Raw genomic sequence first — 72,089 nt, forward strand, 5'->3', positions numbered from 1 at the left:
CCATGAGTGGGATTTGAACTCGGGCTCTACAATTTACAGGCCAACTATTCTACCACCACACGCTATCTGTCCACTGAAATATTCTGCTGTACGTTGGAGTAATATAGCCTACTGTTTCAAAACATGGACCCCTTGTTCTTTTTATAGCCTACCAGTATAACATCCATGGACAGTTTTAATAAAAACGAAAGCTAATTTAATTCAAACCTTAATCTGGAAGAATCATTGAGGGTCCCCTCAAAATTTGCTGTCACCAGCCTATAACGTTTGTTTGCCAGTGCTCCTGCACACACAAACAGGCTATACGAGACACGGATATAGTCTATACCATAGGATTATGGCAGAAACTTGTTTTTTATTTAAAACGTTGGCGTCAAGTCTTTGTGGATCGCACATCACAGTGTAACAGTCTACAATCTGTGTAAGCAGAACCCCGAAACACATTAACGCACAATGCTACAGCATGCAACTTCCAACTCAAATGTATAGTTTACGCCTCGCAGTGTATTTTCTCTCTTTCAAAACAATCTGGCAACAAGATATGCAAGTGAGACAATTGCAGGATTCCCCCGCAATTCATCTCCTCGTAGTCCCACCTCCATGAATAAACAGTTTGTTAATCAGCGCAGATTGTCCAGTGTCCACATGCAAGTGCTGATCACTCGGATTTTGGATAAAAAATAGCCCAGGCTGAGAAATACGTGATTAATTGCAAACATTTAGTTATCCTCATGGATATTTCAGTGGTGAGTGAAATTAGTTGGATAGTGATACTTGGGCCAGATCTGACTCGTCATGATATGACTTGAGATGGCCCCGATTGGGCTATCTCGATTCGTCCGGGTCCGTCCGTGCTTGCTGGGATGTTGTGCTGCCATATTTATCGATCTTGCTAAAGCAGGGGCACTCAATTAAAATTCAAAAAGGTCCAGTTAGAGAAAATGTCCTCAAGCAAAGGTCCGGAACATTGTAACGTAGCTTGCCCTATGATTCAGTGCCATTGAACTCAATGATTGAAGTAGCCTAGTACGTCTGTATGTAGTCAACAACTGACTGTTAAATCAAAATAAACATCAACAATGCTTATTTACAGTTTTCATATTTAACTGGATTAATTATAGCTACATAACTAGCCTACTATAATAAATAAATGTTCTTTTCTCATTTCAAGTAAAATAATGCATTTACAAATAACATACAACAGAGTGCTTTGGAAAAATGTGCATCTTAAAATGAAGTGCTTTAATTTAAGAGAAATGCGTTTCCCCTTTTCTTCACTCCATTTCACATTTAACACTCTCAGCCAACAAACAACCTTTTCTCTTGAGATAAGTGAGCTCGGTATCTGTCTGTCGGTCGATCAATGCAATTGCAATGCAAACCTCGCATGCCCTTGCGTTGGGCAGTGAGTGTGCCCTGGTGTGTGTTTGCTCATGTGTGGCGCTTCCATAGACCGGTCAGGATCGCACCGCACTTCACACGAGACATACTGGTTTTGATCTGCCCGTAAGAACAATGAATGGACGTGTAAGAGTGGTTTCTTTTGAGCACACCATGTGAAATTACTATCTCTCGCCTCAACTCGCCTCTGTCCGTGTGTCTCGCAGCACCACTGAGAACGAAGCAACAGAGAGAAACGATTCGCTTATTTGATTGGCCGAGTAGCACCACGTGTGATGATTTACAGCGCATGCATTGGTCTGTGAGCTTCCTGGCAGATGAACCAGTATTACCGTAAAGACTAGAAAAGCATGTGCCGGTTAAAATAGAAACGCTCCGTGAAAATGTAAGTTATCAATGATTTGTAGGTTACAGGGCTCGGTCCGGATAGGACGGCATCTCGGTCCGGATGCGGACCGGAGTCCGGACTTTGAGGATCGCCGTGCTAAAGCCTTCGATACTGTAGACCACAAACTGCTTTTGGGGCGTCTATGAAGTATTGGTGTCACAAAACATACCATCCATAGCATGGTTTGGTAATTATCTGTCTGGATGTACTCAATCTGTAAAATCTGACAACTTGATGTCACAGCGCCTACTCATCTCTAAGGGAGTGCCACAAGGCTCCATCCTAGCACCCGTTGTCTTTGCCATCTATATAAACAATAAAGGTCACTCAGTAGGGAACTCCTCTATCCAACGCTATGCCGATGACACTGTTTTATACTCTGTTGGCCCCTCCCCAGATGCTGTCCTGAAAATCCTTCAGGAGAGGTCCCTGGGAATTCAGGCAGGTTTCTCTGCCCTTGGCCTGGTTCTTAACACCAATAAAACTAAGGCTTAGAGAGAGAGGAGAGAGAGAAGATGAAGAGAAGAGAAGAGAAGAGAAAAGATGCAGATCAACAGAGTTGGAGAGCTACTGGGAGTATATAGGCTATGTATTTATTTTTTTATTTTTTAACATTAACATTGTTGGTAGCCTACTGTAGTCTCTCTTACCATGGTCACAGTGCTCTTCAGTAGGCTACATGGGTTTTCCTCTGCCCTGGACGTGGAGGTAAATAATCCTTTTCAGTGAAATAAGCACCATACACACAAAGTTTTTTAATCCTCGCTTGCTTTGTGTCAAAGCTCAACGCTATTGCAACAAGCCAGAGTTGTCTATGGGCATGATCCATGGCAGGGAAATGATAGAATACAGTATCACTAAGGTTTTGATTGCTATACAGCCTGGAAAATCACAAGTGCGTACCATTTTGTCAACTTGCCTCGCTGTTTACAGAGCGCGCTGTGTCTGAAACACCTGTACACGCAAAAAGCCAGCCAGGATTAAAAAATCGTCATTTAACCGAACACGATTTTTTTTTCTTTCATTTTTTGGTATATAGTTTTTTATTGTTTCTTTTTCAGACATCGGTTCAGTACCGTTAGACATTGCAGGCACACCCAAGCAAAGAACCAAACAAAACAACAAACAGACGGAGCAGAACGCATAACAAATAGTCTTCAGATAAACTGCGTGTAAGAATATAATGCAACAGCAACATTGACCATGTGAATGCTTGGTCTGAAAATAAACTGTTTTCTCCCACCCCATGAACTTAATCCCACATCCAGTTGACAGTACAGGTTTGGTTTTAAATGATCAAAAACAAACAAAGACAAAATAAACAAAAAGCAAGCAAACAAACAAACAAAAAACTTTACAACATGGTGCTACCAACCTACTAAAATATACTACTGTTTACAACAGACACTGTATCTAAAATCTCGCACCGGGAGTCCATGAGAGGAAATGGAAGTTACTCATCTCTGACCTCATCCAGGTAGTCCAGAAACGGGTCCCAGATGATCGAGAAATTCCTGATTGTGTTAGTCCTCAGAGACCTGAGTCTTTCCATGCGCACTACTGAGACCATGGGCCCTATTCTCCCACAAGCCTTCGGCGCTAAAACGGGTCTTAAACGCAAAAAAACGTGCCTTGCGCCTGTTTTGGGACGATATCAATATGGCTTTACGCTGCCAAATGCGCTTTAGGCCGAATGGGCGTGGCGCAGTCCCAGAATGGGCCAAAGTGGGCGTGTCGGCCTTAAATCTCGGCGTACTGATATCTTCGCACCTGCCGTAAATTTAGCGCTTTGCGCCTTTGAAAACCAGGCCTATTCAGTGCGCCAGTGCACTTCTGCCTCTCCCCTGTCACCCTTCTCTATCTCTCTCTGAAACCAGGCCTATTCAGTGCGCCAGTGCTCTTCTGCCTCTTCTCTGTCACCCTTCTCTCTCTCTCTCTGACTCCCTCGCTTAGACAGGCACAACACACTTCCCATATAGGAAAAATAAGTTGTAAATTGTCTGGCCTGTCCCAGCATGCATTGTGCTTCTCCATTTCGCTACTAAATAGCAACCAAATGAGGCGAAATAGATATAAAAGGTCGATCTAAATTAATGTGTAATGGTAACACAACCTGCAATTGTACACATTTCAATATTGGACCAAATGAAACATCGAAATGAATACACCACCCTATGTGAAACATATATGTCCTCCTGGGCCTATATATATCTCTTGTCGTTTTAACGTGATTTAGATAAGTGACAGCGGAACGCGCTGCGGAACGCTTACTACTGTCATGTGCTATACTGTGATGTCCGCTCCAATAACTTGGCCCTACTTCACATTTAGTTTTACAATAAAAACACATTTATGCAATGACTTTACATAATGTAGGGTATATTTATGTGCATCATTCTACCTGCAGCAGGGGAGAGAAAACGATATCGTTCTGGACAAACTTTCACCAATATAAAATTTATCTCATCATATAGGGATAGGCTATATTTTTCTATCCGATGCATTTACGATACGATACGATACGAAAACTTTATTGTCCACAGGTGGAAATTTGTCTTTGATTTCACCAAGACGTGTCTTACAAACTTGAAAAACACAAAAACAATACAAGGTGTTAAAGATGACAGTACACATATCGATACAATACAATACAGTTAACACACATTCATCCACCTTCAAACTTAGTACACCTTGGAATTTGCAGTACGACCCAACGGATCTACAGCATGTCGATTAAGAATTGAAAATTAAAAATATAAAATATAAAATGTAAAAAACCTACTGTGCAAAAAACCGCAGCAACGCCAAAAAGGCATAAACAAAAAGCATAGCATAGTCTATCGCTTCCTAGTTTTATTTAAAGCCATAATGGCATCTGGGACAAATTACCTCTTGTAGAGGTTTTTCTTTGCCATCGGTTGTCTGTACCGCCTCCCTGAGGGTAAGAACTCAAATTCATTAAAAAGTGGGTGGGACGGATCACTAGTGATACTCTCAGCTTTACTTGTGACTATTTCATCGTACAGACTACTCAGTTGTTTCTGTGGCTTCCCTAGGATCTTAGAGGCCATATTCACTATTCTCTGCAGCTTGTTTCTCCATTTAACGTTCAGATTACCAGATTACCAGATTATCAGATTAGATTTAGAACATTCTTTTCACTTTGATCTTGCTATAGTGTAGCGTATTTAAACTGCAGTTATTGGTTTGAGAAGCATAATAATATGGAATAATAGCCTATAATGGAGACAGACAGACTGGATGAAGGGAGGGGGGGGGGGCAGAGCGTTTGGCTTTCATCTGGTTTTGCGGGACCACTGGAATTGGAGCTAAAAAGGCAAGCGTGCGATTCGTTTATTGCAGTTATCCAATGAGCATGATGGTGCATAATTTTACGCTTAAAAGGCGTGGTTGTAATGCTTTAGGCTGCGTGTAGCGCCAGCACGACGATATCAAGTGCGCTGGTCCACGCCCACTGATTTGCGCTGCGCCAGGCGCTCGGCCTAGAAACAGCGCCGATGCAACGATAGGGGCCCATGTCTGTCAGCCACAGCTGAAAGGAAGGTGGAGAGGGGGACTTTCAGTCTTTCAAAATAAGTCTCTTGGCGACAATCATCCCCTGTGTCAGGGATTGCTGCACAGCCATGGGGAGAAGTAAGGAGGATTCCAAGCAGCCAAAAATGACAAGTTCTGCCTCCGGCTTAAGAGTTACTTTGTAGGCTCCCCCTGCTTCTCTACCCTGGCTCTCCCTCCCCTGCACCCCCATCTCTCCTTCTCTCCTCCTCCACATTCCTATTTTCTCCCCACCTCCCCCCTCTCCTCCGTCTATATTGCTCATTCTCTCCCCACCTCCTCCCTCCCCCTGCTCTCTTCTCCCCCACACCTCCCCTCCCTTCCCCTCTCCTGCTCTCTCCTCTTGCTCCTTCCCCACCTCCTATACCCTCCCCACCCCATCACTCTCTCACATTCCCCCTGCTATTCTCCCTTCTCCTGCGCTCTCCTCTGCTCTCCCCTCATTCCTATATTTTCTATATTATCAATTGTTCAAATGTTATCTTTATTCTGTATATTCTTGTTACTGTTGTGTCAGCTAGAATTAGCTAGACATACTTTCTGTGAAGCCCTCTGAGACATGCTTGTGAATTAGGGCTATATAAATAAACTTGACTTGACTTGACTAGGCCTTAGAATACCAGTCGAAAACGTTGGCCCAGAATCCGGATATTAAAGGGCAAAGCCAGAAAACGTGTGACAGTGTACCCTCTAACACCTGGCTGGCACCTATCGCATAGTATTGAGACAGATGGGTAAATCTTGTGCAATTTCGATTTGGAATAGTGAAGACGGTGAGTAACTTTGAATTGGATCAGCTGGTGTCGGCTGTTGACTGAACAAAATTGGACCATAGACAAAGTCCTATCCCATATCATCTGCGACAGATCAACACAGAGTTCGTCCTGCCATGCCTCTCTAATCCTCTCAGTGGAGGCCCTGTTATAGTTATCGAACAAATGTATTAGTCTAGAAATAAGGTGCCTGGAGTGGGGGGGACTCAACAAGACCTCAGAAAAAGTTTGTTCGTCTGGGAGAACTTCAAAGTCTCGAAACTTAGAACGTAAAACTCTGATTTGTAAATATCTGAACGTGTTGGGTAACTCAAATTTCCTCCTCAGAAGATCAAAAGAGGCAAAATGGCCATCTGATTGAACAAAGCCCTTTCTCACTCCAGGCACGATAGATTCTGTCTGACCGCGCGGGCAAAAAGGTGTGATTAAAACAAATTGGTATCGGAATCTGGTTCAGGATTTTGACTTTTTCACCACAAAACTTTAATTCTTGAGAGCCCCTGGCGTTTCTAGTTTAGAGAATAACATTGCTGACAAGGAGCAGTCTGTGAGAGAGCGGTGCCATGGCACTAGTCCGACACCTCACGAGTCCGAAAAATGACGCATTGGACAGACACCTCATTAGTCCGACAGCTTGTTAACCCGACAACGAAAATCTCACTAATCCGACCGCTCGTTAGTCAGAAAATAATGACTGACAGCAGCGCAAGAGTCACTTCTCATTCAGCCTAGACTGAATGTAGCTACAAAACGGCAAATGTCTCTGCTGGTGTTAGGCTGTGAGAGTGTATTTGGACCCAGGAGCAGAGACGACAGAGGCAGGAATCAAATAAATGTTGTTTTACTTAGACTTGAACAAAATGAACAAATAAACAAAGAACAGCAATTAAGCTTTCAGCTAAATCTAGCCTATACTGGATGTCGGACGGCCGACAACTAACTAAAGTTTCTTGGCAGAGTTTACACAGGGAAAAAGTCCACTGAAGTCTTTCAGTATATCTCGAACAGGAGCCAGGGCACAGCATCAGCAAGGCAACGATCAGCAACGGGGTCTGCAAGCAGAAGTGGTTATATTGCCAACCAGGTGCAGAAAATCACAGTAAATCAGTAAGGTTATGTCATGGCAATTTCTATACGCCGCTGTTATGAGCACGGGATCTCCGTTCAGCACCATGGATAGTGACGGCCTGGCCCCGCGCGTCCTGGTTACTCGCGCTCTGGCCGGTTCAGCACCTCGGACAGCTCCTTCACCACACCCTGATGCAGGGTCCCTGGGCCGTGCTCCCGAGGGTGTGTCAGCTGGTTTTCTGTTCTTTCTCTCACCCCTCCTTCCCTCCTCTCTCTCTCTCATGAACATAATGTTTTTGATCATTCAATAATTCCAGTAGGCTGCATGGCACTGCACTGCTAGGCTATATAATGCCCTGATGACACGGAGGTCGTGCGTTATTTATATAGGCCTATTGTGTCTTTCAGAGCGCTGCCAAATTGTCAAGAATAATAACATTTGTTATAATAATAACTTATTATATATATATATGTGGCAGCAGCTGGTATTTTGACCCACATGTAGGCGGAGGTAATTTTTCAGTTTTTTACAGATATATAAATAAATACATGACTTATATATATATATATATATACAGATCCTTTCCAAAAAATTTGAATATCATGGAAAAGTTAGTTTTTTTTCCATAATTCAAAGTTAAACTTTCATAGATGATAGATTCATTACACACAAAGTGAAATATTTCTAGCCTTTATTTGTTTCATTTTTCATAATTTTGGCCTACAGCTCCAGAAAACCCCCAAAACAGTATTTCAAGAAATTAGAATAGTGTGAAGAAAATCAGCAGTTACTTCTCAGTTATGACTCCAGCCTCAGTCCACTCCCTCTGAATCTCCGCCAAATTTTTGGATCGTCTTTGCTTGACAATCCGCTGAAGCCCACGGTCATCCATGGTATTTCCATGATATTCAGATTTTTGGGAAAGGATATATATATTTATATACAGCATATATATATATATATTGTGGCAACTCTGATTCAATCCAAGACACATAAAACAGTTTTAAACGCCGAAGCGTTGTTTTATTCACCAAAAGGAAAACTCTTCCCTTATCGGGGTATGTCCATGAAATATATATAACTAACGTAGGCTGGGTTAGCCTGGGGCCAGTGAGGGGGTTTGCTCCCCACCACGTAGCCAGGGCTCCGTTCCTCGTTTAAGTGCTCCCGTAACGTGCCTGTGGACGAGAGGAGAGAGGGTCTGTCAGGCAACATCATTTTATGACACGAGAATGTTTAGGGAGAGGAGTGGAAATCTGACTTACCGCCCGACAGCAAGGAGCGCTTCCACCTGGAGGAAAACCGGCCACACAGTGAGCTTCAGAGCGGCGTCTGTTTTTCTAGGGCCACTGATTGGGGATCTGTTCCAGCCGGGCGCTCTGTTCCTAACAGCGCCCGGCTGCTAGCGGTCCCACTGATTCAGGACATAATTGGGGAAGTACCTATCAGTGATGACGCGTCCCAGACAGCGTTTCTGTTGGGATCCCCCTGCTCTGACGTCACTGTGGTGGCTGGCTGTCCTCCTGCTCTCACCTGTCAGGGGGTAGGCTGACGAGACTCCACACATCCTCCCCCTAAGCTCGCTGCCAGTGCGGGGAGCTTCACTTTCCCCTGCTTCATCTCGGCGTGACATGGCGTCTGCGTGTGGTATCTCTCTTCCTGGTTTGTGTTCCACTTTGAACTTATAGTTCTGAAGTTCCAAGAACCACCGCGTTACCCGCTCATTTTTATCCTTGTTCGTCGCCATCCATTTTAGGGGGGCGTGGTCCGTGATGAGGGTGAATACCCTGCCCCATAGGTAGTAGCGTAGGTAGTGAATGGCCCACTTCACCGCCAGGCATTCCTTCTCTACGGTTGAGTAGTTTCTCTCATGTTTAAGCAATTTTCTACTTATAAAGGTAACGGGGTGTTCATCCCCATCTATTACCTGCGCCAGCACTGCTCCTATTCCTGTTCCTGAGGCGTCTGTGTGTAGGATGAATGGCTTAGCGAAGTCTGGGGCTATCAGCACCGGCTCTCGGCAGAGCGCCTCCTTTAGGGCACAGAATGCGGCGTTTGTTTCCTCCGTCCATTTGACATGGTGGGGCAGCTTCTGGCGCGTTAAGTCATACAACGGGGCTGCTATGGTGGCAAAAATTTTTACAAATTTTAAATAATATGCAATCAGGCCCAGGAAGGATTTTACTTGTTTTTTCGTCCTGGGCTGGGGCCAATTTTGTATCCTCTCCACTTTGGTTATTTGGGGTTTTACGCACCCCCGGCCTATGGTGTATCCCAGGTAGTTTGTCTCAGGGTAACGAGTAGCATAATCCACTATTACCAGTATGTATCGGTGTCCTCGGCTGGACTTCGGGAGAGGCCCCACGATATCCATGGCCAGCCTGGAGAACGGGACCTCGATGATTGGCAGTGGAATCAGTGGGTTCCGGTACATTGGCCGGGGTGCCGTTTTCTGGCACTCGCCACAACAACGACAGAACAGTTCAATGGCTTTCTTTATGCCGGGCCAATAGAATCTGCGTAGCACTCTATCATACGTTTTTTGGACCCCTAAGTGGGCCCCCAGTTGGTGAGTGTGGGCCAAATACAACACTCTGGATACGTATGTTTTTGGTACTAACAATTGTTCTATTAAATCCCCCCCCGGAGTTTTGGCGACTCGATACAACAGCCCATGTTTAACAATAAACTGTGGAAAGTTTTGTCTCACCCCGGAACAGTGCTGGCCATCGATGCCAGCGACGGCGCGGCGGCCGGCTTCCAAATTCGGATCGGCCCACTGGGCCGAGGCAAACTCTCCGCGGCCCGGAGGTCCAGGGTCGTCCGGGAGCGGAAACTCCGCGAAAGGGTCCTCGTCGAGAGGAGGCGTGTCCGACTCGGCTGGCCGGGGTGGACCGTCTTCCGCGGCTGATGTTTCGGACTGCGGTCCGTCTGATCCCGGCCGGAAGGCTGGGCAGGCCAGGCGCGGCCGGGCCATCCTTTTTCCCCTCGGTTTCTCTCGTCGGGGCTTCTCCGGCCGACGACCGTGACTCCAGTACCGGCTGAATAGGGGGCAGTCGGTGCCTATCAGGAGCGGGACCGGGAGGTTGGGCACCACGCCGGCGGCTACTTTTACGTCGTCTTTCGGGGTCTGGACCCGTATATAACTGACCGGATAGCTCTTCACGTCCCCGTGGACGCACGTCACCGGCATTGTCTCTGTAGTGAGGACCTCCACGAGGTCAGCCCGCACGAGCGTCACCACACTACCGGAGTCTAGGAGGGCGTGGGTGTCGATGCGGCCCACCCGGACCGGCAGTGTCGCCTGCTGGCGAGGGCCTCCTCCGGTGTGGAGGGAGGGCCGTGGTTCGTCTCCGGCGGCGGAAGGCATCGACACATCCCGGTCGGGGCAGGACCAGGAGAGGTGGTCCTCTTGTCCGCAGACATAGCACCTCCTCAACTGCCGACTCACTCGGTCGGCCTGGGCACGAGGGTCCCTCTGGGTCGGGGGCTGTAGCGGCGGTGGCCGGCGTCGGCTGTCTCGGCTGGGTCTGTCGGCTATGGCGGGCTTTCGGAGGGGCTCGTTCTGCGTGTGGCGCATCATGTCGGCGCTGACTTGGTGGTTCTCTAGCAAGGCCACCAATGCGTTCAGCGATGAGGGGCTCACCTGGGCAGCATATTTTCGGGCGTCGGGCGGCAAGGAGCGGATACATCTGTCTATTACGAGGCGTTCTATCCACGGGGGCTCCCCGGTGGAGGTGAGCCAACTCTGGGTGAGCCTCAGCAAATCGGCGACTTGGGAGCGGGGCGGTTGGTCCGGGGTGTACCTCCAGCCATGGTACCTTTGTGCGCGAGCAGGAAGGCTGTAGCCGTAACTGGCGAGGATGGCGGTGCGCAGCTTCACAAAGTCGCGGGCCTCTCCCATGGACATGTCCCGGCAAACCCTCTGTGCCTGGCCCGTGAGGAAGGGCGCGATGATGCCTCCCCAGTGGGCTGCGGGCCATCCCTCTCGCACCGCCGTTCTTTCGAAGAGCTCCATGTATGCCTCGATATCATCGTCGGGGGTCTGCTTAGTGAGGACATCTCCTGGAGCCCGGGAAGTCGAGCCGTCTTTCTCTATTTTTTTTATCAGTTCGTGTACTGCCTGCTGTAGGTCAGTTTGGCTTTGGATTAGGGCCACCAGAGCCTGTGCTTGCTCCATGGTGCGTGCGGTTGGCGTTGAATCAGAGTGCCTGCATTCTCCACCACTTGTGGCAACTCTGATTCAATCCAAGACACATAAAACAGTTTTAAACGCCGAAGCGTTGTTTTATTCACCAAAAGGAAAACTCTTCCCTTATCGGGGTATGTCCATGAAATATATATAACTAACGTAGGCTGGGTTAGCCTGGGGCCAGTGAGGGGGTTTGCTCCCCACCACGTAGCCAGGGCTCCGTTCCTCGTTTAAGTGCTCCCGTAACGTGCCTGTGGACGAGAGGAGAGAGGGTCTGTCAGGCAACATCATTTTATGACACGAGAATGTTTAGGGAGAGGAGTGGAAATCTGACTTACCGCCCGACAGCAAGGAGCGCTTCCACCTGGAGGAAAACCGGCCACACAGTGAGCTTCAGAGCGGCGTCTGTTTTTCTAGGGCCACTGATTGGGGATCTGTTCCAGCCGGGCGCTCTGTTCCTAACAGCGCCCGGCTGCTAGCGGTCCCACTGATTCAGGACATAATTGGGGAAGTACCTATCAGTGATGACGCGTCCCAGACAGCGTTTCTGTTGGGATCCCCCTGCTCTGACGTCACTGTGGTGGCTGGCTGTCCTCCTGCTCTCACCTGTCAGGGGGTAGGCTGACGAGACTCCACAATATATATATATATATATATATATATATATATATGAAGAGTTCATTTGCAAAAACAGGTATCTCCGTTTGGATTTTTTATCATTTTATTTTATATATTGATGTATTTATACTGCAATTAATTATTTTTGGGAAATTTGTATTATCAATCATAACCAAATCGTATTCATCTGATCATTTTCACATAAATCACCTCAATAATGTTTTCTATGTGTACTCCAGGGAGTATCAAACAGATGTTGTTTGTTCATTTTAAGAATGGCGTTTACCTGTTTTTGCAAATGAACTCTTCATATATATATATATATATATATATATATATATATATATATACTGTATATACTGATCATACTGATCATGATCTTCAATAACAGTCATAACAAATTATCAGAGTTCATTATCAGAGAGTCATGTTACTCTCAAGTGGCGCTAATAATGTTCCCTAAATCGGTCACTGAAAAAATCCTGTAGCCTATTTCCTATGGAATAGGGATAGCTGGTCCCATTTCTATTACGGCGGGTCGCGGTCTGTTTAATTAGGCTATCTGCATGTGGATCCTGAAAACCTATAATCAGCTTGGATGCGCGCGTGGAGAGAGAGGGCGGTGAGGGCGCACAGCGCAGACCGCCTGTTTGTGATGCTTGAGTCGGATTCTGATCCGCTCCCAAATGAAGCTACAAACATATATTATGGGCCCTATTCTCCCACAGGCCTTCGGCGCAAAAACGTGCCTTGCGCCTGCCTCGGGAAGATGGCTTTAGGCCCCCAAATGCGCTTTAGGCGAACTGGGCGTGGCGCAGTCCCAGAATGGGCGAGAATGGGCGTTTCGGCCTTAAATACCGGCCTAATGATATCTTCCTACCTGGCGTTAATTTAGCGCTTTGCACTTTTGAAAACCAGGCCTATTCAGTGCGCTGGTTGCGTGGAGCGCTCCTCTGCCCTTTCCTCTGTCCCTTCTCTCTGTGTCACTCCCTCTCTCTTGCTCATCAGTCTGACACAATATGACTGCTTGAAAAAAAGTTCGCCGGTTCTCCCTCTCTCTCAGAAAAAATAAGTTGTTCTACCGTACATAGTATAACAACATGACAGTTTTTTTCTAACATGACAGTTTAGAGCCCGTGACATTCAGAGGCTATTGCATCATCCTACCTGTGCAGTGAAGGAGAGAAAACGAGATCATTCTGGGCAAACATTCACTGCGGCTTCCCTGCAACAGCCAGACATGTGAAATCTCCCAGCATGCATTGGGCTAATCCATTTCGATAATAAATCGCATCGAAATTAGCCTAAATAGATAGAAAGGTACATGGAAATAGATCTAAATAATGTGTAATGTCCCCACAACATGCTATTGTAGAACATTTCAATATTGGACAAAATCAAATCACGAAATCCAAACACAACCCTATGTGAAACATATATGTCATCCTGGGCCTATATATATCCCTCGTCGATTTAACGTGATTTAAATAAGTGACAGCGTAATGCGCTTCTACTGTCATGTGCTATACTGTGATGTCTGCTCCAATAAATTGGCTCTACTTCACATTTAGTTTTACAATAAAAACTCATTTCTGCAATGACTTTACATAATGTAGGCTATATTTATGTGCATCATCCTACCTGTGCAGCAGGGGAGAGAAAACGATATCATTCTGGACAAACTTTCACCAATCTAATTAATCTCATCATATAGGGATAGGCTATATTTTTCTAGCTGATGCGTTTAGAACATTCTTTTCACTTTGATCTGCTATAGTGTAGCGTATTTACATGCTTGCAGTATTTAAACTGCAGTTAGATTGGTTTGAGAATAATATGGAATAATAGCCTATATATGGAGACAGGATAAGGGGATAAAAGGGGGGGGGGGGGGGGTCAGAGCCCTCGGCTTTTCTGAAGCCGGACTGGATCGCTCCGTGGAATTGGAGCTGAAAAGTGAAGCATGTGATTCGTTTACTGCACTTACCCAATGAGCAGATAGTGCATAATTTTACGCTTAAAAGGTGTGGTTGTAATGCTTTAGGCTGCGTGTAGCGCCAACACCAAGATATCGAGTGGGCTGGTCCACGCCCACTGATCTGCGCTGCGCTGGGCGCTCAGCGCTGTTTATAGGCTGAGGCAACGATAGGGGCCATACACACTCACTCTCTCTCCCCCTCTGTGTGTGTGTGTGTGTGTGTGTGTGTGTATGTGTGTGTGTGTGTGTGTTTGTGTGTGTGTGTGTGTGTGTGTGTATGGCGGCTGAGGGATTCTTTTTGCATTGGACGTATCCTACTGCCTGTCATCAGGCATAGGCTATAGTATAGCCTATGCCTATGTGCAGTATATCATAGGCCTATATATAGCAATAATCAGTAGGCTATTAGCTTACCAATTATTGAATGATCAAAAACATTATTGTAATAAACCAGCCCGGAAAGGGCTCTGTCGGAGACCAAACAACACGTGAATATGGAAAATAGAGGCCTACAGCTTTATTTTTTATGAATGTAACAAGGCTAAAATAGCCTACATGGAGGGAATCACAGGTGAATTACGGGGTTCCATTTGTCACCGAAGGACTGTCTATCCCCCTGTGTTAAGATTAGGCGAACCACTACAAAAGCAGATAGATCAAACAGTAATAGGATTATGCACAGCACGGCACATGTGAAAGGATGGCACGCAAGGCATGCAATAAATACAGTCCACAGCAACGATTCCACAAAGAGGGGCTACCCCAAAACTGGCACAGAGAGAATATCCCACAGGTAAGTTGCCAGTAAAACCTCTGACTCTTCCTCTCCTTTTACGCACGACATACAGGGCTAGGGAGGGAATGGAGCACGCAACATTTAACATGAATGAAATAAGGGTTAAAACTTAACTCGCCCAGCTGGCGAGACCCCCCACCCTCCCGACCCCCGGGTAAAAACAATGGCTTTTGGTTGGTGGTGATGACGGTGCACGGACAGTGCATAGACTTCAATCAGTCTATGATTGCGCAATGCCTCCCCCCAAACATCTCCTCCCACAGCAGGTTTACCACATTATGTTCAGAGAGAGGGGGGAGGGAGAGAGAGGGGAGGGAGGGGGTGAGAGAGAAATGAGAGAAAACCAGCGGAGAGATGTGGCATTTGCGCTGCAGTCAGAGCACATTATTTTCGGATTAACGAACTGTCGGATTAGTGAGATTTTCGTTGTCGGGTTAACGAACTGTCGGACTAACGAGATGTCTGTCCAATGGGCCATTTTTCGGACTCGTGAGGTGTCGGACTCGTGAGGTGTCGGACTAGGGGGCAGTCCCCGATAGAGCTGGCTTCCATCTTTAGCCGAAAACGATTATTTACCTCCTCACGTCCAGGGAAGAGGAAAACCCATGTAGCCTACTGAAGAGGACTTCAGTGACCATGGTAAGAGATACTACAGTAGGCTAAATCTAACAATGTTGTCAGTTAAAAATAAAATAAATACATAGGCCTATAGCCTATATACTCCCGGTAGCTCTCCAACTGTTGATCTGCCTCTTTTCTCTTCTCTTCATCTTCTCTCTCTCCTCTCTCTGCCCATTCTACGTTGATCTGACAAAGTTCCTCATCTGTGTATTCAGGTTAATAAAGACATCCCCTCGAATCTCGTGTAAACGGCATATCTCCATTGCTTTCATAGTCAGACATGTTTAGTATAATATGTTTTAGTAGCCTGTTTACAGAGCGCGCTGTGTATGAAACACCTGTACACAGCGTTAGTGACCACCACGGATGCAGTGCGGAGCCAGAAAGTAGTGCCAAAAAATAGCGTGGTCTGATCAACAGCAAGACTGCGGTTTTATTGTTGAAATGAGATGTCATATGCATGCTTTATTTAGGAGTAAAACTTGATAACTCTGTGACCCTAGAACAGGGCTATTCAACTGGCCTGCCAATCAAGTCCGACCGGCCCGTGAATGAGTTCCCAAATTATTATTATTATTATTTATTTATTTTAGATTTTTAGATTTTTTTTTTTACAATTAAACCTCATTTACTTATTACACTCGACTGGTTGTTTTTCAGATGTGATGTGAATCTAAAGTGAACTAAACAAGTCAGATTCACTATAAATGTTTTTCAGTAGATGCTGTGATGTAGCCACAAGAAAGGTGGAATATTAATGCTTTTCAGGGGATGCAGATGTGATGTAGCTAATCAAGAAAGATGCATTATAAATGGTGTTTCAGGAGATGTGTGATATTGCTAGCTATAGGTTCTAAACAAGAAATATGGTTCAAATGTTTACAGTAGTTTTCCTTTCTTGCTGCACTACAATGTTACAATGCTGTGAGACAGAGCTAAACACAAAAGATGCAATATTAATAGTTTTTCATGAGATACTCAGTATTTAATACGAATACTAATACTAATAATAGAAAAGGAGAACATACTGAATAATGACATCACAACAGTATAATGTTAATTTAAAATTAAATATTGTTCTAAATATGGATAAAAGTCCAAAAAACATAAAATTTTCTTCAGCGTCGAGATTCCATTCCTTACAGCACCCCCTACTTAATAATAGTTCCAGCGCGGCTGCGAAAATGTGGTGGCGCATTGTGTCAAGTGTACATATAATGGCTCGGGGAACGGTCCGGCCCCCGGTCCCTTAGGTTTCTGACAATGCGGCCCCCTGAACAATTTAGTTGAATAGCCCTGCCCTAGAATGTCCACCGGGACTCGTTTTTCTCCACTCAGATACAGCTAGAGCTCCGCCCATGGGACTCATGGATCGGCAGGTCAGCTCCCCATACACTCTATGGGCTCTATCTTCCCACCGGCGGTATTTTTGCATTAACGCCCGTTTTGCGCTGGAATAGCGCCGCGCAGAGCCCTAATTGTGGGTGTGTCGGCCCGCTGTGCTTCACGTCATCTCAGCGCACATCTCCGTATAGGCGTGTTTATGCCCAAAAGCATAGTGGAGGTGTGGTCATGCCCATAAAACCACAGCGTCATGTCAGCAGCTTCCTCCTTCACTGAGAGGGAGAAAGAGGAAGAGAAAAGATGGCCTAGATGGGGAGAGGGAGGGAGAGTGAGGAGAGAGATGTGAGGCTGTCATGCATAGAAATCAAATAACGTGCTCATGCCCACCTGTGAATCACCTGTGTATTATTGCCATTTAACACGCTGAAAAAGGGCTGCTGCCCAAACATCTGTATTATTCCTTTTCGGGCTCTCTTCTATCTCCGCTGCGGTAATATACTGTATGCGTAATTACGCAGCGTACTGAGAGGCAATGAGTGATGCTGCTCTATTTGAAGAAGTTGAATTTCGTTCCACCAGCACACATTTTATTAATCAGCTCGTTCGTTCGTTTCTATTAATATATATACATCGAATCCCACCAATTTCATTGTCATTTTCCCCTTGCCGCACATAAAGACACATGCTTCCGTCACTGTCTGCTTGATGGCGAGAGGGACTTCAGCTGCCATCCGCGCTGTGGAGAAGCTGGTCTTACATGCGATTGCAGGGAAAGAGGTTACTGTACTGGCCGGACACAGGTGTTGTGCAAAAAAATTATGCGTTTTGAATTGGATTAGGGGAGTGAGGGTCTGGCGGGTGGGAGTCTGTGCGCCGGGTGCTGGACTGGAGGGGGGTCTCCCCCGAGAAGGTGGGAGCTGGACGGGTATGCAGGCTTGGTGGTGGGGTGGGTGTGCGTCGGTGCCCTGGGTGTTTTGGGCCGGCCAGGGTGGGGAGAGGCAGCTTGGCACAACACCGTCACAACTTTCTCAAAAGCAATCTATTGTTACCTCACACCACAAACCTGTATGGTCGGGAATTATGTAGCCTAATAAAACCATGACAAACGAATTCTCATTTTTAAATCAAGGTGTGTTTTTTCTGCAATGTAGGCTATAGTTGAAAATCAACGTGGCAGTACGTTACCATTTTACAATTTCGGAGCCGAAATTGTAAAATAGCACGTTGCTCCACAAACGTTGCTATTTTACAATTTTTTTGGAGATCGGGTTGGGCATTCCGAGGAGAGAAGAGTGTGTGCAGGCGTGAGTAGAGAGTGACATCCATGCCGTGCGTAATTGGATCCAAGCAAGGATTTCCTTCACTGCACGGAGATGTGGAGACTGCGCTCAGGCGTATGTCTGCATTTGCGCTAAGACCAGCTATTTCCTGGCGTTAAAATTGAGAGCACCCAAGGCGATTTTTTTCTGTCACATTGCGCTGGAACGCCTATTTTGGAACGGCAACTCCCAAGCCTCTCTTTGCGCTCGGCACATACCGACGGTATCTTCCCCACAGCGCTAAATGACACTTGCGCGAGACACATGATAGGCTAGAGGCCCACCGACACACCTGGGCCACGCCTACACCTGTGTCATCACAGCGCAAAACTGGACAGTGGAGGCAGACGATAGCTTAGACGCTGGGAAGATAGTAATAAGGGGCACGCAAACGCAGCGCAAAGGCAGCGCAAACGATAGCACCGTACAACGATAGGGCCCTACAACTGGTATGGGTTTCATACAACTTTATGTCCTATAATAATAATATATGATCCAGTGGGTTGCTAGCCTCTCCAAGCTAGTAGCCAGCTAAGACAAGCTAATGACCAGCCTAGCCAATAGATGATCCAGTGGGGTTGCTAGCCTCTCCAAGCTAGTAGCCAGCTTAGACAAGCTAATGACCAGCCTAGCCAATAGATGATCCAGTGGGTTGCTAGCCTCTCCAAGCTAGTAGCCAGCTTAGACAAGCTAATGACCAGCCTAGCCAATAGATGCTCCAGTGGGTTGCTAGCCTCTCCAAGCTAGTAGCCAGCTTAGACAAGCTAATGACCAGCCTAGCCAATAGATGATCCAGTGGGTCGCTAGCCTCTCCAAGCTAGTAGCCAGCTTAGACAAGCTAATGACCAGCCTAGTCAATAGATGATCCAGTGGACTGCTAGGTAAGACAAATCAATAGCCAGCCTAGACAAGCTAATGACCAGCCAAGCCAATAGATGATCCAGTGGACTGCTAGGTAAGACAAATCAATAGTTGGCTTCTCATTTCTCACTGACGGTCTCTCAGTTGCCGGTGCTGGCAGATCATTGGCCAGATCCATAGCTGGCTTCGGCAAAGATATAGCCTCCGACGGCTTCTCAGTAGTCTTAAATTTGGGGGTCCACCCGCTATGCCGACCACCCGCTATGCCGACCACCCGCAATGCCGACCTTAGGTTTAGGCGTGGGGGTGGGAGAGGTTAGGTTTTGGGTTAGGGTCTGGGGGAGGTTAGGTTTAGGCATGGCATGGGGGGAGGTTAGGTTTGGCGTGGGGGCTGGGAGAGGTTAGGTTTTGGGTTAGGGTCTGGGGGAGGTTAGGTTTAGGCATGGGGGGAGGTTAGGTTTGGCGTGGGGGCTGGGAGAGGTTAGCTCCACCGACACGCTGCACGCCACCTCGCTCAGCTGGTTCTGCTTGTGGGCTATCGGCATTGCGACCTGTCGGCACTGCGGCCTGTCGGCACATAGACGCGGCACCTAAATTTGTCCCTTACGCTGCCCCATATGGGGTCGAGTGGGCAGGTCGTGGGGCGGGAGTTTGATATGAGTTTGGATAAGTCTTCCTCAGTAAGGGGGGAGAATGAAGAGAGTGTGGGGCTGGTGATTGGCAGAGATGGGTGAGTTTGAGTAGGTTCTGAGAATTGGCTGCTAATGGCTGCGATTTTATTGGTGAAAAAGGAGGCGAACATGTCAGAGGTAATCGAGGAGGAAGGCGGGGGGGAGGGGGGTTCAGGAGTGAGTTGAAGACTGAGAACATTTTTCGACTGTCCGTGGTGCTATGGATCTTGTTCTGATAGAAGATGGTCTTGGCTGTGACTAGGCTGGAGGAAAAAGATGAAAGGAGAGAGTGGTAGTTATTGAGGTCTGAGGGGTCTTTGCTTTTTTGCCAGCGTCTCTCGGCTGCTCGAAGCCCCGCCCTTTGGGCACGGATGGCCTCCGTGAGCCATGGACTGGGGGGGTTGTTGCGAGCTTGTTTGGAGGTTGCAGGGCAGAGATTGTTAAAGGAAGAGGCAAGTGAGTAACAGAGTGTGGCTATGGCGTCATTGAGTGGGAGTGAGCAGAAGACATTGTGAGGGGGTATGATGGCAGTGACGGCACTGGAAAGCTGGGATGGAGTGAGTGAGCGGAGGCCCCGTCGGACAGAGACCAGCTGGGGGGAGGGGGGTGGGCGTGCCGGTAGGGAGATTTTCTATTTGTTTCTATTAATTATTAATTACATCGAATCCCACCAATTTAGTATGTCCCCTTGGCGCACATAAAGACACATGGTTCTGACACTGTCTGCTTGATGGCGAGAGGGACTTCAGCTGCCATGCGCGCTGTGGAGAAGCTAGTCTTAAACGCGTGCAATTGCAGGCAGGTTTTGAATTGGATTAGGGGAACGAGGGTCTGGCGGGGTGGGAGTCTGTGTGCGCCGGGTGCTGGAGGGGGGTCTCCCCCGAGAAGGTGGGAGCTGGACGGGTATGCAGGCTTGGTGGTGGGGTGGGTGTGGGTCGGTGCCCTGGCTGTTTTGGGCCGGCCAGGGTGGGGAGAGGCAGCTTGGCACAACACCGTCACAACTTTCTCAAAAGCAATCTATTGTTACCTCACACCACAAACCTGTATGGTCGGGAATTATGTAGCCTAATAAAACCATGACAAACGAATTCGCATTTTTAAATCAAGGTGTTTTTTATAGTTGAAAACCAACGTGGCAGTACGTTACCATTTTACAATTTCGGAGCCGAAATTGTAAAATAGCAACGTTGCTCCACAAACGTTGCTATTTTACAATTTTTTTGGAGAGTTGAAAATCAACGTGGCATTCCGAGGAGAGAAGAGTGTGTGCAGGCGCGAGTGGAGAGTGACATCCATGCCTTGCTTAAATGGATCCAAGCAAGGATTTCCTGCACTGCACGGGGATGTGGAGACTGTCTGCACTCAGGCGTACGTCTGCGTTTGCGCTAAGACCAGCTATTTCCTGGTGTTAAAATTGAGAGCACCCACGGCCCCTTTTTCTAACACATTGCGCTGGAACACCTATTTTGGAACGGGCAACTCCCAAACCTCTCTTTGCGCTCGGCACATACCGACGGTATCTTCCCCACAGCGCTAAATGACACTTGCGCGAGACACATGATAGGCTAGAGCGGCGATCCTCAAAGTCCGGACTCCGGTCCGCATCCGGACCGAGACGCCGTCCTATCCGGACCGAGCCCTATAACCTACAAATCATTGATAACTTACATTTTCACGGAGCGTTTCTATTTTAACCGGCACATGCTTTTCTAATCTTTACGGTAATACTGGTTCATCTGCCAGGAAGCTCACAGACCAATGAATGCGCTGTAAATCATCGCACGTGCTACTCGGCCAATCAAATAAGCGAATCGTTTCTCCCTGTCGTTTCCTAGTGCTGCTGTGAGAGTGACACATGGACGGAGGGGATGCAAGACATAGAAGTAATTTCACATGGCGTGGTCAAAACAAATTACTCTTACATGTCCATTCATTGTTCTTACGGGCAGTTCAAAACCAGTATGTCTCGGTTGAAGTGCGATCCGATCCTGACCTGTCTATGGAAGCGCCACACATGAGCAAACACACACACACCAGCGCACACACACATTCACTTGCCCGACGGCATGAGAAGTTTGCATTGGGAACGCTCGACAGACAGACACAGACAGACAGAGGGGGCAGACGGATAGATTGATATATGGATGGATGGATAGATAGATAGATAGATAGATAGATAGATAGATAGATAGATAGATAGATAGCTCACTTCTCTAAAGAGAAAAGGTGGAGCTGGAGGTTTGTTGGCTTGATTTAACAGTCAGTTGTATACAGACATTGTACCATTAGGCTACTTCAGTCATTGAGTTCAATGGCACTGAATCATAATGCAAGCTACGTTACAATGTTCTGGACCTTTGCTTAAGGAAATTTTCTCGAACTGGACCTCTTTGAATTTTAATTGAGTGCCCCTGGGCTAGAGGCCACAGACACGCCTGGGCCACTCCTACACCTGTGTCATCACAGCGCAAAACTGGATGGTGGAGGCAGACGATAGCTTAGACGCTGGGAAGATAGCAATAAGAGGCGCGCAAACGCAGCACAAACGATAGCGCCGTACAACGATAGGGCCCAATGTGTTTGTGTCATCTATTTTTCACTCTGATTAGACTGAGCACTATGTGAAATTCAGCATTCAGCATGTTCATTAGCTAGTAGGTATGATATCACACATGGGCAAAATACGGCCCGGCCCACGGCCGCCCCCTGTGTGGCCCGCGATGGAATTGCATTTTTTTTTTTTTTACAGTGCACCTGAACACAACACGCAAGATACCCGCTGAATAAGTGTCCAAATGTTCATGTTCTGGCCAATAATCCACTTTTGTTATAGCATTTCATTCTGGAATATGGAATATCTTTCAATAATCTTTATGACTAAAAGGCTAAAAGTAATCTCATGTGTAAGAAATGACAGTTCTACATTGAAGTAGAAATTTAAATAATTAACTCTTTGGTTTTGGATTTATTTAGCTTCAAGAGTGCATTTTTGTTCATGTGACCCTCAACACAGGCTTTGAGAATCCCGAGCCACTTACTGATACTTATGCTTAAATTAACCCACTCATATTCTGGTTTATTAAAAAAAAACATTTCGGCTAGTGGAAATTCTAATTGGCTGGTAACTTTAAAATCTAGCAGCCATATTGGCAGGTGGTCCAAAAAATTAATTTCAAGCCCTGCAGGGAGAGCAGGTGGTGACATATAGCAGAGTCCTGCACAGGTCCAATTTTGCAAACCCGTGCCCGCCCAGACCCGTCAATATGAGAACCGTGCCCGCCCCGTTACCCGTGATCGATGAATCACACAGACTAGAAACACAGTCGCTCACTTTGAACCAAAACAATCTGCCCAGGGGCCTGGGCAGATTGTCTTACACTGGTCTTAAGCTAAGTTGGTCGTAACTTTACGACCTAACAGCTACGCCGGTTGCACCAAGACGACTTAAGCCTTATTTTCACTAAGACCAGGCGTAACTCCTACGCCTCGTCAGGAGGAGGCGTAGAGCCTGCCTGTAACAGAGATCTCCGCGGAGACCTTTTTGACCGTCATCGTCGTAACACCGCCAGTTCGCCGTCTTTGAAAGCACGACGTTAGATTATAACTAACTAGTTAACCTAACCCGCCTTCCAAAATGTTGCCGTTAGTTTTTTAGAAGTTAATACATAGAATTGGGAACGTTACATTCAATTTCATTCAGACTGACTCTGTCTGCTCAATAGCCGCCATTTTTCCCCCGGAGCGAGGGAGGATGGGAGGAGGGAGGGTGTTTTACAGTAGTGGCTGAGAGAGCGTAGTGGCACAGTGCTCCAAGCAGGTCGCGAGGCACATTTTTGGCAACATCATCCAATCAGGGGGCATTCCCTGGCAATTCACATGGACGCGCATTGTTACGACCAGCATAGTTAAGACCAGACATAAGCCGTGTTGGTGCAACAGGCGTAAGTCCATGGTCTTAACTAAGACCGACGTAGGAGTTACGACCAGGCATAGTTAAGACCAGTTGGTGCAACCGGCCCCAGGAGGCTAATAATTAGCAGTCTCTAGCTGAGACTCATCACTATTGTATCGTTAGCAGCAGTAGCACTTAGCAGCAGCAGCTAACGTTAGTTCAGTAACCAGCTGGTCAGCAGACAACACAGTGTTGTGCAACAAGCAGACTTACCATATATTTCCATCCAAAACATGTCCGGTATAATCCACGCTGCCCTTATGATCACTGTTCTGCTGACAGAAATGCAGTTTTACAATAACTAACGTTATCTCTCCACCACTTGCACGTTGTCATGGAAACCAGAGAGCGTCTCGTTGTCTCCAGTCACGTTGACTCCCACGGCTGAGTTTTAAATCTGTATGTTGTGCAGTCCGTAGCATCAAACAATGCAGTATGTGTAATGGGTCTGACTCTGCGTTGTGTTTTGAATGAAATAATGGACAGTTCCCCAGGGCTGTTTGAGCAATGTTTCTGTATTGACAATGAAAAAGCACATTCAGAAGCTCAGTCAGTCACAATGGTCTCTCACAGCATCTTTCCCAGGGAAAGTCCAGTAGCAAAGAGACAACAATGTACAATGTACATAAAATAAAATAATAAAAATAAATACATAAAGTGCAACTGTATAAATAAATAATTCTTACACTTGGTAATTTACATCAAAATAATAAACAGCATAAACCCACATACCTGTATTGACAATGAAAAAGCACATTCAGAAGCTCAGTCAGTCACAATGGTCTCTCACAGCATCTGTATAACATACAGTGAAATCACTATCTGTCTCATACTAGTGGCTAGCGCCATTTTCTTGAAAGTAACGCGACGCTCTATTATGACGAGATTCACGGCGTTCATGTGACTCTCACAGCTTCAACACACTTCGCCTCTACTTAGTAGATTTATGCATGAAACAAAATAAAACTGCAAACCTAAAACATACCAGTGTATATACAGTGACTTTACAATGACTTTAGGAGTATTCCTCACTAAATTAACGTTATATTCACAACCAAAAACATTGGAAATACGGAGAGCAAAGTAGCGCATACCTTTCCCAGGGAAAGTCCAGTAGCAAAGAGGAAGTACCAAGTTGGCCAACGCGCGACAAGAACAGCCGTTTACAAAATAAAATACTCTGCGTAAAATAAAATGTAACTTGACATTCTTCAAAGTAAGAGCTCCCAATAATCTGACAAAACATACTTTGCCCTGTTCATGATATAGCGCAACAACATCCAACTACTACATTCACCCCGACTGTTTTGCGCTATATGATGAACACGACTCACATACATAAAATACATAACACACAAGAGACTCCCTCTCACTTTCTCTCCATACAGTGTCTAGAGTCGCCACTATGCGGTCCCCTTACTACTAACTCACAAACCAGCCCAACCAGTTAAGAAACTATCCAATTAAGGACTAGGAAAAACGTGAGGTGATCAATCACACGCTAAACCACAGGAAAACATGCCATATACACATTTCAAGGCTATGGAACACATAGTGATACCCATTGTCGCAGACAACTGTAATACATTAAAGAGGTCCCTCGTATAACACAAGAAATAAAAACACATGTAACACAAAAAAAAACAGGAAAAAAATTGTGTCCCTCCAAAAGGGAAACTACACCCTAACCCGCTGAGTGGACATAGTCTGAATCAGCCTATTCACCGGCCTAACCAATCTACCCAATCTAGTGCGAAGCCCACCCCCTGCGGAACCCACAGACGCCCTATCCTGCTCTGCGGCTACACTCTGAGTCTCGCTCGCAGCTACAGAATCTATACCTGAGGTCCTGGCCGAAGGTGTGGAGTCACTAACTACAGGCTCCACAATACTGTGAGTACCTAATGACAGGTCAGATGGCTGCGAACTGCCCAAGCTTGACACAACTGACCCTGTATCTACATGAACGTGTAGCCCAGCACTCCCTCCAACACCCGTTCCCTCTGTTGAAAACCTACCAGCATCCCTACCATCAACCTGCTGTCCCTCCTCTGACTCACCTTGACCCTCAGACACGTCCAATAAAACTGAATCAGCCTCATCACTAACTTGGGACTCAGAAAGATCAGATACCCAACGAGCTGTCCGGACATCACTCTGCTCTACCTGATCCGACGTGCTCCCTGTATCCTGGCTCTGACTGTCACTGGAGACAGAAAACTCAACCTCCTGATCCATCTCCCCCCCTGCAGGCAGCGGCAAAAAATTTACGGGCATGATCAGATTCCTGTGAACCGTCTTGATCCGACCCGTTACAGGATGTCGGATGCTATATGTGTGAAGCTGACCATTCTTACTTACAACCACATACACTGCACTCTCCCACCGATCAGCTAACTTCTTTTTCCCCCTTTCTCCTTTGTTCGCCAGCAGTACCCTATCCCCTTTCTCGACAGAGAATCCCTTCATCTTTCGATTATACCCTTCAGCTTGTTTGGCCTGCTGCTTGCTAATGTGTTTCTGAGCCAGCGTCGCTGCCTCCCTCAGATCCTTTCCAAGAGCCTGGACATACCTATCAACGTCTACAGTGTCCCCATCCAAAAGAACACTCTCAAACATCACATCGACAGGCAAGCGAGGTGTGCGGCCGAACATCAAGAAAAAGGGCGGGAACCCTGTGGTTTCATGAACGGTACAGTTGTACGCAAAGGTCAATGTGCTCAGCATTTGAGGCCATTTTGCCTTTGACCGTGGTGGCAGTGCTCGGATCATCGAACCCAGGGTCCGATTAAAGCGTTCCGCCTGCCCGTTACCCATCGGATGGTACGGTGTGGTATGAGACTTCTCGACACCAGACAGTTGTAGGAGCTCAGCTATGAGTGAACTCTCAAAGTTTGCTCCTTGGTCGGAATGAAGACGTGCCGGAAATCCATACACAGAGAAGAAGTTATTCCATAACACCCGAGCAACTGTCTTAGCAGTTTGGTTTGGACAGGGATAAGCACAGGCCAGCCTGGTGAAGTGATCGGTAACGACCAACACATCAACCGACTTGTTGTTAACGTCCTCTGCGGTCCAAAAATCAACACATACTAGCTCCAGCGGTGCAGTAGTGACGATGGACACGAGAGGAGCCCTGGCTTCTGGCTCCGGAGCCTTGCTACACACACACCTCTTACACTGAGTCACATACAACTTCACATCATCAGTCATTGTACCCCAATAGAAACGTTGCCTGGCGAGCCATAACGTGCGATGCTGCCCCTGGTGGCCAGCCTCGTCATGTACCCCTTTCAGCACTCGACTCCTCAGCGCAACTGGTACAACATACTGGAACAGTTTCTTTTTGCTCACCGGATGCTTAGAAACACGATAGAGGACTCCTAGCCGGCTTGCGAGTTTTCCCCACTGTCTCAGTGTTCTGTTAGTGTCTTCCGACTCGTGAACTCTCTCCCGACGAGAAGGACGGTGACCTCTGTCCACAAAGAACCGTACTCTGTTCAAAACAGGGTCCTGGGACTGCATCTCCTGCAGTTCCTCATAGGTGAAAGTGGGCAGCGGGCTCCGACCCATAGATGCCACCTGCTGCAGATGTTGGACATGAGAGACAGCCCTCACTAAAACACCATCATCCCAGTGACGATGCACGTCCAATACAGCCGACACCTCCTCTCCTGTCATCTTACCCAAAGCACTAGCCTCACCCCCACCACCCACGGAAACAGTTGAGCTAGGCTGGAGCTGCCTCCCGACCTCTGGCTGCTCACAGGAGAGTCGAAACATATCCTGCACATGGGGCACAGAGACACCATCTGCCTCCTTCAACAACACCTCATAGGGAGTTCTCGTCAACCTATGCATCACCCTGCGCCTCACAAAAGGCTCTCTGCTCAGGGCATCAGCCACGGTGTTCTTAGGCCCGGGAATATACTGGATGTCGAAGTCGAAAGGAGCCAGCCTGGACACCCACCGATGCTCACACGCGTCCAATTTCGGTTTAGTCAGAATGTACTTGAGTGGATTATTATCGGTCCACACGGTAAATTTGTGCCCCTGCAACCAGTGACTAAACTTATCGTGGATGGCCCATTTCATGGCGAAGAACTCAAGCCTATGAGCTGGGTACTTTGACTGAGCATGGTTCAGTGACTTGCTAGCGAATGCAATAGGCCTAGCTGTGTCATAGCCATCCTGAACCTGTGAAAGCACAGCCCCTAATCCGCTGGATGATGCATCGACAGACAGAATAAAGGGCTTCGCAAAATCCGGATGGGCTAGCAACACCTGGTCAACTAGAGCATGCTTCAAGTTCTCAAATGCTTGTTTACACTCCGAGTTCCAATCAGCAGGAGTCAGTCTACGTGCAGCTTTCGGACGCTTCTTACCACGGACCTTGCGTGGCTGTTTAGCCCCTGAGGTGAGCTGGAAAAGCGGCCTCGCAATCACAGAACAGTTCTCGATGAAATGCTGGTAGTATACGACCATGCCAAGGAACGAGCGAATCTTATCAGCAGATGGCGTGGCACCATCACTCTCCATGATATCAGACACGCTCAAGTTCGCAATGGCCTGCACCTTATCAGAGTCGGTGGCTATCCCCCCCTGCGAGATCACATGCCCCAGGAACTTTACAGACTTGCGCAGGAATTTACACTTCGTCGGGGATAACTTCAGGTTATTTTCCTGTAAGCGTTTGAAGACTAATTCAAGCCTCTCTAGACTCTCCTGCTCTGTCCGGCCAAAGACTAACACGTCGTCCAAATAACAGAGCAAGGACAGAAAGTTCTGATCGCCAAAGACTGTGAGCATCATCCGCATAAAAGTGGCCGGGCTATTACAGAGACCTTGCGGCATGCGGTTGTACTCATGTAACCCCAACGGCGACGAGAAAGCGGTGTATTTCTTATCGTCTTCGTGAAGCGGCACGTTGTAATACCCTGACGTCAGATCTAGTGTACTAAAAAAGGCGTTGCCTCCTAGCGCTGCCAAGACGTCCGCCTGATGAGGCAACGGATGAGCGTCCTTGACTGTTCTGGCGTTCAACCAGCGAAAATCTGTGCACAATCTTGGTTTCCCGTTCTTCTTCCAGCACAAGACCAACGGAGAAGCGTACTCACTATTGGACTTCCTAATTATGTCCCGCTCTTCCATCTCGTCCAGCGTCTCCCTCAATGTCTGATAGTGGGCTGGAGAGAGCCTTCGGTAAGGCAAACGAAAGGGGCGGTCATCCGTCAACCGTATACGATGACAAAAGCCAGTAGCCTCCCCACAATCCAAACTGTGCCTGGAAAACACACTTTCATACTTCACGATCAAATCAGTCAATTTCTCCTTCCAGACTGGGGACACCTCACACTCAGCCACTGACAACTCATGGAGTCCCAACTCCCCAAGCCGAGAACCACCACTTGCTACGCGCTCTGTGCGGTCAAACTGCCGTGACTGCTGTCACCGTTTACCCTCCCTACATTCTGATGAACTGTTTGGTCAGTACCAGCCTCGAAATCCTCCAGTGCAATGCACGGGGAAACATCAGCCACTTTTGCATTTCTCCGCAAAGTGACTCTGGATGGCGTCGGGTTGACCATTTTTACAGGTACCCAACCATCTCCCCACAAAGGGGTCACTACTCTGCCAACCAGTACGTTCCGGGGCACACCGCGTGATAAACTTGGCTCCACAACAACCGTACTACCAACTGAGAGCTTGGTCCCAAGGGGGAGGCGGCCCCACACAACATGTTCGCTCATAGGCTCCAGTGTTACTGCTTTCTTTAGCCTAACTGTCCCCACTTTATCAGGAATCTCATCCCCCCTCCACCTATCCACATTGGCCAAAAAACGGATGAACTCACTATCCTTCTGCTGCTGGGCTGAATCAGGTTTGCCTACCACACGCCAATAGGCATCATTAGCTTTAAACTTCTTGATGATCGGTTTAAGCACATTAGTGCCCACCACCAGCTCGTCTACTTGTCCATCGACAATTAACACTGGGACAAGATAGTCTGAGTCAAACAATCTAAGTTTCAGTTCACAAATCCCTGCTGGCTCTGTCTGCTTCCCCCCACATCCAACGAGAACAATGTCTGTCGAAGATATTAGATCGCCACCCACAACTCCCGCCTCCCTCAGCTGAGGTATAAGATCCGCGCGCAGAGAAGTGGCCATAGACCCACTGTCTAACATCCCCTGTATTCTGACTTTGTCCCCCGCTAGTACACTAGTGAAAAACAGACTATCACTTTCTCCTATCCTCATTGTGTTCTGAAAAATCACTGTTTTACCTGGCGAAATCGATTCACATGCAGCAGAAAAAACAGATTGAACATCATCGTCAATGGAGGGAAAACTAATCAACTCCACATTGCCCTCCGCCAAAGAGGAGCTACTTAGTTTCCCGGAGTGTGAGAGACCTGGGTCTGGTTTGGAGATCGAGCAGGAACTGACTGGCTACAATTTGCACCAATGTGACCTGGTAAGTAACATCGGAAACACAGCTTGTTCATCTTACAGTGTGCAGTAGTACTGTGGTCGGGACTGCCACAGACCTTACAGTCGCGGGTGTATCCCCGCTCTCTGTCCTGAGGTGAACTGTGGGCTAGCTGAGCGTTACTAGACAGGGTTCGCTCTAGCAAACTCAACACTCTATCCATCGTGTATTTCTCCTCACTAGAGGTGACGTGTTCTGGAGTGATCTTGGACGCTAATGCTGAGGACCCTCCCACTGGAGTATTGTTGACCAACCCCTCTTCACAAAATTCAGCTGCCACCCCTCTCTGCATTGATACCTGGCTCCCACAAAACCTCTGCACCTTCCTGTGATTATCTAAGTGTTCCTGCACTTCCTGAGCAGACCATTCACGAGGTGGCTTTGTCTTAAAGATCAGGGCCAGTTCTTTGTCGGGACAGTTACGAACAAACATGATGACTGCATGACGACTCAAATCAGTAGCAGGTTCACCTTTGCTGACTAAACACTGCTCAGTCATTTCAGCTGCTTTGTTGAGTTTAACCCAGTAATCAAGAGGGCTTTCCCCTGCGAGAGGCTGCACTGCGTAAAAATCCGCCAAAGGTAGGTCGGACTGTACAACATCCCCAAAATGGCGTCTTAGTACACCATAGACAATGTTAACATCAGTGACGCTAGGGTTACTGCGCAGCCATACTTTGGTGACATCTCTAGCTTTCCCCAGAAGCCTATTTATGACTTCTTCAATACATGCTACTCCACTGTAACCCTGTTTCGAAGAGTAACTCCGCATCAACTCTTCCCACTCAGAGATCGAGTACTTATCCGAGCTATCCCCTCTAAAGTAGGGTGGGAGATTGACTTCAGAACGCAGCACCAGATTTAACTTAGTAGCATCGATGACTGTGGTGTCACACTGATCTGAGTGAGAGACATGCTGAGATAATTCAGGGATCACAACAGATGTTTGGTCAAGGGTAACATTTTGTCTTAAGCTAGCCCTGATAGATTCCCCAATTTCAGCTCCAATTGATCGAACTAAATCAGCAAGCTGAGTGGAAGATGACCCTATACCACAGTCGGTCATGTTCTGGAGTGTGAGACCTACAGGTGATACCCCTGGTGTGAATGGCAGAGGCCTGACCACCTCATCACTTAGCCCTGCATGTCTGTCCCCTTCCACAGTAGACTGGCGTGGCGGTAAAACCTGTCGACTCCCTGGTGTAGACGTTGACAGAGGAGTGTCCATCAAAACACCCCTTGTTGACAAAGGAGTGTACATCGAAACACCCCTTCCCCTCCCCACACTCAAATCCACACCACCAGCTCCCCCCACCCTGTGTACATTAATTGTCTCCATGTTATCACCTTACTCCAAAATCAAAGTGAAAACATTAGCATAGGTCAGGAGAAACAGAAAAACAAAAAAATAAAAAACAAAAAAATACTCAAAGCAAGAGCCCTCCTATGCCCGTAATGCTGCTGAACAGATGAATATTCCCCCTTTTTTTTTTTTTTTTAACTCCCATCAATTGAAAAGGATAGAGTCTCTTGAAGCCACTTGAACAGGAATGAGGGCAGCACAGCAGCAGCCGAAGACAGTCTCTGACAGCCGATCGAGAAGTCAGCACACGGCAATTGGCTCCCACCAACTGATCGACAACACCAGGGCACCTACGTCATGGCAGGCCTTGCATCGGTTGCGTTGATCGGTTCCAACCGGTCACTCGATGAGTCACAAAACCCCCAAATGGCTCGCACGGCAGCAACGACGGTGGTCAGCTACAGCTGACCAGTCGATAGGTCACGGCACCAGTTTGTAATGGGTCTGACTCTGCGTTGTGTTTTGAATGAAATAATGGACAGTTCCCCAGGGCTGTTTGAGCAATGTTTCTGTATTGACAATGAAAAAGCACATTCAGAAGCTCAGTCAGTCACAATGGTCTCTCACAGCATCTTTCCCAGGGAAAGTCCAGTAGCAAAGAGACAACAATGTACAATGTACATAAAATAAAATAATAAAAATAAATACATAAAGTGCAAGTGTATAAATAAATAATTCTTACACTTGGTAATTTACATCAAAATAATTAACAGCATAAACCCACATACCTGTATTGACAATGAAAAAGCACATTCAGAAGCTCAGTCAGTCACAATGGTCTCTCACAGCATCTGTATAACATACAGTGAAATCACTATCTGTCTCATACTAGTGGCTAGCGCCATTTTCTTGAAAGTAACGCGACGCTCTATTATGACGAGATTCACGGCGTTCATGTGACTCTCACAGCTTCAACACACTTCGCCTCTACTTAGTAGATTTATGCATGAAACAAAATAAAACTGCAAACCTAAAACATACCAGTGTATATACAGTGACTTTACAATGACTTTAGGAGTATTCCTCACTAAATTAACGTTATATTCACAACCAAAAACATTGGAAATACGGAGAGCAAAGTAGCGCATACCTTTCCCAGGGAAAGTCCAGTAGCAAAGAGGAAGTACCAAGTTGGCCAACGCGCGACAAGAACAGCCGTTTACAAAATAAAATACTCTGCGCAAAATAAAATGTAACTTGACATTCTTCAAAGTAAGAGCTCCCAATAATCTGACAAAACATACTTTGCCCTGTTCATGATATAGCGCAACAACATCCAACTACTACATTTGCACACTTGAAACATGCCGGTTATAGAGAAACAAAGCGTAAAACAACTGTTTGACAGGGGGTAAAAAAATCTCTCCTCTCGCTCTGTCTGCCTGACTTCCGGAACAGCACACACACACACTACCCACGTCATGCACCAGAGATTACCGTATTGACTGTGAATTCAGCCTGAGCGCTACAAAAACATAGATGGCTCTAATACCCATGTCTAATACAGTCAATTATTGTTCCCAAGCGCTGCCCGCCCGCGTTTAGGTCATTTTTACCCATGCCCGTGAATTTATAGTATTTTTTACCCGTTACACAAGCTTTTTGTGTAACGGGTAAAAAAAAAACACGGTTACCCGACCCGTTGCAGGACTCTGACATATAGTGAGTGAGAAAAGGATCAAATATTGGTGGTTAAGACTGAATAATGACATCACAACTGTAAAAAAAATCTGGTAGCGAGGAAAATTTTTTGTGGCCCGCTTTATCATCAAAGTTGCCCATCCATGGGTTATGGCATGACAATATTTGTTCGGCCCCCGGCAACAATCTGGGTTTCTCATGTGGCCCCCCATGAAAAATAGTTGCCCACCCCTGTACTAAATGAACACAGGTTGCTATAGCAACCTATAGCCTGTGTTTGGTCCCCCCCCCTCCCGAGCGGGAAGTGCAGCGAGAACGCAAATATGTCGGGGGAGCGGAGGTTCCATGTTGAAATTTACGGCGGTCCGAGTTGTCATGGACGTGGTATAAGGCCTTTACTAGACTGCAAGACCTTGAAATGTGACCCTACATGTTCACTGTGTTATTGTTTGAATTACTATAATTGAATAAAACATTGAGCAGACTAATTCACCCTTCCCTAAGTCCTGACCCCCTTGGTTACTGTTGCTATGAAAGGCAAGTCACACGTAGAAAAGGCCGTTCGGACAGAAGTAGACAGAAAGGATTACAATATGCTTGTGAGAGCTAGTACATTCACAATAGCATTTGTTGGCTAGTACTGTGAATGAAGGGATCATTAAACTTGAAGTAAAAGCTCACCGGTCCCAATGCAAGATAGCTATACAAGAAGTTTATTGTCACTCTCGATGTACAAGTAGGCTACTCACGTGTGAAATTCTTGAGCTGTGTTGTGTTCCATTACATATCGTCATCATCATCATCATCATCTGATTTATCCGTAGCCAGACATAGAGTGTGATGTGTCTCATAAGTGTCATACGGGGGAAATTATTTGATGAACTGATCTTTGCAGCTCTGTGTTGATTATCTAATGTTTCTGTGGCATTTTGATTAACATTATGATTTAATTCCTTTTGGAACAAAATCTGGTTTAACAGATTAAATCTAACTGAAGCATAGCATAGCATTTACTGCGCAGCCCGGCTATAACTATAATGTTAGTCCGGCTGCCTGCTCTCTTGTTTATCCTTACAACAGCTCACGCTTATGAGGAGAGGAGCTTTGTGAACAATATCTCCACAGTCAAAGCATTTCACTGAGATATCCATATACAAACTCTCCTCATGCTTTACACCTAAATAAAACCTCCAGTGTCTGTTTGTGTGACTCTTGAGTGACTCCAATGGCTAACAGTGTAACGTTAGCTGATGGGAGTTGTAACGTTACAGTTCAAAATAAGGTTTGTGTGCACATCCAAACCTTTTGTTAGGCCAGGTGCTGGGTACAGAAGCACAATATAGGAAAAAATAGAGAAATACCCGCACACTGGAGCAGCTCCAATATATTTAATTAAACAGCTACTGCAAGGACTTCCGGTATGACGTGGTGTTGAGCAGTCAGACGTGAGAGCTCCTCCGCAATATTTCTGAAATATTGACGGCCAAACTACCTCAATTAACCCGCACTGCCTAAACACTGCTTGCAGAAGTAGGTTTACTCACGATGACTAAGCCGAAAGATAAAGAGAGGAAAAGGACCACGTCGAATGAGGTGAAAATAGACTCCATGTTAGCTACGGTATCACAAGCTAGCAACAAGGCTAACGATGCTAGCGAGAAGGAGCAGAGTGATAGCATGGCGGCTAGCCCAGACCCAGACCCAGTCCTGGCTGCTATCCGAGACATGAAGGGCGACTTCACGTCGAGATTCGATGGGCTTCTGAGCGCGATAAATGGCATTCAAAGCCACTTGAAAGCCATGATGGTGCGCATAACAGAAGCCGAAGATAGAATTAGCACCAACCAAGATGACATCGCAACCATGCGGAACGAAAACGCTGCCATGCTACTCCACATTGAAGAGCTAACGATGAAAGTGGATGATTTAGAAAATCGCAGCCGCCGCTCCAACATTTGACTGGTGGGCCTCCCCGAAAAGAAAGAAGGGACGGATATGTGTTCATTCCTGGAGAAGTGGTTACTAGGTGTGCTTGGTGCAAATAACTTCCCCGGACCACTACTGATCGAGAGAGCGCATAGAATAGGCAGGCCTAGCGAGGGTGAAGCACAGTCTACAGCGCGACCCAGAGTCGTTATAATGAAGCTCTTCAACTACGCAGACAAGTCTTGGATCATGACGGCTGCCAGAGCGAAGGGATCCATACTTCTGGATAACAACAAAATCCTGTTCTTTCCCGACTACTCTGCTGAGCTGCTCAAGCGAAGGAAGATATTCGACCCTGTGAAGAGAGTCCTGGCCTCCCTCAACGTTCCGGAGCTGCGCTACGGGATCGTCCACCCAGCTAAACTAGTAACCTACAAGAGGAGACGCCACCTTTTTGATACAGCATTGGCAGCGGAATCGTTTGTGCAGGAGCTGAAACAGGACGGCAGTGGATAACTTGAACGGCGGAGAAGAATGGGGTAAAAAAGCAACAAAAAGAAAACTGAATAATTCAAAAAAAGAAAAGAGAAAAAGAAATAAGGATAATTGAAAAAGATGAATGTAGAATTTTGAAAAATAGGATTTTTTGTTTGTTTTTGTTTTTGTTTATACACATTTGTACTACCTAAACTTTGCTGACTGTTTTATGATTACTTTTATATTGCTACAACAGTGCACATTTACTACCTCAGTTGAAGTTTACAAAAACAGAACAATAATTATAATAATAATAATGAGAAATCATAAAAAAGGGGGGGGGGGGGAACGAAAAAAACATGAAAATGGAAAAATTAATGGTTCAGGAATGTGTCAAGAATGTTTTTTTTTGGAAAATAGGAAGGAGGGGAAAATAAAAAAAAGTTTATACAGAGTTGTTGACTAAACCTAGTTGGTAGGGGTGTCACGATACACTCAGTTCACGATACGATACGTATCACGATACTGGGTTCACGATAACGATACGATACGATACGATTTTAACAATATTTTTTTAAACTTGAATAATGACAATATATGACTGGAAAAGTAGTATTTTATTTGAAATGCACAAATACAAAACATGCTGTTGTGGGAAATTGTTATTACAATAACAACTAGAAGAAACATGAGATTGGAGATAAGGCTTATCTTGAAATAGAATGAGTTACACCGTCACTTAGATTTACTTTGAACTAAAAGGTTTCTCAGCAGTATAAATTCTCATTATGCATCTTCAGTTTTTCTTCAAACTCAAACAACAAGACTTTTCTTAGTCTATTTTTTATGCATCTTCAGTTTTTCCTGTCAAGTAAACAGTTTTGCCAGAAACTCAATTGAATGGTTTCTCTCCTGTATAACTTATCATGTGTCTCTTCAGAGACTTGTTCAACTGAACTACTTTCCACACATTGAACTTCAACAAACAAAGACGTTTCTTTGTCTATTTTTGAAAAAAAAAAAAAAAAAAAACGCGATATGAGATTTCATCTCAACGATACGTTTTACTATCGCAAAATTTCGTGGGACGATATATTGTGACACCCCTACTAGTTGGTCATTAGTGTTTACAATTTGGCACTTTATGTCACTGCTGCGTTGACTATTTTGTTGTTATTTTCATATTTTTATATTACCGTAGCAGTGTAACATACTACCTCAGTTTAAGTTTGGTTGTCAGAAACAGTTGTGCTCTGGAGGGGGCTCACTCTAGGCTGCAGTCTGTATGGAAGCACACCCATTAGATAGAACGGGAGTATCATATCATGGGCGATATGTGGGGCGGGGGTGGTGGGGGGGGTTGCGTGTTCCAGTTCTTGTCTCAGCCAGGTTTGTTGTATTGTATTTTGTTTTTCATATCTTGTTTCTATTACGATAATAGCAATGGTACCACCAGTCACTTTACTTTTCCTTATATAGCCTATATGTGCTCGCTGATGCAAATGTCTATATTGTCTATATATGTCTGGTTTTCAGGATAGCGCTCAGCTAGGGGGTAGTGATCTCTCACTGATTTCATGGAATGTCAGGGGATTGGGGCAGACAATAAAAAGAGAGAAGGTTTTCAGATATATTAAATCCCTATCACCGGACATCATCTTCTTGCAGGAAACCCACATAAAATCTACTCAACAACATAGCTTGAGACGTAATTGGATCTCCCAGGTGTACCAGCACGAGCAAGATTTTCGATTGTTATTAAACAGTCTAAATTTAATATCGATGCATCAAATCTTACTTCTAATAGTAGACGAGACCAACGCTGAGTAGTCTCGCTTGAACCCCGAGTGAATCGGCCAGTGCTGCCGTAAACCATTTCGTTTCACTTCCGGGTTTAAGCGGCCCGCCGGTAGACAGATAGAGAGAGAGAGCGTGGTGACGCGAGGTTAGTAGACAGACACAGACTCTATAATCATCAAGAGAGCAATCTCCGATTCACACGGCTTTGGTCTCAGCTACTATTATAGGTAAGATGTGATGCATCAATATTATAATTATACTGTTTAATAACAATCGAAAATCTTCGAAAAAGCTTTAATATTTACGCCCCAAATATAGATGATCCACATTTTTGTATTAAGGTCTTTAATTTACTCCCTGACAACGGCAACTCGAACATAATAATTGGGGGGGACCTTAACTGCTACTTAGACAAATTTATGGATAGATTATCGTCACGGCCCCCTCCAAGTATTTCATCAGTCCAAGCCCTAAATAACCTCATTAAATCTAGAAACTTAGTTGACATATGCAGCACCCTACTGACAAACAATATTCGTTTTATTCCCATGTTCACAAATCTTACAGTAGGATAGATTATTTTTTATTAGACTCCAAATTAATCCCCCACGTCACCAATTCAAAGTATCACAATATATTGATCTCTGACCATGCTCCCCTGACAATGTCTTTAAATCTCTCTCTCCCAAAGGAATCTTACTCCTGGCGTTTTAACCCCTCCCTGTTAGTTGAAGATAAATTTACAGAGTATACCACCTAGTTGAAACATTTTGTGGAGTTTAATGATAATGGTGAAGTCTCGGACTCCACGCTCTGGGAAACACTAAAAGTGGTTATTTGCGGGGACATAATTTCCTACGAGTCGATGGCAAAGAAAGAAAGAAGGAGGCGGCTATCAGAGATAGAAAATGCTCTTCCCGCCCTCGAAGCTATACATACTGTATCAGACCTCAAAATCCCCCGAAGATTATAATAAGATATTGAAGATAAAATATGAATATAATTGCATTTTAAGTGGTCAAATCAACACACTCCTTTTAAAACTCAGGCAAAAGCTATTTGAACTGGGGGACAAGCCGGAGAGGCTCCTGGCGCGGCAGCTTAAAGAGCATGGAGCAGGGTAATTCCTTTGCTAAATGTATACTTAACCTTGTCCCTATGTCTCCTCTCTGTCCTCTTGTCTTGTTCTGCCTGCTCTAAAGACTGCAAGAGTCAAGCCTCTGCTTAAGAAACCCTCCCTTTACCCTACTGCTATTCAGAACTACAGACCTGTCTCTCTTCTCTCATTCCTTTCCAAAACCATCGAACGAGCAGCGTCCGAACAACTTTCTCTCTATCTCTCCCAAAATGACCTCCTGGACCCTCTACAGTCCGGTTTCAAGGCTTCTCACTCCACTGAGACAGCTCTTCTTGCTGTCACAGAGGCCCTTCACACTGCTAAGGCCTCATGCCTCTCCTCTGTCCTTGTCCTCCTTGACCTGTCTGCTGCCTTCGATACAGTCAACCACCAAATCCTTCTTTCCACTCTGTCTGACCTCGGCATTTCAGGTTCTGCACTCTCCTGGTTTTACTTCGTTTCGAACTCAAGCTCTCACTAGTGCCTTAAACGCTGCAACGCAGCCCTATGGAAGACTGTTATTTTGCTCCAAAATTACTTTTCATTAAAACCTGACCACCCACCCGTAGGTGGCGTGGTACCCCCTGGGACTGACACGGATCCACGTGACTACGTCACGTCCTGCCAGTCCAGGGAAATCACTTCCGCTTTCTTCCACCCGCTGTAGAAGACGTGTTGTGAAAGCTCCGACGGTTAACAAGGAGTTATATTATATAGCTTTAGATACTAGGCTCGTCCCGGCTTACTTGCCCACCTCAAGAGGGTCGCGTGGACGGGATAAAGCAGGCTTCGGAGACCGACCCTGTACCCTTCACCCTGCGGCGTCGGAACAAGTCATCTAAAGCTAAGAGTATCTTCCTTAGTTAACTGTTTATTGCTATCGCCGTGTAGCTCTACTGCTATCGCCGTATAGTGGTTATTGCTGCCGCGGTGTAACTTTGCTTCGCTCCCCTGGCTGGGGCAGCGTTTTCGTTTGAGGGCCGATTTAGGTCCGCGCTCAAACTGTTAAGCTTTGCATACGTGCAAATAGCTTGTACCACGTAGCACAGGAACAAAGAGGCTAAGTAGCCCAGTTGCTGCAGATAGCTACCTTGGCACCCGTGCGGGTAGTTTTCGTGTGCTAGGTACTTTAGGCGCCGGCTTTAAAGCGCGCGCGTTAGATAGTTAGCTAGTTTGCTCAGTGCAGCTAGCCTGGACTACCTTGTAAACAGCTAGGTGCTGTATTAGCTGTGAGGCTACGCTGGCCGGTTACGACCAGCACAATTAATTTGATGTGTGCATGCAGCTGTGACCTACATAAATGTAGTGTAGCTCCTTTTTCATCCGTAACTAAGAGCGTCCGTTTCAAACGGTGTAATCGTCACTGTCCACATGCTTCCATGCGTCTTTCACGTTGGTATCATGTTAAGTAATACATCCACCACAGTAGAGAGTCAAATGCATGAGTGTGTGTGTGATTTCCTCCGTTTCATGCGTATCTGTAAGCTTTCAGATGACGGACAGAAAACGGACGAAATGAACGCAGAGTACGGACACTGTCCGTCTCCGTCTTTAACACTTTGAGTGCCACGGCCCTTGGGCAAAAGGTTGCTTGCTGTGCCACATAGGCCGCAATGCATTTTAAAACAGTCATATAATTTTTTTAATAATTACTATGTAAACACTGAACACGCACAAATAACGATGAGACTCTCTTCTATCACCTGCAAAACAAAGTTTATTGATCCCATTTTCCGTTCTTTAGTTATGAGCCGGAGAAGATAGCTTGGTTGAAGCAAAAACATCCCTTTTTTTCTACGAGCTGAGATAATGAGCCTTTTGTGAAATTAAACATTTCAAGCACATCACTGACTCTGAAGCTAATTTTCTGATGTCTGGGTCTGTCTGGGTGAAGTGTATGCTGCTCTGCCTGCTCTGCGTGCTCCCCCCCCCCCCCCCCTCAACTGCACACGCCTCCTGGGTGTGTCTTATGTGTCTGGTGGCTCTCAGTCTCTGCTGAGTTTGCTGCGCACACACAGTGAATGGTGCGCGACATTCAGCTTTTTGGTTCCGCCTGTGTTTGTCACGGGCTCGCATGCTTCCAGTTCGGAATAATAAGGCTGATTATGTGAATGTGCTGTTGCAGCGTACACGGAGGTGCTCAGTTGTGACAGCGGATGCTGCTGCTGGGGGCACAGCTGGCGTTGTGCTCGTTGTGCTTCATGCACGTCGATGCATACGGGCGGGTGCGATGCGATTTCCTCCTTTTCCCCAGTGACTATTTCTGTGTGTTTGGCTCCTTTTTCTCTGATCAGGAGAGTGCTGTCGCCACCTAATGGGTTTGTAAAATAGGTTATCGACCCCCAATAGCTACAATATTGTTAGAGGCGACGTAAGAAGCTTAGATCGACACCCCCCCGTCAAAAAAACTATTTGGAGTTACTGACGCCATTTGGCGTCGCTGGCACTCTACGGTAAATTTCTAATGACGCCATATGGCGTCGCTGGCACTCAATGTGTTAACGTTGAGTATAATTGGGCCTTTAGCCAGCTTGCTTGCCTGCTAAGTGTTGCTTGCCTCGTGCAATTAGCATCTACTAGATTGCAACTCCCTTTGAGGAGTTTCTTCTGATTGACTAGCTTCACGGGCCGCTGGCCTTTGCTTGCGGTCACGCTTGCTTCCCCGTGTTACTCAGGGTAGAGACGCGCTACACCGGCCTGTACGCAGGCTTGTGTTAGCGCACGCTTGTTTCAGTGCTTATGCTAGCTTAGCTAGTGGCTTCCACGTCTGTTCTCTCGGGTTAACAGGTTGTGGGTATTGGTGCCCCCCCTTCGGGATGGGCTATTGCCACTTACGTTACCATTGCACGCGCACGTTCGCTAGCCTCCGGGTTGCTTACTGTCTAGCCTGTGCTTCTCGCTAGCTTGCTTAAGCAGTACTCCCGCTAATAGGGTGCGCCCTGCGGGAGCTTGCTATTAGTGGTTAGCTTTCTGCTTCCTCTTGCTACTGAGCAGGGAAGGTCAGGGAGGGGATGGGCCGTGTGTAAAACTACTTGGCCGAGTATGAATCGGCACATTAAGTGCGTGTTCGGCCTTCGGCACGAGCACGCTGCACAGGCGCCTTGAACCTTCGGTTTTGTCCGCAGCTAAGCTCTTTAGAGCTGACCAAGGTCCGCTCTCAAAGAAGTGTTAAAGCTAGCGTGCCTTGCATAGGTGCAGATAGCAATATTAGTACTGTTTAGCACAGAACGATAGCATTTTGCAGATAACTGGCGTGCACCCGTGCAGTTAGTACCTGTGTGCTAAGTACATTGGGCGCGAGATACCTCCGCTACAATAGACATACTGCTCCTTGCTGGCGCTACGCGTCCAGCAGGGCGTACAGCTCGCCAAGGTCTGGGCTCATTGCCAGCCTTTGGCTTGTAGCTCTAAGGACAAGCCCACCGCCCTTGGTGCCCAAGGCCCGGGGTGGTTGGGAGCTCTCCATGGGTCGCACTCCCTTGTTGGGGCGCCCCCTGCAAGTGCAGGGAGCCTGGCTGGGGGCACAGCGCACCTTGGTCCATGGCCACGGCCTGGCCTCGGTTGGCAGCAGGCAAGCCCACCGGTTGGCTCACCAAGGCTGGGCTTAGGTCCAGCCTGCGGCTTGTAGCTTTGGACCCACCGTCCTCGGTGCCCATGGCCCGAGTTCGGTCGGGAGCTCGCCCAGGGTCTCATACCCAGCATCAAGGCTCGCCTTGGTCCATGGCTACGGCCTGGCCTCGGCTAGAGGCTCCTAGGACAGCCCACCATCAATGGCGCCAACAGCTCATTGCTGGTCGGGAGCTCGCCTGGGGGCCGCACTGTCGGACAAGTCCACGTGCGTCTCGAGAGAGAACGTTACCTCCGCAGTCCCCCCAGCCTGCGAAAGGCGCACGGCAGGGGGGGGGGGGGGGGGGGTTACTTCGGTACAACAGCGCGTCAGTAGGCGGAGCTTGCGTAAGAAGTTCTCCCCCAGCATGCACAGCTTCTACGGAACTGTCCATGCGGCGGGGGGGCGTAGCCTCTCACGTCCCGCCCCCCCATCAGGGCACCGGATCGAAAGGTCCCGGGGCCCAGCAATATGCTCATGACTATATTTCAGGGATCATTTCTATAGTTTCTAACTTGAGAAATGTGTTTCTAAAAATGTTCAGTCTCGCTATCCACGATGATGAGACGGTGATACTTTTTTCTGAGCGCGAAGCGGGCAGAGAGACTTGATTCAGTTCATATGCTCTCTGCTTTTGATGACCGTTCACTGTCTCCTATGGGGACATTGAGGGAGAGAGTATGATCCGAGTGGTGGAACGGGTTCCGCTCCGTTGGCCACAAGAGACCATCTTGTCCAACAGGCTCGATGCCTGGGAGCATCTATGTTCCCCCGTCCCCATTACGGCGCACCCTCCAGAGGGGATACGCGCTACAGTTTGCCCACCCACGTTCGACGGGACCCCCGATCTGGCCGTGGAGGAGGAGGCCATGGACGGCTCCATGCGTCCAAAATTGGACCTTCGGCGTCTCAAAAACAAGACGCTGAGGAAGTCCCGTCCCGAATGCTCTCTTCCCCGCCTGTTCAAGTTGAGACAGGGGGATTTCTTACTTCCAGGGATCTGGAAGGTGCGGTCTTCCATGTCCACATGGTCAGGAGACACAGGAAATACCTGAGGTTCTCCTTCCTGGGGAAGGCTTACGAGTTCTGTGGCTTGCCATTCGGCATGTCTTTGAGCCCGCGAACCCTCACGGTGTGCATGGAGGCAGCCGTGGCTCCCCTCCGCGCGAGGGGGATCCGCGTCTTCCTATATCTCAACGTCGTTCTCTTAGCGACCGACTCGAGGGTCGGTGCCGCGAAACATACCAAGGTGGTGACCGATCACCGGCAAACCTTAGGGTTTTTTGGTGAACCGGCAGAAGAGTTGCCTCGTCCCAGCGCAGGCGGCGACCTTCCTGGGGCTCGAGCTAAACTTCCTGCGAGCCTTTCGCCAGAGCGACAGGCTCGCACGGTTCGGACAGCAAGCCAAGGACGTTAGGTCTGTGCCCTCGGTGTCAGTGCATCAGTGCACAGTGATGTTGGGCCTGATGGCCTCAGCACTGCATGTGCTCCCGCTAGGGAGGCTACACATGCCCTCGTGGTCCAAATATGGTTCTCAGGCTTCGCCTGGACTCGGCCGGGGACCGTCATCGCAGGGTTCCTCTGACAGGTCAGGCCTGGCGGGCGATGGCTATATGGGCGGACCCCCGTTACCTCTCGAGAGGTACTTGGTGGGGCCCTGTCCCGCTCAGGATGGTGATTCACACAGACGCCTCCCTCTGGGGAGGGGGTGCGATTTGCGGGCATTTTTCGGCGAACGGCCGGTGGGAGGCTCAGGAGCTTCGCCACATAAACGTGCTAGAGCTGAAGGCGATTCGCCGGGCTCTGCCTCAGGACAAGCCCACCATCAATGGCGCCATGGGCCCATCGTTGGTTGGGAGCTCTCTTGGGGACCGCACTGCCGGACAAGTCCGCGTGCGGCCAGACTCGAAAGAGAACGTTGCCTCCGCAGTCCCCCCGGCATGCGGAGGTAACACTTCCAGCGGCTCACACATGGGCACCATGTGCTGATTCGCTCGGACAATAGGGCAGCGATCGCCCACCTGAACAAACAGGGCGGTGTGCGGTCGGGGGCGCTGAACCATAGCGGGGATTCACCTGTGGGTGTATCCCCGTCTCCTTTCAGTGTCAGCGGTCTATCTGCCGGGACGGCGGAGTTACGACCGGCCTGCTGTCTCGAGGCAATCCCCGTTATACGGAGTGGTGCCTCCACCCTCGGGTGATGGAACAGGTTTGGGCCAGGGTTGGTCGCGCCTGCGTCGATCTCTCGCATCGCGGCGCGCGACACACTGCCCACTGTGGTTCTCGATCCAGGAGGACAGCCCCCGTTAGGTCATGACGCGCTAAAAGCGCACGCGTGGCCGAGGGAGGGGCTCTATGCGTTTCCCCCGACCCCCCCTGATCCGTCATGTGTTGGACAGGGTGAGGGAACAGCGCCTCCGGCTCGTTTTAGTCTGTTTGGCACAGGCAGACAGGGTTTGCGGACCTGGTCCCCCTGGCGCAAGATCCGCCCTGGGCATTGCCGGTACAGGCCGATCTCCTATCCCAGGCGGAGGGGGAGGTGTTCCACCCCTCCCCAGGCAGGTGGAAGCTAGCGGTCTGGCTCCTGAACCGGACCAGTTGCTAGCCCAGGGTTTGCCTGATAATGTGGGATGCACTATGCAGCAAGTAAGGGCGTGGATCCAGTGAACTGCAGTGTGCGACCAGTTCTCCGTCTCCTTCAGAGCCTGCTTGACGCGGGTCAGTCCCCGCAGTCGTTTAAGGTGTACGTAGCCGCGATTCTGCTTGCCATAGGGGAATTGAAGGGAGCCCCGTGGGGGCGTACCCTTTGGTCTTGCACCTCATGAAGGGGGCGCGTAAACTGCGCCCGCCGTCGCGGTGCGTTTTTCCCCCCAAATCGGACCTGGTTACGGTGCTGGACGGGCTAACGGGTCATCCGTTTGAGCCCTTGGACTCCGCCGATTTAAGGGTTCTGTCTTTAGAGACCGCGCTGCTGCTGGCCTTGTCGTCAGGAAAGAGAGTTGGTGACCTGATTGCCCTCTCGGGGCAGCAGGCCTGTGTGGTAATGATGGGCGCAGGGTTACGTTGCGACCTAACCCGGCTTACCAACCTAAGATTATTGATGTCAGCTTTAGGTCTATGGTCATAGACTTATCAGCATTCTGTCCCCCGCCGTTCAGTTAGAGACGGGCGAGGAGAGACGTTTGCTCATGCTGTGCCCCGTAAGGGCGCTCTCGGCCTATGTGGCCAGGACGCGTTCTTTACGCATTACAGATCAACTGTTGGTTTGCTTTGGGCAAAGGGCCCAGGGCGGGCCCCTTTCCAAGGATCGCTTATCACACTGGATAGTGGAGGCGATCGCGTTGGCATACTCTGCCGTGGGCAAGGTTCCCCAGGAGGGTATCAAGGCGCTTTCTACGCAAGGTGTTGCGATATCCTCTGCGTTGTTGCGCGGTGTGTCGGTGGAGGACATGTGTGCCGCGGCCTCATGGTCCTCTCATCACACTTTTGTCAGGTACTACAGTCTCGACGTGTCCGGTGCGCAGTTCGCGCACGCGGTGCTGTCGGTGGCAAGAAAGTAGTATCGTTGCCACTCTAATGTCAGACGGTTAGGCATAAACGTTGCCATATGGCCGTGGTTCACCGGTGCCGTTCGGGTCGCCCTGTGGGGTGCTCCCCGGCAGCAAGGTCGGTTGAATGGAGGCACTAGTGAGAGCTTGAGTTCGAAACGAAGTAAAACGTTAGGGTTGTGCTACAACCCAGGTTTTACGAGTGAGAACGAGAGCTCTCACTACCCAGCCTTGCTGTGTCGATGCGTCACGGGGTGCGTCGGATCTCAGCGGGCTGGAAGAAATTAGAGTGATTTCCCTGGACTGGCAGGACGTGACGTAGTCACGTGGATCCGTGTCAGTCCCAGGGGGTACCACGCCACCTACGGGTGGGTGGTCAGGTTTTAATGAAAAGTAATTTTGGAGCAAAATAACAGTCTTCCATAGGGCTGCGTTGCAGCGTTTAAGGCACTAGTGAGAGCTCTCGTTCTCACTCGTAAAACCTGGGTTGTAGCACAACCCTAACGTTTGCTTCCTATCTCTCGAACCGCTCGTACCAGGTCTTATGGAGAGGGTCCCTCTCCAGATCCTGCCCTCTTACCACCGGTGTCCCCCAGGGCTCAGTCCTGGGCCCCTTACTTTTCCTTCTCTATATCAGATCTCTTGCCCATGTGATCTCTTCTCATGACTTTTCTTATCACTGCTATGCTGATGACACCCAGCTTTTCCTTTCCTTCCCCCCCTCCGACACTCAAATCGAGGCTTGCATCTCTGCATGCCTCAAAGACATTGGCGACTGGATGTCTGCCCACCACCTCAAGCTCAACCTTGGTAAGACTGAGCTACTCTTCCTCCCAGGGAAAGACTGCCCTCTCGCAGATCTCTGCATCTCCATTGACAACATCACTGTACTTCCCTCCCAAACAGCTAAGAACCTTGGGGTGATCCTCGACAACCAGCTGTCTTGCTCAGCCAACATAGCTGCGACAGCACGCTCCTGTAGGTTCTCCCTCTACAACATTCGCAAAATCCGTCCCTTTCTCACAAGAGAAGCGACTCAACTCCTGGTCCAGTCACTTATCATCTCTCGCCTGGACTACTGCAACGTGCTCCTGGCCGGCCTACCTGCCAACGACATCCGACCGCTTCAGCTCATACAGAACGCTGCAGCCCGTCTGGTATTCAACCAATCCAAATTCTCTCATGTCACTCCCCTCTTCCAGGAGCTCCACTGGCTTCCCATCTCAGCTCGCATCAAATTCAAGACACTGGTACTGGCCTACAGGGCAGTACACCAGTCAGCTCCCCTGTACCTGCAATCTATGGTCAGGTTCCAAACCTCTCAGCGCTCCCTTCGCTCCTCCACCAGTGCAGGTCGCCTCGCCCCTCCTTCGCTACGGGGGCTCAAAAGTCGCTCATCCCGATCTCGACTCTTCTCGTCCCTGGCACTTCAATGGTGGAACAAGCTTCCACCTTCGGTCAGGACTGCTGAATCACTGCCGATCTTTCAGAAAAGACTAAAGACTCACCTTTTCAGGCTCCATCTGGGCCCTTCTTGATCTAACTTCTTTCTCTCTCTTTCTAAAAAAAAAAAAAAAAAAACTACTAACCTAAACTAAACTTGTACCACTGTTCTATGGAATTAAATAAGGGCCAAATATATTTTGAGCTTGAGAAACATTGTTTGTAAACTTTGAACTTGAACTTTGAACTTGTATGTCTGTAAATAAAACTTGTACCTGTAAAAATATCTTGTCCATCTGAGAGAAAGTTTTGTGCATCTGCAACCCATTTTTGTATCGGCAACCCATTTTTGTATCTGTAGACATATCTTGTGCATCTGGGAATAAGTTTTGTACACACGGATAGAATTTGTGCGTCTTCAAAAATATTTTTTACAAGTACAAAAATTTCCTACGTTCGTGTGCGACCTTGAATGCAGCACTTGCAAATTTCCTACGTTCGTGTGCGACCCTGAAAGCACCACGGACAAATTCATATTGCGAGCTTGGATGTCTGTTTACAAGTACAGATTTTCTTTACGAGTACGAATTCTGCCACCCAACCATGTCAACTTGGGGCCATAAATCTGAGCGGACTGGCCAATCAGGTTAGACCCAGTCCCCTCCCACTGAATATCGGATCGTATCGAATAAAACAATTGACAATTGACCAGAAACTCAACCAGAAACTTCTTCCGCCTTAAACAAACAGACAAACGACAAACAGAGCTTTGGTAGTTTGGAAGGAATACGAGCTTCAGGTAAGTGGCCACTTGAAGTAAATCGACATAAAGTAGAAGTTTTGTTGGTTTTATGAGACATTTAACTGCACGACCAGGGAGCCATTTCATAGCATGTTACTACACAGGCTTTCCCAGTGAGCTAACTGACGCTAGCTAGGTTAGCTAATGTTAGCTAGCTGCTTCATTCAATTTCCCAAAATAAACTAAATCACTATTTAACCCGCTAGCGTAAGGGGTAATTTGACTCTAACGTTACAGCTCACGTAAGCTATAAAGACTGTGTCCAGTCTTAGTACAGTTAATTTAGTAGCTGGCTAACGTATCCTGGCTAGCTGGGGACTGCCCCCTAGTCCGATACCTCACGAGTCCGACACCTCATGGTTTTGGCTAGTATGTCAATGAATCATTACATTTTATTATTTAACGCTATATAGCGTTACTGTAGGTCTGCTGTTGTACTGGGTCAGGCGATTGGCTGGTATTAGTAGCGTTATGAGTGAGGTACTTCCATGCGCGGCGCCAGGGGGGGGCTAGGGGGGGCTTTAGCCCCCCCTGAAATTAGCCAAGCCCCCCCTAAGCCCCCCCTGGAAATTTCTTTGGAGAAAAACAAAAACTTAATGTATACAACTAAACTAGGCTAATATCATAGTAGAAGTGAAAATTCCCAGCGTCCTTGAACACAGCACAGCACTGTCTGAGCACCGGGCCGGCCCATTTGTTATGGAGGGGTTCTCACCCTACTGGCAAGTGATTATGGCATGGTGTGATAGAAGGACCTCCCCTCTGCTCTGCTCAAAGTGGCCTGCTCCATCTCAAAGCATCTCTCTCTCAGCTGGTCCGCGGAACTTAAATTTCCTTACATACATGTCAATATCATAGGTCAATATCTACGGAAAATGGACATAAAACAAGCGTCTAGCGTTAGTATCGCGCGCCTTTATATTGATCAAGCGTTTATGTTGATGGCCATCACAAAGGAAGGAGATACTTTATTTTGCATTGTACACTGGACTGGACAGGATCGAGCGCACTGATGTTAGCCAGGTAGGCTGCTGCACACAAGGCTTGTTTCTCTCTCTCTCTCTCTCTCTCTCTCTCTCTCTCTGTCTCTCTCTCTCTCTCTCTCTCTCTCTCTCTCTGTTCGGGAGCTGTCTGCGCTGTACACCGACGGACACGCGGCACATGGCTTGTTCTGTGTTTTTTACATACTGACAGCACGCTGTCTGTCGCTGACTGAGCAGAAAGCTACATGTCATGACATGAGTCCTGGCAGACTAACGTCAGGTGAGGGTCTGTGTGTGGCTGGGGGAGTGTCTGTGCACTCCTCTTTGTCTGACTGCTCTGCTGTGTAAATTTTTTATAGTCTTTGGTATGACTCGCCTGGTGATCGAACTCACACAACCTCCCAGTCTCAGGGCGGACACTGTTTTGATAAAAGTATCAAAAAACGCCTCAGTCACTATACAGTCTTGTTGTCACTGGCGTGATTGTTATAAAGTGCAATCTATCAATTTACTCTGGCACAGACTATTGATGAATGGATGTGCCTGTATGTGGCACTGTTTATTTACATATAGCCTATATGCAGTGATTAGCCTAATTTGTCTCTAAAATATAGCACATTTTAAATCTTTTGTGTAAATTGTGAATATAAACTCTTGATTTACCATCTAAATGTGTGTGCTGCATATAGCCTTGTGTAACTGGACTCATCAGTCTCAACATATACAGTGTGACAAAGGGCTAAATACACAGTCAGTCTTCAGCTCATTGAAGCACTTACATGCATAATGTTGGGTTGGCGATTTGGCTCTCAAAGGAAAAGCAGTGGGCCCTCCTTGTCTAATAGTAGAGCCTAATTCACACCCTATCATATTATTATAATTTCTTATATTAGTGTTTCTCAACCTTTTTACACAAGTACCTGAGAAATTACCACCATATGAATGTATGAGAGGGAGGGGCCCCCGCGTACCACCAGTGGTACCTGTACCACAGGTTGAGAAGAGAACCACTGTCTATTTATGTAGAAAAAGTTAGCCCCTGCTGTAAATATTTAAGCCCCCCCTTAGCCCCCCCAGGCACAATTGGCTGGAGCCGCTACTGGGTACTTCACACAGCCTCACAAACTAGTGTCACGAACTAACGTTAAATCTGCAAGTACAAAGGGCACGTTTGTATAATAGTAATAGTAATAATAGAATAACAGTCATTATATTGAACGTGACATGACGGCCTATGTGACGTTATTGTAAGACCCTGGAGCATTAGCTATCGGATAGCTATGAACGTTACTACTCCAAACAATCAATCAATCAAATGTATATGAATATGGCGTTACTGTAGGGCTACTGTTGTACGGGTCAGCCGAGTAACGTTAAAGCAATGAATACATATTCATGCCTTAAAATCGTGAAATAGTCTAAATTAACGTTAGCGTCCTTGGGCTAGCCAAACTCAATTCAAATGCATGCCGTTTTGCTGCGGTTCAAAAGTGACAATAACAGGCGTTTCAGGTTATAATAGTAATTGTATTCCCTCAGAGTAACTGCTCAGTGTATTCAATGCATGTCGAATTGAAGAGTGGCGCCATGTAATCCACTTTATTATGCTTAAAAATTGCGATACATAACCCAACTAAGGTCAGCGTCACTGATTTGCATTAGCTGCATATTTCCTGTGTAAACGTTATCATCAGAGTATAATATAATGATGGCATGCTGATACCTGTTACAGTAAAGTCTGTCACGTGACATGTTTATAGCTGTGCTGTGTCTGTATAGTTCTGTATAGCTCTAATGTAGTCATGTGTACAGCACTGCAGATTGTAGCTTGCTATCTAACCTAGAGCAGAGGTTTTCAGAGTCCAATGGCCACAGGCAGGAATGATTTCCTGTGCCTCTCCTTGCATCTAGGTGGGATCAGCCTCTCACTGAACGTACTCCTGTGTTTGACTAGCACGCCGTGGAATGGGTGCGAGTCATTGCTCATGATGGAGCGTAGCCTGGACAAAGTCATCTTCTCCGACACCGCAGTCAGAGAGCCCAGATCCAGCCCCACAATGTCCCTGACACAGAGAACCGTGGAAACCCCGTTCTTAAAGGTGAGTGTTGTTGTGACTTGCCTTGTTATTTGCAGCTGGTCTGTCCTCCATCAAGTTGTCAGTGGTTAATGGTGTGTACACTGGCCTGGCCTGGGTACCATGATGGGAGGCCAGCTTGGTGAGTAGCCTAGGCCTACAATATTTGACAATTTTTTGTTTCTCATCTGATTTCTATTTTATTCTTCTTTTTAATGTTTTGTGTTTCTTTGTATTCCCTCATACATAGCTTACATTTCCTCATATTGTTATTTTTCCTCCCTGTAAATCACAACCTTTCTTTTGGATGAATATCATGTAGATAAATATGGGGTAGGGTCGATAGTATAGATACAGTCTAGTATAGATACGAGACTAGATGGTGGGGGAAAACCATTTTAGCCCCATGGCCCATGGCTGTATTTTAATGGTGTTGTTTCTGTTGCCATGGCAGCAGTCTGTCCACTAATGGGAATGTAATGGCTTAAGTGTTATAAGAAGGCAGTATGTTGCCAATACAACATTGAGATTCCAAAGAGCTATAAAACAAGCCGGTGGTGTAGGATTGCATGGAGGCTGTTCCTTCTGATATCTAGTCTATCACAGTTAATGCGATATCTCCATCCTCAGACCTTTCCTTCTATTCCTCTGTCTCCAGGTCGCGGCAGCCGCGGAGTTCCTGAAGCAGTTGAAGCCGTACGTGGAGGAGGGCATCATCCGAGCCTTCCACTGCGCCACCGTGACGTGTTCAATGCTCACGCAATCCATTAGTTAGAAAAAATATCAAACAAAATTATTACTACTTTGTCTCTTGAAGTGTTAATATCAACAATTTAATTTTTCATTATGTAAGGATGGATTCTTTTGAATGAGTTTCAGACAGTAGCATTCTTTCTACAAAATTATGACTGACCCATAGAATTGGTCAACTAATACTCATACTATAACTAATAACAATAACTAGCATAGCAATAAGATTTTGACAGGGTTGCAATTATTGAACTGTTTTGGTCAATTCAGTAGGAATCAGCTGACCTAGGAGTTCCTGGTTGAAAATTACACCCAGCCGAGGGAGTACACAGGTGAGTGATCAGGGACAGGGAGAGACAATTTTATTGAAGCAGGCACAAGTATATAAGACAATAAACATTTTAAATTTAAAGCATAGGCCTACAATGTTTTAGTTGAACTATGAAGCTTTTGCACACACACAAAAAGTTTTTATTTTTATTTTCCTGAACACTTTTCGTGGACCCCCTGGCAAAGTGCCACGGACCCCCATTTGAGTCTGGTCTAACTGTCTCTCTCTCTGCCACGCCGACATTGTCCATCTAGTGCAGGATTGTCCAAACTTTTTTGAATTGGGGGTGAGGCGGCCGTGCAGGTGCTTCTCACCTCATATGGGTGTTATTAAAAAATATAAATAAAAATCACATACAATTGTACTTTGTTTGCCATCTGAAAACAGTAGTTCTGCATGTGCTGTTCCTACCTGGTGTTTCTACAAACTGTATGATAGTGCTGTCATTGTTAGGTGAAGGAAACAAATGCAAATTGAACTTGCTTGATTAACCAATAAAAAAATCTGTCCACGGGCCACAATTGGCCCCAGGGCCGGACTTTGGACATGCCTGGTCCTGAATAAATGCATCAGGGATAGGTTCTAGTCTTGTTTTGCATGGAAGAAGGTAGTAAGAGCAAACTGTTAAATCATTTTCTCATGTGTTACAGCCATCCTCAACCAGATACAACCCTGTCTGGCACTGGCCAGGAGTCACATCTGACAGCAGAAGACACAGAGGACAGCAGGACAGAAACAACAAGCCACTCTACCAGAGTCGGTAATAAGGCAATACAAGTACACAGGCAATATTATGTTGAAGCTCTTGTTTTGTTACACATTTTTCCTGTCCTTGGAAAATAATAATTCAGCTGAAATTAATATTGATATGAAACAAACTTTTTTTTTTTACTTGACAGCATTAATGAATACTAAAATTATATCTAATCATGATGATCTACCCGCAAATTATTCTTCAGCTACATTACTTGATCTTGGCCTGTGTTCACAGGGTACCTACACAGGTGTGGAAAGTCTGGAAACGCATTAAAAATGAATCTAATAATTTACAGGTCTTGAATATTTTGGGAATTTAAATGTTATAATGTTGTATAACAATGTTGTATTACATAATGTTATGTTGTGGAGCAGGGTAGGAAAAATACACTTTTAAGGGCTTTTTTTTGCCCTTGTGAGATATGTTTGGGGCATTGTGGATCATTTCCACAGCATGCATGGCCAATATTCAATAGGTAGTGACTCCCATCACTAAGCTTTCTGTTTAGTAATATGCTGTGGGTTCAAAACAAACTGTTTATATTTAATTTCTGCCCTTATAGATCCTTCAGGCATCTCTCCCTCATCTCTCCTCCCGTAACATCTCCACCAGTCTCAGTCCCGGGGCTGATCGGGATATCAGCCAGTGGAGTGCTCACCGCATCAGCCTATGTGGATGAAGATCACAGCTGGTGTGCAGCTCCTCGACGCAGCTGAACACCACAAATATATGTAGATGGGGAGATAACAGGAGAGAGTGAAAGCTATTACCAAGTATATGCACTACATTCTATTGGGCTAACTTCTAGTCATTGAAACTCACACCAGAAACACTGTGTTTTGTCCACGCCTCGCTCTGTTTTGCCCGGTGCTGCCCTGTCCCGCTCACACCTTGCTCACACCTTACCCACTTCATGCCTGGCTGCTCGAGTGCAGCACGCTGCATGCTTGAAAAACAGTGAATAGTAGTAGAATAGTAGAATCTTAAAGTATAGTACAACAGTATGTATTGGGTGCATCAAACATTTGATATTTGTGATCATGCTGCTTTAATAAACAAGGGAAGATTGAGAACAGTAATTTGGTGGGCAATCCCGGCAGTGCAATGTATTGCGGGATCAAGACAAGTTCTATGAAGTGTAAAGTAATATATACATTTATTCCTAAAATATAATCAAAACATTTACACTATGAACACTACATCTGTATACATAGCAATTTACTATTGAAAAATGTTTTTTGGGGTGGGGGGGACATTGTTTGTCCTTGTGATTGTAATTGTGGATAAAAACTATTAAACATTGTTTACCAAGTAAAGCCTTTTAAATGTTGTAGTTTCATCTTTGGTGATCATTTGCACTCATGAGATGATAAGGATGTTTAAAAATATGTGTTTGCCAATTTGTTATTGTTTAGCCATAAGTGTTTTCCAGATGTCTTTCAGAAAAAGAAAGCGACAGCTCCAGAAAGTTGACTGGAGTGTGGCCGCTCACAGACTGGTTCCCATGAATGCAGGCCAACCCAACAGACTCTTGGGTTATGCAGGAATGCTTACTGTATAGTTTCACTAACTTCCTGGATGCCTAGGGGATAATGATTATTTGATCTCAACAACTGAGACAAGATGGCTAGTCTAGACTATACAAAATGCACCATTGCTGATGAGTAAAATAATATTTTCAGTTGAAAGTCAACATTAAATAAACAAATAAAACATTAACAACAAGTTGCTTCAGATATCAACTTAATATAATATATACTGTCAAAAGTCCTGGAGAGAATTCTGCTGGACAGAGTTAAGGAGTTAATCTACTCCACAGACAAGCAGTTTGGTTTTAAAGCAAATGGCACACTGACCTCTGTATGCCTTAAAGGAAATTGTAAACAAATACAGATGGCAAAACCTCTAATTTCTTTTATGTTTTATTGATGCTTCTAAAGCCTTTGACCGTCAACCATAAAAAAAACTCATGCTATGTCAAAGAGGTTTGCCCAGCTATATTGTTAGGATTCTGGCCTTTTGGTATGCCCATCAGACTATGCAAGTTAAATGGAGCAACATATCAACCCTTTTTGGGGTTAGTAATGGGGTCCGTCAAGGTGGAATCTTATCCCTTCCCAGTTCTTTTTAATCTGTATGTTGATGATTTGTCCAAGCAACTGAATGGTTGTAACACTGGGTGCCTTATTGGTAATACCCTAGTGAACCATTTAATGTACACAGATGATCTTGTTGTTCTGAGCCCAAGTAGTGCTGGTCTCCAGCAGCTCCTCACAATATGTACTGAATATGGTTTGGTACATGATATCAAATACAATGCCAGTAAGTGTTGTCTTAATTTGCAGGACCAAAGAGGACAAATGCTTGACATTTCCTGTTTTTAAATTGTCTGATAATAACCTTACTGTTTGTGATAATGTTAAATATCTAGGTCATTTTATTTCAGAGCAATTGTCAGATGAAGTTTAACATGTGTACAGATGGAGTGAAGGTGTCTCTGTTTAGAGCATACTGCACACCACTCTACACTGCTCACCTGTGGTCAGATTATAGGAGTCGGAGGTCAAGCATGCACAGACTTGAAGTGGCATATAATGCCATGAGAATATTGCTCAGGAGACCTAGATGGAGCTCTGCAAGTGAGATGTTTGTCACGGCATGTGTTAACACCTTCCAGGCACTGTTGAGGAATCTGATGTAGCCTACTGTATAAATATCTGTCGACTGAATGTCTCACATAATGTCATTATCAACATACAAGGGAGATGGGTGGGGGGAGGGATGCGGTTGGGATTTATTTGTTTATTTTGTCTTGTTTTATTTTACGCAATGTGCGTGTGCTCAAGCAGAGATGTTTATGGATCTGTAATATTGTCAACGAATGAGCAACTGTACGAAAAATAAAATAAATCTTGAAAAAAAAAATGTCATTATCAAGCTGTTGCTAAGTCCCTACTGTAGTGATGTCAGATATCAGTCACCTCTGGTATGTCGCTCTTATGAACACTGCACTATTTATTTGACTATTGCTTTTTTCCTACAGTCTGTAGGGATTCTTCTTGTTTTTCAAATTCAGTGTTTACATGTGTTTCAGTATGTACAAAATATGATTATCATCAAAACTTGCTTTTATACAGATCATATCGACATAGGTAAATATCTGTTATCAGCCATAACGGCAATGTTAATGTTGGTTATCGGTATTGGCCAAGATTTTCATATTGGTGCTCACTTGCATAATGTGAAAATGAATGTTATTGACCCAGTGTGTAGCCAGTCTACCCAGTTAGTGAGTGAATGTCCAAACAATGATGTATCTTTGAGGTTTTCATTTATTGTAGAATGATGTTGCAGACAGAAATAGATTTCCTTGATGCAATTAACATGATCGTGAAGTGATCCACATGATTTGCTGTTTAACAGAGTGGCTTGACAATTATTCTCTACACTTAGGCTAAGACCTATGTTAAAATTCCCATTCACCTGTGAGCTTGACACCTGAGATCAGCATTACCTCATAGAAGACTAGGTACATACTACCATCTAGTGGTCAAAATGTTTTTCAGCCAAAGACCACTTACAAGATGGAACATATACCGGGGACCCCCTCATTCTGATTTGTGATTTTGGGCTAAGCTTTATTGTTTCCACGGTAACGTGCTTTACTTTTAAATTGATAGGTTTGTTAGATTAGAATGTAATCCATGAACCATTTTAGATTCAAAGGATAAAATATTTTCATTGAACTATGAAGATTTTGCAAAAAAAAGCTTTCATTTTTATTTTCTTGAAAACTTTTCGCGGAACCCCAGGCAAGTGCCAGGGGGTCCCCGGACCCCCATACCACTGGTGTAAAATACCACCCATGATTCAAATCCTACAAATAAGAACAGAAATGGACAATGACAACAGGAGAGACTACATAACATTTCACTCGGACTAAAACGTCCAAAAAATTCAGATTTAAAGAAAATATTTTTTGAATGTTTTTTTTTTGAGAGACTTGACTTGGACTTGCCCCTCAAAGACTTGAGACTTGACTTGGACTTGAGCTCAAAGACTTGAGACTTGACTTAGACTTGCAAAAAATGACTTGAGTATCTCTGATCAAGCATGCCTCACCAAACGTTAAAACGGAACCATAAATGCAGTTATTGCAGAAATAAACTCATTAACAATTAAACAAGAACATATATGCATCTCCTTACGACAGTCCATAACCCGGGTCAACATCAACACTCGCGATAGCGGCAAGGATTTCCTCTTCAAATCTTTCGTAGTCTTTGTAACGTTCTGGGAGTTTAAGCAGGTTGAAGCAGGTTGAAGACTTTGGGTATGCGAAGCCATCCTGCGGAGTCGGCACTGGGAAGCACATTCCAGCCCACCCAGAACTGCACAAGTTTCCCAAGCAGGTTTGGACAGTGGACAGGCAGGTCTGTCTGGATCAGGTCCCGGAGGTATTCTTTGGAAACAACCAGCTTTGGTGTGCTGTTCTTCTCCCATTGATTTCATTGTCGATGAGGGTGACCAGCTGGGAAAGGCCTTCAAGTACCTTAAATAAAGTTTATATTTGTCACTAAAAGTCAACATAGTCATTCATTCATTCATTCACAGGCCTCAATTGTCAAAGCAGAGTAAGATAATTTTAGAGCATAAAACAATTGTATTCATATTTCAAACAACAGGATTGTTATTTTATCTATTTCGGCTTAGGGCTGCAAAGTTTAAAATGATAATAGTGATTAACACGTTCACTGCCATTGACGTATTAATACGTCAAAAATAATCCAACGGTTGACTGCCATTGACGTATTAATACGTCAAAAAAATCGATTTTCTTTTTTTTGACGGTGCTACGTGGATCAATGTTCCCCGCGTCTCCTATGGAGATATTGGAAGTATTGAATGTGTATAATCTATTTTACCGACCAGCTAGGTGGCGACGGTCCTCTCCCGACAGAGAGAAAGTCAACCAAGGCGGCTGCTTCCTCCATTCTCAAGGAAATGGCTTGGCGATTTTACAGTCAGAAACGAACGAGCCTCATTCTCATACTGTAGGCGGGGACGCTTTCGCGCTGCTGCGGTGGGGGGTTCCAGAAATGGACTGGGTGGGCAGCATAAAGCCTAGAGTCGCACGGGGCTTCATCGGGGCTCTCAAACCCAAGAGACGAGTGAGACCTATCCACACTTGCTGCCAGGGAGGGAGGCTGCTCAAACTCGCTGCCAGGGAGGGAGGCTGCTCAAACTCGCAGCAGCAGCAGCAGCAGCAGAGCACTCGCTTGTGACAAACGCAGGCTGAAAGCCACTAGACACGCCCACGGAGGGAGGAGTTGAAGGAGAGGGCGTTCGGAACTATATTGTTTAGATGTCTGATCTCTCACTGATGTCAAAAATAAATGGTTAAAGTGACTGTTCTGCCTGTTTGATTGAATTTCACAAAACTGCGATTATCTCAGCTTTCACTCTCAGACGCTAAAACCATGCTGTACTCAACGGCTAATATCTACATAACTACTAACTCTACAAACTAACTCTTTTAGACAGAGAAAGCACACATTCTATTAGTACTTTTGTGAACTTTGTGTTGACAAACTCCAAGCAGAAAAGAATCCTCGGCTCTTGTAAAATGAGCCAGAATCCTCAAAAAACGGCTTGGCAAAAGCTACCTACAGCAAAAAAAAAATGGCTGGCAGTCAATGTGTTAATATAACACCCTCTGACACTGACTACTGTCAGTACAATGTTACACCAAAAAAAGAAACAATATTCTGCAGTTGTAGAGTGGATGAAGTTATGGCCCTCTGCCGCCTGTCATCCCCCCTCTCTCCTGTCTACAACTTTCCTACGTAATAAAGGCCAAAAAAAGACACCTACAGTTCTCCACTCTCTCCATAGCTCCTCATCAAACAACGCATCACCTTCAAAGCCCACCACAGCCTGGCGCCCCCCTTATCTGACTAACCTCCTCCTCTCCCATCGCCCCACCCAAACCCTCCGATCCTCATCCACTGTTTCGCTCACTGTTCCTCCATACAAATTCCACAGCTTTGGAGATCGAGCATTCTCGAGAGCAGCACCACGACTTTGGAACTCTCTTCACAAGCCTGTCAGAGACTCACCCTCACTCTCCACTTTCAAATCCCGACTCAAGACCTACCTGTTCTCCCAAGCGTACAACCTACCCTACCCTTAACCACATCTTCCGCCCATGTCACGCCCCCTCAACTCCCCTCCACCCGATTAGTTGTGTTATTTGTATGTTTGTTTTTTTCTGTTTACTGTGGACTCGAGATTGTCAGCGTCTTTGAGTCATTGAAAAGCAGCTATACAAAATACATTTAATTGTTATTATTCGATAAAGGTGAAAATATGCCCCAGACATAATCCATGAAATGAATAAAGAAGAACGAGTTCCATTTACATACAAGGGCAGTTAAGGAATAGCACCGCTTTCAAATGGTTAGAATAAGTATAGTGACTTCTGCCTTTTAATTCAACATACTCTTGCTTGGGAATGTGCATTCGATTGTCTGACAATGCCACTTTGTGTCCATGTCAGCGAGGTTGCTGAGATATCAAGGCACATGGAAGAAAGAGCAGTGAACTTACCTCCTGTGGGAAGTCTAAGCGAGCAGAGAGTGAGTTTATTAGAGTCATTTCACTCCGGCAGATAAACTCAACATAGTCCACGTCCAAGGGCTGTCGCTGACAGGCCTGCTCCAATCTAGAGCGCAGTCTGTTTAACACAAGACTTCCCACCATCACCTGTCAAAGAGATCATGAAATATGCTTTATATAAAAGCATCAGGCCTTATTGGAAAATACGTTGAATACACAGTCCAGGATGCTATCAAGTGCTATAAAAACACAAACACTACAGCAACCTAGCCTACACCAAACAAGCAAAACATGTGTGAATCAAATTGATTTACAATTGCACAAGTGGAAATGAGACGTTAAAACACAAGTTAAATCACAAGTCACAACCCAAAGTCACAGCTTGTGGTGGGACATCAACATTAAAGCCCCACTATTTGGGGAAACTGCACCCTCACCTACATGCTACTCTTCTCATTCAGGTATCAGCCTTGTAGTAAGTAACTTAAGTAACCTTGGAGTAACCAGCCAATTGTGCAAAGTGTTTCTTTTCTACCTCCAAATAATTATTCTGTTATATACGGTATATAAATTCAGGTCCATGAGTGAAAAAGTTGCAACTTCTATTTTTCAGAAAAGTATTTAAATGTCCTCAATGGAGACTGACAATTGAACGAATGTCTAATGGAATGGACACTGTTATGGGCAAGCCTGGGTCTCACACAATATAGTGTTGCTTGTAACACATATATGCTTGCCTATTAGTAAGGTAGCCTACAAATGGCGAAAAAAAATAAAAAATGATTGAAAATAATTTAGGCTAAGCTGAGCACAGGCAAGGACAGTTGCAACTATTTTGCCTGAACAAAATAGAATATGGTTTTGATGTATTGAAAATCATACTGTCAGTATTTTTAAATACATGGTATACCGTAATACCTTAGTACCGACCAAAGCCTAATCGAAAGTATCATAAGTCACGGGTGGAATGGTGGATAAACATTGCATTTCCTTTAAAGCCCTTTCTAATAAATGCCCTCCGTTAGTTTGGTAGTGCAAATATAATATTTTTAGTACAAAGGGGTTAAGAAATGCTTTCATCAGCTCAGCATTAACATGACACGGCTCTGAGAGATGAGGGAATGAAATAAAGCAGATATCCGAAAGTACAAACCGAAACAGATGAGAGAACACTCATGAACACTGCGGTTGGGCAGTCGGGTGTGCAGCTTTCTTAGAGGCGGGTCCATCTCGATCGTGGCCAAGGACGACTTGGCACATACAAAGATATAATGGAAACCGAAATCAGCGCGGAACGGCATGACTTGTTGTGGCCAAAGGTGTCAGTAGAAAAGCCCTAAAGTTTACATGCTGTGGGGAACAGGCATTCAGGGTGCAGAGTGGGAATGATAGAAATCCCAGTCTATCTATTAGAAGTCAGCGTGTGTTCCATCAAAATGATTTAAAGGGCATTATATTAACGTAAAGAAAAAGTTGCATAATGGGGCTGCAACAGAGAAACAACGCAATGCACTTTCCTGTACAGCAAGAAGTTGGTAGTGCTGCACAGCTGATACAGATTCTGTTTATAGAAATAAGCATTTTCTGATAACCCACCTGAGATTCAGCAGAAGTGCGTGGGGGGTCGGTGGTCGAGGGAGGCGCACACACAATTTCTCCGTTGTCCTAGTGAAGTAAAAAGCAAACCATTATTTGATATTGCAAATTTAATTCTCAACCATATTCAGTCAGTCACTGGATCATGTGACTGTGAATAATATGACCTGTCTCCCAAGTAAAAAGCTGCAGGCTGACAGGTTTTCCGACCAATTACTTGAGGTTAGTTCAAGTGAGGCTGCTACCGAGCGGGGTAGCTTCAGAGTGTAACTTACCATGGTAACTGACCTGGAGTTCATCTAATCGAACTTCTTGGAATCTAAAATCCCAGATTTCTCTAGTCTAAACTATGGGTTGGGAAAATTCCAGTGTTGGGCAGTAGCTAGCAACAAATAGTGAAGCTATTTGTTGCTAGCGTGCTACATTTCTCTGGGGATAGCTTAAATGTAGTGAAGCTTATTTTTAATGTAGAGTAGCTGGTAGCTTAGCTCACCATATTGTCAAAGTAGCTTGCCCAACACTAATAAATCTAGAAATAGGTTGAATTCAAAGTGTTTTCCCTCACACACACACACACACACACACACACACACACACACACACACACACACACACACACACACACAATGTAAAGTAGCAAGCTACTTTTATTTTGGCATGGAGCCTGTAGCTGAGCGTGCTATATAATGAAAAAACATTGCATGGATGCAACTGGGACGTATCCTCAGTGATGTACCCTGGGGTCATTGGATGTTTCGGGTCTCGCAACATCATACACCCTCGCCCAGGTGACCCAGCCGGGGCTGGCCAAGCCCCAACTTACGTCCCAGTAGCTACCCACGGTCAGCCCTCTAGGAAGGGTTGAAGGTGGTCACGCGGTCAGGGCCACTCAATCCGCTGCTCCGGAACTACTCTGCTGGGACCGGGGGGGGGAAGGGCTCTGGTACGTAGAGGGACCGGGCTCTGTGGGTTGCCACCCGGCCGGGCTCCTCCCTCGTCTCACCAGGTCTAGGACCTGTGCGCTGCACCAGACTCCCCCGCTCCAAACATCTCATTCCGACTACATTTTACTGGGGATAGCTTCAAAGTAGTGAAGCTATATTTTAATGTAGAGTAGCTGGCAGCTTAGCTTACTACATTTTCAAAGTTGCTTGCCCAACACTGCAAAAATCTGTGTAGTCATTTAACCTGCTTTCTGGAATGCATCCTTTGGGAGACATATTACTGCTAATACAGTATATCAGGCATTGAGGCTAATCAAACCCTAAATAAATCTAGAAGCTGATGGCAGATTAAACAAAGGTCCTCCCATCATGAAAACAGATTTTGTTTGGAAAGGAAGGATTTGACATTTGACAGGGTTGATGGTACAGGTAGCCATGGTCACACCAGGATTAATGAGAATTGCTGGGTTTCATTAGTTGTTGTGGACTTCCCCCTCAGCCCCTTGGTGGTGAACTCTGGCCCATGAATTCATGCTTTATCGGTGTATAATGACAGAGTATCAAATTCTCAATTACCATTGCTGGGAAGAGCACGACAAGATTGAGGGTAGAATCAACAGGATAACCTGGGCTGGTAGGCAAAGAGAGAAAGAGAGAGAGGAAGAGGGAAAGACGGAGAGCAAATGGATGAAAAAGTCCCAGGTTATTAGAGAAAAGGTCAGTCACAGCAGCTATTTTATAAGAGCAAGACATATAAATCAACGATTGCCCGGAGATCATACCAACTACTTGCTGATAAATGTTGACATTTTGAATGTATTTAGAGCTTGTAAATCAATATCTGATACCAGACACCAGTTTAGCTTTGGCAACACTGGGCAGGTTGTTTAAAACAGTCATGTTCAATTGCAAGACATAGAAAAAGAAAATAGTATTGAAATAGTATTGTGTACATAGCATGTACAATGGTTTCCAAGCACATAATAATTCTGATTACAGCAATGCAACACAGGCTGATGTCCTGGCACATGGTTTGGGTGTGACACCTTTGTTGCCTCTGACTGATGTTTAGATGCTCAATCAATACAGCTTGCTGCAGTCAACTTCTATAAGCTTGCTTACAGATGTATTCATTTTGTCCAGTAGTATGTATTACTACTCCAGACAGCTAGCCTCCATTCCAAGTCCAGCCATAACGTTACACATCTCTGGACAGATAAACAATCACTGTCCAGTTAATCAGCTAGCTAGTCAGGTACATTAAAAATACATGTCATGGAAGTTGCCACCTATTCACATATCATACGGCTAACCTCGGTAACGCTACGTAAACAACCTGACTGACAAAGACGCAATGAAACTGACAGACAGATATTGAAAGGACGATACCAAGGAAACACAACTGCAACTCAAGACAGCTTTATACCTCAAAACGCTCACTAAGCATAGACATTCTCAGCAATAATGTCATGCTAACACTAAACACGTTAAAGCGATGAATCATCACTCATAACGCTACTAATACCAGCCAATCTCTGACCCAGTACAACAGTAGCCCTACAGTAACGCCATATTCATATAAATTTGATTGATTGATTGGAGTAGTAACGTTCATAGCTATCCGATAGCTAAAGCTCCAGGGTCTTACAATAACGTCACATAGGCCGTCATGTCACGTTCAATATAATGACTGTTATTCTATTATTACTATTACTATTACTATTATACAAACGTGCCCTTTGTACTTGATTTAACGTTAGTTCGTGAAGCTAGTTTGTGAGGCTGTGTGAAGTACCTCACTCATAACGCTACTAATACCAGCCAATCGCCTGACCCAGTACAACAGCAGACCTACAGTAACGCTATATAGCGTTAAATAATAAAATGTAGGCTAATGATTCATTGACATACTTTTGATAGCCCCGGTCGTGGCTTCAGCCTGTGCTGGAACATTGGTAGCAATGAAAGCTAACGCTAGCTAGCCCTGATACGTTAGCCAGCTACTAACTTAACTGTACTAAGACTGGACACGGTCTTTATAGCTTACGTGAGCTGTAACGTTAGTCAAATTACCCCTTACGCTAGCGGGTTAAATAGCGATTTAGTTTATTTGGGGAAATTGAATGAAGCAGCTAGCTAACATTAGCTAACCTAGCTAGCGTCAGTTAGCTCACTGGGAGAGCCTGTGTACTAACATGGGGATCATGTCTATCGTAACATGCTATGAAATGTCTCATAAAACCAACAAAACTTATATTTTATGTCGATTTACTTAAAGTGGCCACTTACCTGAAGCTCGTATTCTTTCCAAACTACCAAACTACACTGCTCTGTTTGTCTGTATTAGGCGGAAGAAGTTTCTGGTCAATTGTCAATTGTTTTATTCGATACGATCCGATATTCAGTGGGAGGGGACTGGGTCTAACCTGATTGGCCAGTCCGCTCAGATTTATGGCCCCAAGTTGACATGGTTGGGTGGCAGAATTCGTACTCGTAAAGAAAATCTGTACTTGTAAACAGACATCCAAGCTCGCAATATGAATTTGTCCGTGGTGCTTTCAGGGTCGCACACGAACGTAGGAAATTTGCAAGTGCTGCATTCAAGGTCGCACACGAACGTAGGAAATTTTTGTACTTGTAAAAAATATTTTTGAAGACGCACAAATTCTATCCGTGTGTACAAAACTTATTCCCAGATGCACAAGATATGTCTACAGATACAAAAATGGGTTGCCGATACAAAAATGGGTTGCAGATGCACAAAACTTTCTCTCAGATGGACAAGATATTTTTACAGGTACAAGTTTTATTTACAGACATACAAGTTCAAAGTTCAAGTTCAAAGTTTACAAACAATGTTTCTCAAGCTCAAAATACATATGGCACTTTATTGATTCCATACTGTTCCTTCAGAATTTGTAGTTGTCATAGACTGTGCTCCATAGTTGATTGCTATATTGCTGACAAAAATGTGTTATTGTAAGTCGCTTTGGATAAAAGCGTCTGGCAAATGACGTAATGTAATGTAATGTCCATTTGAAAAGTTAATGCAGGATTTAAAAAGAAATTAAAAAAAATATGGAGAAAAACACCTTCCTTTTTGAGAAGAAAATAACAGGCTTTTATTTTGTTAAGGCAGAGCCTGCTACGTCACAGTGGGGAGTGGCTCCCGCGTGCGTGTCTCCCTCTCCCCTCCCACTTCGTCAATTCCATGGTCAAATCAGTCGCATTTCAGGACAGCTAGTCAGGTCAGGTACGTACGCTAGTCAAAGTCAATCAGTCAGCCTGTTAGTCGGTCGGTCAGTTGGTAGGTTAATCACTAGTTAGTTTTTAGTATATAGTTAGTCAGTCATTTAGTCAGTAGCTGCCTGTAGTAAGTCACTGTCAGTGAGTTTTGGGTCGGGTGTCGCCAGGTTACTGCAGGCAGATAACGAGCTCAGCTCCACTCAGCTGCTGATACTGTGCCAGTCTGCATAACACACTCTTTCTATCTCTCTCTCTCTCTCTCTCTGTGTGTGTGTGTGTGCCTGTCTGCGCTGTGACACTCTCTCTTTATATCTCTCTTTCTCGTCTCTCTCACTCGCTCCCTCCGGGAGGGAGGGGAAAGAGCGAGTGGAGGGGCCCTCTGCGTCGTGCTCAGCCAGTCCTCTCTCTCTCACTCCATGTGTGTGTGTGTGTGTGTGTGTGTGTGTGTGTGTGTGTGTGTGACACGTGTGTATCGAATTACAGTCCGCACCTCCGCCCACCTCCGCTCGCCCCTTGCTTTCAGGCTCCTCCACAACTCTCTCTCCGCGGTCCGTTGTTTCGTGGTCTAGCTCTGGGCTGTTCCTGCTCTCTTTGACGCTCAAAATTATAAGGCTGAGGCCCATCATATGCATGTGCATAAACATTTGCTACCTCCTCTTCCTCCTGAAAACCGGCGTTAGCACCCATAGTGTGTGACTGACAGCCCTGACCTAACTGACGACAGACAGAGGGACAGACGTGCATGCCTGGCAACTCCCCTTTCTGACGTCACAGCTTTGGGGTCCAAGATTTCAAAATAAAACCACAAAAAGTCAAACAACCCCAGAAGTCACTGTAAGTGTCTTAATGTGAAAATCCAGTTCCTCCATAATTCACCTACACATTGACTGATTGGGGTCTCTAACCTGCACCATGCTCTTTAAGGGAGTGCAGGCCGCTAGGTCAATTCTCTCAATCAAATTGGGCGACCGGACCTGCTGACCGACCCCAAGAAGATAAATGACCGATTTAGAGAATTTTACAGTGAACTATATTCGTCAGTGTGAGGCCGCCCAAACTGATCTGAATGATTTTTTTTATTCTTTTGAAGCACCCAAACTTAGTGACGCTGCTAGAAAGGATTTGGATTCCGACTTCACTTTGGAAGAAATAACTTCTAAATCTTTCCCATCAGCTGGACCGGATGGTTACGGAGCTGAATTTTATAAGAAATTTTGCAGCATTCTTGCCCCACTCCTCCTCAGAATTATATCTAGCTCTAAGAAAGATAAAGCCTTGCCCAAAACGTTATATGAAGCTAACATTACACTCATCTTAAAAAAGGGGAAGGAAGAAGTAGACCCGGCCAGCTACAGACCCATAGCATTTCAAAATTTTGATAGAAAGATAATCACCAAAATGCTGGCTACCAGGCTGAATAGGCACTTGTCATCCATCATTCATCCCGATCAGACAGGGTTCATCCCAAGTAGATTTTCTTTCTTCAATGTTAGACGACTTCTCAATACCATATACGCGGATCATAGTAGGACTGACGGTGCAGCAATTTTATCACTGGATGCACAAAAGGCATTGGATCAGGTTGAGTGGCCTTATATGTTTAAATCACTGCATAGATTCGGATTCGGTGACTCATTCATATCCTGGGTAAAACTTATTATGCTAGTCCAGCTTGTTCAGTTAAAAATACGTAGTCACCCAAACCTTACGGGCATAAAGGTCGGAGGTGTCGAGACACGCATTAGTCTGTATGCCGATGATGTAATATTATACCTGCACAATTCAGAAGAGTCAATTCCCCCTCTCCTGGAATTAATCACCTCGTTCGGTAAGCTGTCTGGCTACACAATTAATTGGACAAAGAGTGAGTTCATGCCGCTCTCCGATGCTTTCACTCCCGGTTTCCTGGACAATCTCCTGTTTAAATTGGCAAAGAACCGCTTCACTTATCTTGGTTTGACCATACCTAAAGATCCTAAGCAAATATTTAAGATGAATTTTGGTGATTTTATTTTGAAACTTAAACAATGCATAGAAAACTGGAAAATTCTCCCTCTGTCCATGATTGGCCGTATAAACTCAGTTAAAATGGTCTCGCTTCCCAGATTCCTTTATTTGTGCCAGAACCTCCCTATTTTTCTTACATCTGCTTTATTCAAACAGCTGGACTCCATAATTCTGTCGTACATCTGGAACTACAAGAACCATAGAATTTCGAAAATTCACTTGCAAAAGCCTAAATCTGAGGGAGGACTAGCTTTACCAGTGTTTAGGCACTACTATTGGGCTGCCAATATAAGGGCTTTAATGTTCTGGCAGGAAGGTACTCCTGGTAACTTAACTCCTGGAGCCCCCCTGTGGCTGAAAATGGAGGCCAGCTCTGTTGCCAAATGTTCTCTACCAGCCTTGTTATTTACTAAGTTAGAGAAGCCGGGGACATTACAGAATTCAAGTTTTGTTGTGAGAAACTCTGTCAGAATCCTAAACCAAGTTAGGAAGGTTTTGAATTTACTAGATGTCTCTGTTCACACACCGATTTGTTTCAATCATTCTTTTTTGCCTCCGTGGTTAGATAAGAGCTACCATGTCTGGGGTGAGAAGGGGCTAGTTTCCCTCAAAGATCTATACATTGATGGTCATTTTGCATCCTTCGATTTACTGAAAAGAAAGTTCAAATTGTCCGACACGAACTGGCTTAGATTCCTTCAAATCAGAAATCACGTTCGATCTAAGATTCAAACCTTTGAAACGCTACCAAGTGAGCACGCTTTTTTCGATGTTTTGCTGGTCCCTCCTCACTCCAAACGTATTATCTCCAGATTTGTATGTCTGTTTGATGAATGTAACATGGTGTCCACGGAGAGGATTAGAGATGCATGGCAGGTGGAACTAGGTGTGGATTTATCTGACATTATTTGGGAAAGGAGTCTGTCAACAATACAACTATGCTCAGTTGATAGTAGACACCAGCTGATCCAGTTTAAAGTCACTCACCATCTCCATTACTCCAAGCATATATATATATATCCCTCTGTCTCACCGCTATGTGATAGGTGTCAGGTATCGGAGGGCACATTGTCACATGCTTTTTGGTTCTGCGCTTCACTGTCCGGATTCTGGGCTAAGATATTTGACTGGTACTCGAAGGCTTATAAAATAACCCTTCAGCCCGAAGCAGAACTTGCCATCTTCGGCTGCTCGGAACTCTCTCTGGACTTCCCCACAACTGTGCAGCAATCTCTGACGCAAGGGACAATCGTTGCCAAAAAACTAATCTTGAAAGAATGGAAGTCTCCTACTTCGCCTTCTTTTCAATTGTGGCTGATGGAAATTACCTCTGTTATACAGATGGAGAGGATTAGGTTCCTGAGGACCGACTCACTAAAGAAATTCTTTGCCATTTGGGGCCCGTTTCTAGCCTACCTTGTTGAGGTTGGGGGAGACGGATGATTCACCAGACTGGTTCCCGACACACAGTACTGTACCTCTCGTAAAAATATAAGCACCTTACATGACTGGTGGCACTGAATGTTGAAAATGTGTCTGTTTATTTGTTTTTGTTTGTTTGTTTGTTTTTTCGTTCTGCTGTGTCTGAGCCTGTTTGTCTTGTTCATATGTTGTTCTGAAAAACTGAAAATAAAATATAAAAAAAAACAGCTACTGCAAGCTTTCGACCCACACAGGGGTCTTCCATTTGCCTGATGAAGACCCCTGTGTGGGTCGAAAGCTTGCAGTAGCTGTTTAATTAAATATATTGGTAATAAATATACCGACCCGTTTCACTCCTGTCATTCATCTCAAAACCCCTTGAGCGAGCAGTCTCGGAACAACTCTCTCTCTACCTCGCTCAGAATAAACTCCTCGATCCCCTACAGTCTGGCTTCAAGGCCTCCCACTCCACTGAGACAGCTCTCCTCTCCGTCACTCATGCCCTACACACTGCCAAATCCTCATCCCTCTCCTCTGTCCTTGTCCTGCTCAACCTATCTGCCGTCTTCGATACAGTTAACCACCAAATACTTCTTTCCACTCTCTCAGACCTCGGCATTACAGGATCCGCGCTGTCTTGGTTCACCTCCTACCTCTCTAACCTCTCATACCAGATCACATGGCGTGGGGCACTCTCCAGATCATGCACCCTCAACACTGGAGTACCCCAAGGCTCAGTCCTGGGTCCCTTCCTTTTTCTCCTATACATCAGATCCCTCGGTCACGTGATTTCATCCCACGGCTTCTCCTACCATTGCTATGCTGATGACACTCAACTCTTCCTCTCTTTCCCCCCTTCTGACACTCAAATAGAATCACGTTTAGCCGCCTGCCTCAGAGACATTGTCACCTGGATGACTGCACACCACCTCAAATTGAATCTTGCCAAGACTGAGCTACTGTTCCTCCCTGGAAAAGACTGCCCTGTCACAGACCTTTCCATCAATATCGACAACACTACTGTACTCCCTTCTCCAACAGTTAAGAACCTCGGGGTGATTCTAGATAACCAGTTATCCAACTCAGCCTTTATCGCAGCGACTGCCCGTTCCTGTAGGCTCTCCCTTTATAACATTCGAAAAATCTGTCCATTCCTCACTAAAGAGGCGACTCAACTCCTGGTCCAGGCGCTTGTCATCTCGCGTCTAGACTACTGCAACGTTCTGTTGGCCGGGCTACTGCCTCGGCCATCCGACCCCTTCAGCTTATCCAAACCGCTGCAGCCCGTCTGGTGTTCAATTTACCAAGATTTTCTCATGTCACTCCCCTTTTTCGCGACCTTCACTGGCTTCCCATCCTGGCACGCATCAGGTTCAAGACACTGGTGCTGGCCTACCGGTCAGTTCACCGGTCAGCCCCACCATATCTGCAATCTTTGGTAAGTTTCCAAACATTGCATCCCTCCCTCCGCTCCTCCACCTGTCCAGCTCGCCTCGCCCCTCCACCACTACGTGGGCCCGAAGGTCGCTTGTCCCGATCGCAACTTTTTTCCTCACTGGCTCCTCAGTGGTGGAATGAGCTTCCCCCCTCGATCAGTATGGCCGAATCACTGGCAATTTTTCGCCAGAGACTAAAGACCCACCTTTTCGGCCTACACCTGGGCCCTTCTGAAATTTAACCATTTCTTAAATGCTCACATGCTGCTAGCTGCGCCCCTGACTATTTTTTACATTATTTGTATCCCCATAAGGTGTTACTCTAGTTCAGGATAGACCAGGATATCTGACTCTTATTGATTGTATTGCATGCTTTTTACTATGCTATGTTCTTATATTTATTACTTTCTATTGTTCTGTGTATTTCTTATGTATTCTGATGAGATGTGATGTTGTAAGTCGCTTTGGACAAAGGCGTCTGCTAAACGCAATAAAGTAAAGTAAAGTAAAGCTGCTCCAGTGTGCGGGTATTTCTCTATTTTTTCTAAGTTGTAACGTCATACACATTTCCTGGCATACACAGGCATTGGACAAGCTGGTAAGTTCTGAAAATATGTCTATTGCATTATTCCAGCTAATGTTATCGTTATGGGTAAACTTATGTCGACTGTGAAAGACTAGCGCTTGCAAGCTAACAGACTGTTTTACTGCATTGGACATTGCTATGAACAGGCGACTTGAATGCTGTTAGCTTGCACCCGTTAAAACCGATTACGTTAGCTAAGTAATAAAACACATATTATTTTCTGAACTTATTACCACTTCAGTCCTACGGAGTTGCAAGTCCCATATATGCACAACTCCGGCATTGTTCCCGTAGTTACAGAGTAGTGCTTCTGTTCTGACTAGTAGTAGCTTGCCTGAACCGCCCTGCCTAGCAACGGTTGCTAACGTAGGATTGGACAGTGGCCGTTCTAGGGTGGGACTTAGCGAAGGGTGAATTAAATACAGGTTTGCTGAGGTAGTTTGTTATAACTTTACATGTCTTGTTTTCAGGCATGCACTGTAGATATAGTTTTGACTTGGCTGGCTACTGTTGTACTGTACAGCTTTCTTTTCTACCTGTTACATTTTTCAGATTTGTCTTACTTGAAAAGAAAAACATAAAAAAAAGAATGACCAGACACAGTAGACAAGTCCTGCACTTTCTACTGTGGAAGTTTGACTTGTTTATTTAATCTGCAGTGTTGGTATTAATCATGTCTATACAGATAGAATAACAAAGATTTTGGTCAAAAAGTATAAGGTCATGAACACCAACAGCCTGGTAGCTCCTCCTCATGCTGCTCATGTGTTGCTATGGGATGGCAGATGATGTGGAGAACACTATGCTGACTGGTGCATCGATCGCTGAACAGCTTTAGGTGGGGGCAGTATCATGGTGTGGCTGTTGTGGCTGCGTATGGATCTTCCACCGGCTACTGAGACTGCTCAATGATAAAGCATAAAATTGCCAATATGTCTTGTTTGTTCCTTGTTACTGATAGAGTTCAATCATCCAATCCCCCAAAACAATATCAGCAGAAAGCTTACATTCTCCTCTTTCCAACAGTGTATAAAACTCAAAATGTGTTTCGGGGTCAATGTGACTGATTTTGATAGAGCAGGTCACACTTATAAACAATATAATGGATGACTGATGTTATACTGTATATACCGTATTTCCTCTATTAGTGGCCTCTATTCCATTACTGGCCTCTGCTCTAATATTGGACAGGGGCACGGCCTGCTCGGACAAATAAAGGCCCCTCCCTCAATACAGGCCGGGTAAAAAAAAATAAAAAACGAAGGAGCAAAAACTACGGTGAATGCGGTACTGTAAATTTCCCATAACACAACGCATCTACCATGTGACGTAAACGGACGTAACGCAGACAAGAGAAATAAAAATAAACATGGCACCGACCAAACGAACCAGACGAAAGTTTGACGTTAAGTTTAAAGAGAGCGTTGTGCAATATGCAGCGGAACATTTGGTACAGTGTGATGTGGAATCAGCCCTTCAAGCAGAGCCTGCATGATGCCTACGACGAGTGGATAGCTGGGGACGCAGATAAGCAGTACACAGCTGGAGGTGGAAACCTAAAAGCGC

This window comes from Poromitra crassiceps (genome assembly GCF_964638095.1).
Source record: "Poromitra crassiceps genome assembly, chromosome: 6".
Taxonomy (NCBI): domain Eukaryota; kingdom Metazoa; phylum Chordata; class Actinopteri; order Beryciformes; family Melamphaidae; genus Poromitra; species Poromitra crassiceps.